Here is a 60,948-nt window from a genome sequence, read left to right as displayed (position 1 = left end):
TTTAAACGCATGTAATTTATTTTTTCTATCATCATTCCTGTGTTTAATTAAAACAAAGTAAAAACTGGCTCAGTAAAATCAGATTACATGTAATTAAAGTGTTTATAATAGGTTAAATAGGAGGAGTGGAGGCTGGAGGAGTGTGTGCAGCTCACACAAACAGGCTGAGGTCTCTGGATAATGGGAAAGTCCCCAGGTTCATGACGTAACGGCCGGGTGAACTCTGTAAACTGCGCATTAATCTCGTCTGCTGTGATCAGGTCCGGGCATTAGGAGTTGCAGAAGTAGCGGATTTAAAAACTTTCTGTCTGCAAGTCTGTTCGTCGAAATAGCACTTGATGAAGAGTCCCTGAGTGTGAAAAGGGAAAATATGGCTTTTTAAACAGTGGCTGTCTCCTTCCTCACCGTCCAGCTCCGCGTGCTTTGCTCCCGCAACGCACCACAAGACTATTCAGAAACTATGGGGTGAGTAAACTGGCTGAGAGCTTTGGGGGAAAGTTCAGACAATAATGTCTTTATTTAACCAACAAACCTGTTTGGACTTTGTTAAACTAATATTATATTGTATTCTGAATTTAACTTTTAGTGTAAGTCATTTTAAACATTATTACTATTTTAAAGTAACCACATTAAAGTTACTTTTAAAAAGGTGAATTTATTTAATTTATGTTTCTTGATACAATTTCTAGTCCGCAACTTCAAGTTACATTCAAGAAAACAACTTTAAAAATGTCTATGTTTGTGTAAAGTCTTTAAATATCTCATTTAGTTCATGTTATTATATTTTCTATTTTTTTCTATTATTTTTCCCATGATTTATTGTTTGTCAAGTTCATATTATTGCTTAATTATTACACAGTTTTGACACAAATCAATAATGGCTCACAGCATGAGGTCACAGGTGGATAGAAAATTAAAGAGTTAATTTGAGCTCATTAACTTTTAAATTTTTATTTTGTGTTTTTATTTTTTAAATATCAATTCCAATTATGTTGCTTTAATCTGTATTTCTATGTATTTTTTTTTTTTAATTTCAGGGAATTATTAGATGCTTTAGAGTATACAATGTGGATTTAAAAATAATTTTATTTTGTACTTTTATTTTTTTAAATTTTTAGATTTTGGGGAATTATTAAATGCTTTAGGTGAAAATGGAGAGTTTAAAAGCTAAAAAAATTTAGCTAAATTAGTTAATTTTCCTAATTCCTCTCCGCAGGTCTTCAGGTGTTTCCACAATTCTTTCATCCACCCAGTGCACGGTTTGTGCTTTTGAACAATTTAATCGACGCAGACGACACAATGGCGGCATCGATCCTTCGCAGGAAAATTCCTCCCATTTCCACAGGCGAGCTCGGCGCTCCCCCTCTCCGACAGGCTAGCCACAGCCAATCACGGCCCAGGTCGGGGGCGGAGCCAGCGGAGAGGCAGCACTTAATTGGTGAGTTTTGCCAAGACGCTTTTTTATTTTTCCACATCCCGAGGTCGGAGCCGCAGTGCAGCACGGGGCTAATGTCGTACAGTGAGTACAGCTAAGTGGATATTTATCGAATGCAGACGATGCTGTTCAATCATTTTCAGATGATCGGTTAGTTGTTCACTTGGATTTCTCGGATGTATTGCTTCATTTTAAGCTTCAGTTTTTTCTCTCTTTTTTTTTTTTTTTTTACATTTATCCTCTCTACCTTGCGTGATTTTAAGATTTTTTTTCCTGAATTGTAGTTTTTGTATTTCAGTTATTCTGCACCAACAGCTGAATGAAAATATTGGATTGCTTTGCTGATTCTATGATTTTTATAATCATTATTTTTTTTAATTTTTCATAGGTGATGGTCACTCAGATTGGATGACGGAAAAAGTTGATTTGTCTTCATTTGTGTCGACGACCGAGTCTTCTCCCAGCTCATCCCTTCCACCCTCGCCGTTAGAACAAGATGTCAAGGTGCCCTCGGATCTGGAGGTCATGACCTCTCTACTGCAGGAGGAGCTGGCTCAGCTGGAGGACTACTTCCGCTCCGAGTCCACATCCACAACAAACAAGTTGGAGAAATCCTCAAAATGTGACAAGGGTGCTCAAGCCATGGGCTCCCAGTCTTATTATCAGTTACCCTATGGCTCGTATGGGACCAGCCAATCAGAAACCAGCCCTGTGGTTGTTACCTTGGCAACAGGGGAACTGGACCTGGCCAGCTTTTGTGGCGGTCCCATCGGCAGAACCAAAATCGCGCGACCCGCTCCGTACAACTACCATCACCGCTACCACCACAACAACGGGCGAAGAATCCTCAGTGAGGCGGTGAAAGTCGGGGAGGAAGTTGGACTTGATACGTGGGGCTCGAGGGGAAGTTACTCAGGAAGCACAGAGTTGTCTGTGAACCACTACTCCACACTGAAGACAGTGAGCAAGAACAGCCTCGGGAGCGTCAAGAAGGTGAGAGAATGTGCTTTATCGTTGAAGGAAGAGGAGAGTTATTGTTTTTCAGAAGGAATGTTTTGCAGCGAAGAGATTGCCCGAGGTTTTTGTCTGGGTGGCTCGTACGACAGCCACCACAAGCGAGAGGGACAGTTGATGCACAACGTGAAGGTCAATGTAAGTTACGACAGCACGGGGCTCGAGGTCTTGCACTGCAGTAAAGATGGAGGACTTTCTGGGAGTATCCCCCAAGAGACAATGGTGGCCGGTGACGGCTACTTCCACCAGTCCATGGCCAGCACAGAGCCTTACCATAGCTTTATAGGTGACCTAGATCAGCCGTCACAAGCACAGGCTGTAGAGCCCCAACATGGCCACTACCTCTATCCAGAATGCCTTGCAGACCAAAGCTACGAATGTCTGTCCAGAGGGGACGGCGAGGGGACGCTGATGGGCGCCCCAATCCACCGCCCCACCCAGAGGCTAAAGGATGAGCCCTGCTCCCTCAAACCAGCTCTGGTGATGGGCGCCCCTTCTCTGGAAGGCAGCAGTGGAGAGAGGAAGCAGAAGAAGAGAGACCAGAACAAAACTGCTGCACACAGGTAAACAATTAGTCAAATTTATTCTCATCTCCTTCTTTATCTGACTGTCTTTTTAAAAAGCTGCTTCATAAACATGTAAAAACATCTGTTATGACATCACTAAAGTTGCTGCAGTGGTCATTAAAGATTATATTCGTGTTTTTTAAGCTCATCAATCACTTCATGATACTTGATTATTTTGTTGTTTCGCTTTAAAACTTGAACATGGCAGGAGTGTTACGTAAACCAGCCACCCCACTGCTTTAAAAATGTCCTGCAGAGTGTAGGAGGGAAATGGAAAGTCCCTCACTGCCTGCCAAATTCAGCCCCACCTAACCCTTTCTATAAGTCTGGTTTGCCTGTGTGTGAGTTTCATTCCTTCAAGTCTGTGTTGAATGCTGTAAAAAGTCTCTGTAATGTTTGTGGGTGAAAGTGGGAAGTTGGGGAGAATTGATCAGTCATGAGGTGAAATAAACAGCACATCATGTTACCTTGGGGGAGGGATGTCTGAGCTGCGTGAGTAATCCTCCCGATGTAGCTCAAAGGTCACGCTCACTTGACTCATTAATAAAGATGCAAGGCAGCAAAAAAAAAAAAAAAAAAAAAACCCCGTGAGACCAACCAAAAGCTTCCCCCTCTGTTACAGGTACAGGCTGCGTAAGAGGGCGGAGCTGGACTCTCTGGAGGAGGAGCTGCATGGCCTCGAGGGGCAGAACCGGGAGCTTCGTGACAAGGCGGAGTCGGTGGAGCGCGAGATCCAGTATGTCAAAGATTTACTGATCGAGGTCTACAAGGCTCGCAGTCAGCGGCTCAAACAGGATGGCAGTGCCTAAAACGCCCACGCTGACCTCACCTCCGAACCTCCCCGACCAGCACCAAGAGAAAAATCAAGTCAAGAGCACCAACTGGTTTTTGTCTCACAGGAATGAAATGGTAGTTGCATGATTTTGGTAGTTCTTTTCTAAAAAAGAGAAAAACAAAAACAACATATAATTGTTTCCAGAGGATGGTCGAACACAAACACACCTTTCCTAAAGAAAAAAAAAAAAAAGAAGTTTCCAAATGGGTGACTAAACTATAACAAGCCTTAGTGAGGTGGCTCCTAGAGGAGATGCTGAACTTGTCCGTGACCACTGTGATCCGAACTGCACTCACAGCCTTGTGATGACCGAGTTTGCGCTTGCAATGATTGATCGTTTACAAAATGCTCTTTGAATTAGTAGTAGTGATGGAATTTGCTTGTGGTTTTTGTGACACACACACACACCGGCAGCATCGAGGCAGATCCATGCTAAATATATATTTTATTTTATATTTTATTTTTACTTAATAATGTTCATTTATCATTTGCTTTAAACAATCAACTGAATAAAGGGATTGCTGGACAAAGTGTGTAACATGCTCTACAAATATTCATTATCAGAAACATTTAGAGAATTTGTATTGCTAAAACTGTCGAGTATTTACACTTCTTTACCCCACCTGAAATACCCAATGCATGTTTGATTTTGGAAAAAGCATGTGCGAGTGTTATTTGAAGGCAATATTCTGTTAACTGCATGGCTTCAAGATCTCCACCGTCAATTTAACTGAGTTGACTTTATTCCTCTCATCAGCTGGCGACTTTCTCCCCCCTCCGCCGCCGCCGCCGCCAGTGTGATTCATGCTCAGGTTTTTGGTTTTCCGCTCTGAGAAACGCAGAAACATTCACTGGCTTTTTTCCTTTCTCTTCTCTTCTCTCCTCTCTCGGCTGTATTTTGCGAACAAACAATCACCTGTTGACGCAACAATAAATCGTTGTTGGGTAACGGTACGACTTCATGGGAATTTTGTTTTCAATTGATCAATTTGATGTATCTGAAATTCAGGTCCTTTTAATAATCGATGTCAATGTCAGGAAATTATACATCAGGTAAATTACAGCCAAATAAACCAGTTATGTAGTATCATTGATCTCTGCCTTTGGACTGTTTTTCACTGCATGCTGCTCATTATGCACTCATCCTGCAGCCATTCAAACGCCTTGCAACAGCTGTCCAAATTCCATGAACTGCACCCAGATCAGCTCACAGAGAATAAGAAGAGGGTGGGATTAAGAGATAGAGACAGATGCAGAATAAACCCACTCCGCCCCTCCCACCCAGTCTGTGCCCTGCCCTGTAACTGCTGGCTCCAGCCCTCTTTTTTGGCTGCAATGCAGTCAGAGTCCAGGTTATTTCCCAGGATTCACCACAGGACGGCAGCACGAGGCACACGGTGGGCTTTGATTGACACCTGACCACTCTGCAACAAAACCTGTTTCTCCTTTTAGCTTCAGGAGCCAGGATTGAGTGGAGCTGCTCCAAACAGCCACACAATAAAGGAAAATATGTTTAGTTGAGAAACACTAATCGGCACTTCTCATGTTGTGTTTTCCAATATTTCACTACTTTGTTCCTGCACTGTGATCGAGCCCCGGGGCTGAGCGGAGCCATATCAAGCTCCAGCAGTCAACAGACAACATAAGTTGCCTATCTCATCTCCCAGCTCGTGGAGGGTGCGTGTGCCTGTGTTTGAGCGTGTGTGTATGTGTGTGTGTGAGAAATCTCTTGGTATCTCTCCTAGCAGTCGTAGGCCTTTCAAGTGCATGAGGCAATATCACACAATACTTGCAGGAGGAGGAGAGAGATGCAAGTGAACTATCAGAATAAAAAAGTACTGGGTTGACAGAGAATGCCTTTAAATCTATTGATTCAGTCTGCTTTCTGTTTGTTGTTTGATACAGATGCTATGTAAAAAAATAAAAAAAAGAATTGTAATGCTGATATAAAATTTATAATCTGATTTTGCAGTGTGTTCAATAAAGTTCATTATAACATATTAATTTATTACACATTTTTAGATGAGATGACACAAAAATCCACCCATTCCTTTAATCCTTTAATATTTAAATGACACAACACTATGACTATCAGAAATATATTTATTATTATTGATCCCCAGGATTCGTTACAGTCACTCTGACGTAAAGAGAAGAGAATTTTAAGAGGTAAGAAGAGTATGTAAATATAAAGTAATAAAATAGAAATAGAAATAAAAATATGCATAATGCGACAATGTTTAACACCAGCACTTCAGATATTAAGAATAAAAATATGTTCACTGTGCTGAGTCTGTAAGGGTAAAAATATAAATATAGAAATATGTTACAAACAGAAATATAAAATATGTATTATGCGATAATGCTCCTACAATATACACATCAATAGAAAAAAACAAGAATATGAATAAACATGAGAAATATGTACAGTTATGTGCATTATATATTTAATAAATACAGTATGTAGTACAGTATAGTATATGAAGACATAAGGAATGACCTCTCTATGTTGATTTCTTTTGGTTGGATGATCATGAAAAATTTAAATTTTGTTTCAGAAAGGGAACATTTTTTTGTGGCTGAGTTTCTTTGCCTTTTCTAAAATAGGAGTATGACTGAGCAGTTAAAGAACATGTACTATGGATTGTTAATACAACATCATTGTGTGGTGTCTTGTAAATCCACAAGGGTTGGGCTCATATAAGTGTGCATGACACAAATAAGAAAATAAAGCAATCAAAATTAAAAATATAATGTAATATAATGTAATTCAATATAATTTGAAACTCAAATGTTCCCAAATGAGTTAAATTACAGTAAAAGTAGGCATTAAATACACATATTGAATATGAATGCAGAGCAAATCTGGTGTATTTAACCAACATTTTAAATTCCACAACACGTTGAGTGAAAATATATGAAATAAAGTGATATTTTTTTACTTACAGTCACACTAACATCCACACTGAGCCAACTAAACGATACGTACAAACATGAGAAACACTAATAATGATTAAAACATGTTTATATGATAATTACACACACACACACACACACACACATATATATATATATATATATATATATATATATATATATATATATATATATATATATATATATATATACACACACACATGTCAGGAATATATTTTAAAAACAGCTGAAATATATAAAATAAATATATAAACGATGTACAAATGTGAGTAAATGTCACATGAATGGCTCAACAGAGAGTGGTGAACACGGTGTGTCTACAGGGAGCAGTGAATCCATTAGCTGTGAGTGCATGAAGAATATTCCAGTGAGATGTACTGTACGGAGGGTTCTGTCTCTGTCACCACCAGGTGTCTCTCTAAGCTCAGAAACAGACTGGAGGTCTGTTTAAAGAAAGTGATTTCTACATGACATGTTGTGAGTACACTATATTCCAGTCCAGATGTTGTGCACACGTAGCACAGTTCACTTTCTATTGAGGAACAAATGACCCTTCAGACATGGAATCTGTTTATCCATACGGATTAAACGATAAAATGTATATCATTAGCCTATTGTGTACTTAGTGTGTAAGATCTTTATTAGTAAAGCAACACGTAACTACTGCTGTCCAACAAATGCAGTGGAGTTAAAGGTACAATACTTCTCCCTGAAATATAGTGGACATCTGCGCTGCACAGTACTTGAGTAAATGTACTCAGTGTATCAATGTGTCCATTTAGGAAGCACAAGTGACTGTGTTTGGTGCAAATCAAAGTGACAACAGGTGCAATGGAGAGGCAAAAGCAAGACAACCCCCAAAAAGGGAATGGTTTTACATGTGGTGTCCACAGACAGTTGCTCTCTCCTTATCCTTCCTGACTGATTCTTGTCTAGTTTGGTCTTCTGCTAGTGTCCTTGTCACTACTGGTAGCATGAGGCCGTACCTGCAGCCCAGTCAGGTTGCACAGGTAGTCCAGCTCCTCCAGGATGGCACAAGAAGGTTTGCTGTGTCTCCCAGCACAGTCTCAAGCGTGTGGGAGATACTCGGAGACAAAGCTATGTGAGGAGGAACAGGAGGAGCACTGCCAGAGCCCGACAAAATGACCTCCAGCAGGCTACTGGTGTGCGTGTTTCTGACCACACTGTCAGAAACAGACTCCAGGAGGGTGACATGAGGGCCCCACGTCCTCTAGTGGGACCTGTGCTCACTGCCCAGCACCCTGCAGCTTGAAGTATATCACCCAGGGTGATATGATTGGTGGGTGTGGTTTGGTAGAAAGAAAATAGCTCCTTCATGAAACTGCTCACAATGTCTGTGGATTATCTTAAGTAACTGGGTCTTGATTTCTGGAAGGAGATTTGAGTTTTTCAAATGCATTTTTTTGGCACTTTGAGCACCACAAGCTGAGTGCCATCTAGTTCCATTATACTTGAGAGAAAGCAGACATCTCTACACAGTTTACATACATAAAATCTAATACCCAGTGAGTGTATTGAGGCTCATGAATATCACAAATAATTAACAAAAATAGCACTTCTGGAAGTGGAATCAGGTGGAGAGAAATGTGTCTTTAAAGTGTCTTGTGTCTGCACTGTTTGCAGCATGAAATACAGTCATTGCACTTGTAGCAAAAAAGTCTTAGCATGTGAAGTGTGTGTCTCGTAACGCCAGACAGTCGTGGAGAGGGTTAAGAGATGAGTAGTGTAAATTTTCTGCTTTGGTTTTGATACAGCCTGCCCAGCAGTATGCATGTGTAGCCTACATTATGTTGTACGTATTCCATCTGTTGGGAAAGAGGCGGTGTTTGACTTTGTTTTGACACCTGAGGTGACGTCTGTCATGTATCAGTTCGGAAAAGGACACAAATGCAGAGCAGTAGGCAGGTAGCGTTGAAACAAAAGGTGAGCTTTAATTGAGCTGATAAAAAACAAGAGACAGAAGACCCAAAATTAACTGAAAGTCAACTGCAATACTACGATAAACACATGGATGACTTTAGGCAGGAACTGGAGCAGCAACAACAACTTCATAAACATGAACACAGATGAACTAAAAGAAACAAAGGGAAACACACAGGTATATATGCACAGAGATCTAATCACAAGAATGAGACACAGCTGGAGGAGGAGGACACGGGCAAAAAGAGGGAAATGGGAACTGGCTGACAACAAGGGTGTGGAGGGGAACACTAGGGTGGAGCAAACAGGACTAACACAGAACAGGTGTGAAGGGAAGACTAACGAGACTGATGGTAGACAGGTGTGATAGAAAACATGAGACCTGAGGAGAGAATCTAAAAAATAAAACAGGAAACAGATTAAACATAAATTAAGAATACAGAAAACAAAGTCCCCAAGATAACAAAATAAAAACCCAGGACCATGACACTTCACTGGTCTCGCCTTTTGTTTTATGGTAACATCATCTCATGACTCGTTTGTGTGTGAGCAGTAAGATCACTGTGGGTTTTTCTTTTATTCTGCCTCTATTCTCAACTCCAATGTTACATGCATTGTCAGTTTTCAAAATACACTTCTGTTTCCACAGGGAATGTACAGTTTGCATACAGTCTCTTTCAAAATAAAAGCACCACGTCGGTACAACACTGTGCATTGCCATTTTTTTCTTTCAACAACAAACATACGTGGTGACGTTTGGCCAACACACAGACGTGGTTGAGTTTAGGCTACAAAAGCACGTGGTTAGTTTTAGAATAAAAGAACAGGGTTTGGCTTTACAATCTTAAAGCAAGCGAACACCGGCCTCCCAGGTGAAAGTTGGTGGTTGTTTGACCCATCCAGCACCCCTCCCACCTGTCCTAGTCAGGTTTCCGTCCCACTGTGTTTCCCCCTGACCCTGCCTGGAACCATTAAAAATATCGTTTTTCGTATCATTTCATATCATGCCAAAGTGATAGCACAGCTTTTTTCGTCGGTGTCTGACGCCGGAAGTCACTGACCAAGCACCAGATTTTGACGACTTTGGAGTGAGACCTTGTTGTATGTCTTTACACTTTTTAAAGCTTAGAAGGTTTTCTTTCACCATGCTGATAGAGCAGTTAAAGAGGCAACAGATAGGATTTTTTTTTTTTTTTTTTTTTTAGCTTGGCGCCACTTAGCATCAGTGGTGTTGTGTCGCACTGTTGCAACGACCAAATTGACCGTGGGGATCAGAGATAATTAATAATATATGACTCTATTAGACTCTCTATATTAAATAAAATGTAGGCTGTAAAGCCACCGGTATACCTCTGCGTATATGTATGAAAAGACCGAGCAACAATTATCAGATTTATCTGAAGAAAAAACAAACAGTAATGCAAATAATTATAGCAGAATGCACAGTACCAGTACAAACAACTCACAGTAAATGATACCAATATGTACAGTATCAGTACAAACAACAGTAGACACAGTGGAATTATACCAATATGCACATGTAAACAGTCCCCATTCTAGAATAAACGCTACCGTATGGAAACCATGCGGCCGGTTGGAGCTCAAATTGAATGGGAAACAAAGTCCAGTGTTCACTTAGCTGGGCGATGTCCGTTGATAGCTGCCTCCGTGAGAAGAGAACAGAAGGAAGGGAGGGGGGTATCACTGTCCGAGGGCTGCTGTAGAATGGCAACCAGGATGTTGGCCGACCAACACTCGCTACCCGCTCCCTGGTTGTGGCGATTTGCGATGCTGGCCAGCTAGGAATGAACTAGCAGCCAGTACAGTACAGTCCTCTCTGGTCTAGCTAACATTTAGCCATGTTACTTACTAATCCATTAGAAAGAAAGCTAGCTGGACATGGGTTTTGAAGCCTCTTTGGTCACGGAGCTCCCTCCATCTCTTGAACGTCTGACTGAGGTTTACTCTTGTTTTTCCTCTTCTTTTATCACTCTCCTTTTTGCTCTTCTTTGCCTCCTCACACAGAGGAGCTGCTTTTCTTTTGCTAGGCCGTTTTTCACTTGTCTCCAAACTTTGTCCGTCTGCCATTGTGCTTGTGACTCAACTATCTCATGCCCAACTCCTCATAAGGACCAGCTCCAGTCCCTGATTGGCTGACCGACCGATTTCGCAATACATGACGCGTTTCCTGCCGTAAAGCAGATTTTTTCCGCGAAATTTCGGCACCAGTAGCAGAAGCTTATTACAAAGATTGCAAAGCCACTAATTAACCTAGGTAAACGCTGATAGTCTGATTTTACTGTGGCCACTACCCTGTGCAACCCACATTATTTTCATAATGATATATTTAGGAAAAAATGCTATCTGCGGCCTCTTTAATTTATGACTGCATTAAAAGTACCCAAACATGTAATAAATATCTCTAACAATCGTTTACTACTCTCTCATTCTGAACTACTATTAGGAAGTGGTCTAATGTAATGTAATAAAGACAAAATACTTTGCTAAAGTACTCAAGTATTTTTTGGGAGGTATCTGTACTTGTCTTGAGTTTTTATATGTCTGTCAGCGTTCACTTCTACTCCACTACATTTCCCCTGAGGATCTCTGTTACTCAATACAAAATATGAAAGGAAGGGAAGAAGGGACAGATGGACGAATGAAGGAACGAGAGGGAAGGAAAAACCGGATTTTGCTCTTAAATCCTTTAGGGTGTGAAACACACCTTGTGTAGGCTCCATTTTTAAGGTGGTGTTCAGGTTACATAGAAATAAACTGCATAAATTTCCAAATTCTGACCGGCTGCCTTTACTTGTACTTTTACTCCCAATATTAGCCCTGTGAGGCAAATTGTGATTTGTGATATTGGGCTTTATAAATAAAATTGAATTGAAAAATTGAATATTTAATTGCATTTAATATGATAAAATTGCTTTAGATACCTAAGTGCAGTAAATATGAGATACTTTAGGACTATTACTCAAGTAATATTCTAATAGGTGACTATAACTTATATTAAAGTAGTTCTCTGGTAAGATATGTCTACTTTCAGGTGCTTTATCCACCACTGACATTAGGCTGAAAACATTTCTCCCAAGAAGAACACTTTTACAACACAATAACCTAAAAACACTAACAACACTTAACAAGATGAGGTATCTGATTTTTTAAAACAATTTCTTATAAAAGAAGAGGAGACCTTTTTTATTTATTTAGTGTACTACACTCGAAAACAGACACACTACATGTGGAGATTGGCTGGTGTGTGAGTTGGCAAAATGATTCAGAAATCCACTTTTCAGTCTGAGCTCATCACTGATACACAATATACCAGTCAGAATGTGTGTGTGTATTGTTTTATCATATGAACCTAATCCAACATTAAGCTTGTGTGTGTGTGTGTGTGTGTGCGTGTGTGTCTGCACACCTCTGTATCTTCCAAGGAACTGGTGATGTTATCATTTGCTCAGAACTATTACAGGTATGAAATGAATCAGCCAAGTAAGGCGTGTAGTGTGTGTTGAAACCCTGCAGCAGCAAACAGAGAGGTTTCCGGTGGGACGTGATACTCAGATTTGGTGGGAAATGTGGCAAAGGCCCAAAGGTCAAAGATCTTGCTAAATGCTAACTGTCTTGTCGCGAAACTTTGGTCTGAGCTGGGCTTTAAGCGTTTTTAGCAGATGGTTTTATTGAAGAAAGAATCGTTATGAAATCAACAGTTCGAGCATCAGTTGTAGCTGTGTAGATCAAAAAAATGACCATGATGAATATGATGAGGCGTGACCAGCAACATGATGAAGAGCTCGACCTCTAATATAAGCCATAGTCACATTGTCATAGTATACTGTTTCTGCAGTCAGTATAGAAAAAATATTTACTGTTTTGGACTAACAGGAAATGATGCAATACATGCACAGATGGATGCAAACCGTACGATAACCTTGGAACACTGCGGCTAATTAAACTCAGAGAAGAAGAAGGTAAATAAGGCCTGACAGTTCATTCCTGACCTTGTAAACAACAGTTGATACAACAATCTCAACTCAAGGTCGTGTTTTTGCCGATTACCAGCCACAAGTTTTTATTTTTCCTGCTGTGAGCTCCATTTCCTTTGTGCGTTGCATTGTGGGCCGTCAACAGTTACTCAAAAACAAGGAGATCTGCATATGGAAATTGTCAACTTTTCAGCGTGGACGCGGACAAATAATCTGCATAGAATTAGTATTCAACACAGAACTGGGGCACAGGACCAGTTAATGACTAGTAACACGGGATGTTCCGGTTTATAATGAGGATGTGACAAATTCCATCACCAGTAACAAACAGCAGCTGTGAATGTGCATGATATCTCTGTGAGCGGTCGTACAGAGACACACTGGCCACAGAAATCAGAGGTAAGATGAAGGCAACACAGGATCATATTAGAGCTGGTCGGGGAGAACGATGTGGGAGAGGGGATGTGATGCAAGAAGGGGAGAAATAGTGGAGGGGGGGGGAGGAACCACAGTGAGACTCTAGTAATGGTGGAGAGCAGAGGATGAGCTGGAGCTCAGAGATGCAGAATGGCCTGCAGCTCTGTTGGAGGCTGTTTGCATACCAGCAAGAAGCTCTTAAATTTGTTATGAGCAGCCAGTGGGGGAGGTACAGTTTGAGGGTGGGGGCTGAGGTTAAAGATGCTGGGGGAGTTGGTTGGAGTTGGGAGGTTGGGGGAGGTTTAGGAGGTCAGATTGGACGGAGATGCAGAAGAAGTGGTATAGCTCCATGATTCCCAGCAGGAGTTTAACCTTAACCAAGAATCACAGGAGTCACATGTCTAAAAATGTCAAGGCTGGAGTCATCTCAGGACTCAATGATATATTACTGTCACGCAGCACATGATTACACAATGACATGTAGTTGTTTACATTAAAGGAGGTGCACATACTCAGGCAAGCTTCCAGTTAGATTCTTAGACACAAAAGTGGGCGTAAGGTTATTTCCATGCAAAGCTCGGCATTTATCAATATAGGTGTGAGCAGAGGCTACGATCAAATCTCACGTCAGATCTCCGCTCATGTACGTAAGTTTGAGTCAGTGTGGACTTGTGTTGCAGCAGAGTAAATCTGGCTGAGTTGGAGAATTGTTATTAGACCATATTCTGACTGACATAAGTATTTGCAGCCACATATTAATCACTTTATTATGTATAATTGCCATATGTACACATGCTCTCTATCACAGCTGGCTCTGTGGGAGTGGCTTCAGACTGTTTAAGCACTCAGTACGTTTACATGTACAGCTAAGCAGAGCTACGGTTACAGCTTGACTAGGCCTTTTAATTGGACTACTGTCCTCGTCCCAGTATACAAGCACGGGAGGGGAATCGACTTACTGAACGAAGTATGTTCGACTCCTCTACAACAGGTGGTGAAATACCCCCTTTCACCTTTAGTATTGGACCTTTCTCCAGTTGACCCATTACGTCACAGACCAAACAATCGACAAACAAGTTAGCTTTGCTTAGCTGGCAGCTAACTGGTGTCATATTGTATTGGCTGACAAACCACAGCATGATAATATATATTCATCATTAAAAGAAAGTAAACCTTGCAAAAGTGTAATTAAATACTAGTAGCCAAGGTGATTACATTTTACAGGTGTCTGGCCTGGACACACGTCTGTCTCTGCGGCCTCCTGATATGCACACAATGGAAGCAGACCCGATCGGCACGGCCAAGCCCACACATAAGTTATAAGCTTTTATATGAAAATTATAACATTATACAGGCTTTATTATTAATATATGAAGGAAGGCCATATCATGGATGTATAAATTAAATTCTCCACCCTCTAGGCTGATTCTCTGCTGCAATGTTCTGTTCAAACCACGCACGCATAAAGAGGTGCAAATAAAGTGAGTAGTGCCATTTCTCGTCATATGAACTTCCGCGACCGATTCATGCCAAGATAGCCAATCAGCACTGAGATCCTCCGGGTCAGGTGTATGATGCCGAGGATGCACTGACGGAAGTTCATTGATTGATTCAGCAATTTTATGTGTGTGTGATGTGAGTTATTCACGCATATAAAGCAAGTCACAACAAAATATTTTAGCATTCAAACTTGCGCGAGTAACAAGACGTGAAAATTTGCATCACATTTGGTGTGAACACAACATAACACCGTTGACCGCAGCAGTTTCAGACATGGAATATGTTCTGATCTGCATTTTTATTTTAAACCAACACAACAGAACAAATGAGGCCCTCAGATGAATGAAACGTACTCTTTACAACAGACAGCTACTGTACAGTCGACAACAGCAGACGATCAGCACCTCACTGACTTTTGTCATCAATGATATTGTATTGAGATTTATTGTTGGACTGTGAACAGAAGTCTAATCAGACACCGCCTGAGATGAACGAGAAAATATGGTAGGCATCCTTAGCCATCCTTATGGAGAGTGTGGACGGACAGCTGGGACACGATTAGCACCACGGAGACTGGTCATGTTATGTTGAAGGCCCTCTGCACATAGTCTCTATATACAGACTCTACATTCAGTGAATGTAGACTCTGTAGGCAAACTGCGGAGATCTTGCCTCCGGAAGAAAAGTGGAAGAGCCCTGGTTTCCAGTTGCAGCCTGTTTGTAGTCTGCGTGATATTGACCAATCACGTTTGAGCCGGCTGCAGTTGTTGCCAGGTTAAATGGTCCGTGCGGTGAACTCACGAGGTGGAACATAATTGGCGTCACTGCAAACTCTGAATCCATCGCAATGGTTCAGCATATTTACTTATATATAAACGGAAGTCGGAAACGGAAATTTGTCTCCTCCGCCCAAATCAAACCGGAATGCCAAAAAATCAGGGGTCTGCCCCCAGAGGCTGTATCGCCGTCTGGCGGAAGTCAAGCGCCGAATACAGCCAATGGGTTCCAAGACTGCTCTGCACATGTCTAAAGGACAGAGAGCAGTACAGCTCTCTGTGGATTAAAACCTGAAAGCATGCTGCACCTGTGGCCACACCCACATCACTGATGTCAAAGCAGGTATTTTCCTTAGCTGCTTGAACGTCATCAGTTTTGTTTGATTGGGTTGTGGTGCGGGTGTGTTTTTTTTTTTTAATTGAATCTTATGTCTGCTGTGAAAATGCACCTACTTATGGCAACAAAAAAGTTTATCTTGGGTGCGTCGGAACAATAAACAATCAAGGGAGGACAGCAGAGGAGATACCTGCACACCAATTAAACTGAGCTGGACAGCCACAAAAAGTTTCACAGGCTGAGATTAATGTAAAGAAATATCAGTTTATTCAAAACATGGGAGTGTGCTCCAAGTGCTCAAAGTGCAAAACATGATATTGAAAAGTGATTTAAAAACAGCAGCAAACGTTTCAGTCCTCGACTATCTTCAACATTTTCTGTGAAAACAGAAGTGTATCTTAAAAGAAGACAATGCATGTAACAAGCTGAAGTTGACACGGCAACAACGTACACACCCAGGGTACCTTGGACGTGGTATGTGGACATGGAGAGTCCATGACCAAATGTCCATATGTGACGAGGTCAGAGTGAGAATGTGTTGCTCCCTGCACTGTAATTCATTATTCATTTTTCTTGCCTTTTTTTGTGATTTAATTGCGCAAAAAAACCCTGTAACTATAAACTATTAACAATTTAACAAAGTTTTGTAATAGTCATTTTCGATTCTTTTAAGAGCTGAATTTTCCATTCAGTGTTCATCATCATGTGAGCTCTCCTTCCATAACAACAGCTCTGAGCAGTTACACCTCTCATAAAATGAAATATGGAACCGGTCTGATGAGCCTAAAACTATTTTCCCCCTCAGGTGAAAACCAGAGACATTCTTTCCTCCCTGCCTGTTGTCTCTCTGTGCTCTGTGAGCACACATGAACACATGCAAACTCCTTCTACTTCATTTCATTTTCTGAATTAAGTCTGTTTGCAATTGTTGGTTTCCGTGGTAAACTTCATTCCCTTACTGAGCAACTTTTTGCCTTTTGTTGTCTCTTTACCCTCCTCGTCTCTCAGTTTGTTTGTTGTAGTAACCTGACTGTGTGCAGAGTGGTGAGTAAGCCATTTTAGTAGTCACATTTGGCAAACCATCAGTCGTATTATGTTGAGAATGTGGGTGTCGGTGTACTCTTTCCCAGGTAAGGGCTGTTTCCAATAAATTTTGGCACTGACACACAAACAGCTCACAGCTGCCGCAACTAGTCATCTACCCACGCTCACTCAGCAAGCCCCAACAGATCCAGGTGATACTGCAGAGACACACGAAGGAGCCCGGGAGGTGGAGGAGCGCCGCTCCACTGCTTTAAACTCTGACATTAAGGCGCTTACCCTGAATTAATTTGTACCATAATGTTTTCTTAATTTACCACAATAGTATTAATCACCACGAATAATGTGGTTTGGCTTGCTGCTATCAGCTTTAACTGTTCAGTGTTTTTACTTACAGGATGAATCTTCACTGTCAATAGTCCACGTTATTAACTACGAATCCTGCCAGGTCAAAACTGAAAAACATGTTATAACAGCATGTCTGAGTTCTGATAATCTCTATGGCCCAGTTAAACATAAACATTATGCCAGATAGATCATTTCAGCATAACTGAAACTGAGGGAAACCTGAAATGTGCTTAATACCTTTGATGAAAGAGGGTCTTGTGATGTGAGCATGAGGAAACTTTCTCACTGGTGTTTTCCATGTGCTTGTGTTACAGTAAAAGATGTGTTTACCTATCTGAAATCATAAACTATGCTTCCTCGTGCTTTGTCTCGATCGGTCAGAGCAGATGCAATATCACTGTCACCAGGTGATTATGGACACATACAATGTCTGTGTCACTGTATTGAGCAATCAATGATGAGATGTATCAACTCAACAGAGATAAGACTGACATCATTGTCTTTGGGCCACTGACAGAAAGACAGTGTCAGCTCTCATCTTGAGTCTGTCTCTCAGCTAAAAACCTTGGTGTTATCCTGGACTCAGATTTAATTTCCACAACCACATCTGATCTGTAACGTCATCTACCTACTACCATTAAAAACATTCCTACAGTCAGCAGCGATCTGTTCATAGACCTTTCAAAACAAGCTGCTTAGCACCGTCAGCTTATTCAGAATGCTGCTGTTCAGGTCCTGACAACAACTAAAGCCCAGCATACACTGTACGATTTTTGACCGGATTTGACCTGATTTTTGAGACGCACGACCTGCTGACACTCGGGCCGGATTTCCGCTTCATCGTGCGTCTTTTGCCATGCAGTGTATGGGGGGGGGGGGGGGCGAGGGCCAATCATTTGTTCCAGAACCACGGTCGGATGATCGGATGAATTTCTGACATGTCAGAAATTTTGGTCGGCTGGCACAGACATTCGCACAGTTGAAGCAGAGCCACGAGCCGATTCGCCAATGTCTGTGCATTTATCCCTCACTGCGCCTGCGCGAAGACATAGATCACCATGGCGACGCGTCGGTGGACTGTAAATATGGAGGCCAGGTTGGTTGAGCTGTGGCAACAGTATGAGTGCCTGTTCGACGTTTCTTCTTCACCTACCACAACCGCTATCTACGAGAGAAACGCTGGCAGGAGATAGCCAATATTCTTCAGCTGCCTGTTAAGTTTTTTCTGCTCTCATTTTCAAGCAAGCGCAACAAACATACAAGCTAGCGCGCTAGACGAGGTACAACACACACATACACACACACACACACACACACACACACACACACACACACACACACAGAGGGTGCACCCGGCTAAAGCCGGCTTACCTCCAACTCTCGTTGTAAAATGGACAAACCATACTGTCCACGTCTAGCTCAAGCCATCTGCGAGTCCATATGCGCCGACGCCTCTTCTTTTTGGACGTTTCGGCACACAGTATAGCGCAAATCATCAAAGCAAACCGCTTGTCCTGCTTCGTTGACAACAGCGGCACTTCCGGAACAAATTGGAGCTTTCAAATGTATCTTTATTGACAGCTGTCAACGGGCAGGACAGTCAGCAGGGGCCGACGAAGTGCAAAACATGATGGGCTGTTCAAAAGTGCTGTTTGCAGTCATTACAGGGTGGAGCAGGCAGTGTAAAAACACAACATTTTTAGCTCTGACTTAAAGGAGGTCAGAGTCGCGTTATATACAAGCGGCCGTATTTTGAAATCAATTCTCAGAGTGACAGGTAGCCAGTGTGAGGACTTTAGAACTGGAGTAATGTGGTCATTTCTCTTAAGCCCAGCATACACTGTACGATTTTTAAAATCTTGAAATTGCAATACTTTTTCAAAACTTGATGGTTTTACCTTTCTGTACATTTTGTATACAAATTCATTTCAATTTCAATTTACAATGTTCAAAATTTTCTTCCGGGGGGGTCTCCCACCCCAATAGTTTCCCAAAATCCTGTGGGAAACACTGGGTTACTGTACTTAGTGTTGCTGCAATTGACCTATGGCTAAGCCACGCCCCCCTCCACTCACTTGGACAAACTATCAACATTCAGTGAGCGGCGCTATGGCAGGTGTCACAGTACACGGCATTTCACAGGAGGCAATTGATGATTTTTGGGGACATAACAATCAGATGTCATTGAGAAGTAACCAAAAGGGCCTAAACTACGCATTGGAGGGATATATTCATCATTTTATTGTTGAGAAGGTCGATGAAAAGCTTAAATTACAAGCCAAAATTTACAGGTCACAGTATACGCTTGTGAACCGCATCTCGTTGCCGTCGCCATCAAAGACAACAAGTTAAAGTGCCACTGAAGTTAAGGTTTTTGGCTCAGAATATGAGAAAAGGATAACGGCCTTTTTACCATCTTTACTAAGAGTGTCTCTCCGTTAGTTTGGTGCTACAGTATTTACACTGAATCATTCAGCATAACGTTTGCCAACCTTTGTTATCTCTGCCATTACAGATAAGTTAATGAAGCTAAGCTCCAGAAGTTAACGTTAGCTTAACTAGAGCCCTTTGGACAACAGCTAACAATGATGTACGATCACCAAAGTACAAAACTAGAACAAAATAGGCTAATGAACTCCCAGCAAACAAGGTGACATGATGAACAACGCATCTAGGAGCTAACGTAAGGCTAACTTTAGCTAACGTTAGCTAGAGATGTTAAAGATAACTTTATATTTCTTTCCAGCAAAGTGACAATATGTTGCCTCAAACACAACGTTGACTTACCTTAGAACAGATGTAGACATCATTGTTAATCTTATTCACGTTGAGTTGATGTTGTGGTCTAACGTTACCACACAACTTTATCCAAAGGAGACACTTTTCTCGGTTGAGATGTGGTTTAAAGTGTAAAAAATACACCTCGTCGCCCAGCCTCTCAGGATACCTTGTGTCAGAGTTGCATGTACCCCATGTACACTGTGTGACCATTTTTAAACTTCAAATCTCAGAAAAAGCTCATAAAACCCAACAAAACTGACTTTCTGTAATGCATTTCAATGGACGTCCAGGCAGAGAATGTCCGAGTGTATGGGAATGGCTATACGCACTGTGATTGGCTCATCGCGTTTGAGGGCGGGACTTAGCCACAGGTCAATTTAAAGCATTCTTTGGCACAAGAATTTCCTTCGGGGATAAATAAAGTTCTATGTAATTGAATTGAGTTTTCCTTTAACTATTTTATGTCAATCTGTATCCTTTGTGTTTTATTTTTACTTTTTTACTCTGTAAAACACTTTAAATTGTCCTGATGTATGAAATGTGCTAGACAAATAAAGCTGTCCTGGTGGGCCGGCATGACTGATGGTCATTTTGTGATAAAAGTGGCAAATTTGGTATATATATATAGGTTTATATATCTAGAGGACATCTGGATATCAGGACATTGCAGATTGGCGGCAAAATCCAAAATGGCCACCACTTCAAAACAGTTTTTGCAGTAACTTTTGAACCAGATGAGCTACAAATGCAAGCTTGGTGTCTATTTTATAGTTTTTGATGGTTAGAGACACATTGAAATGTTTATTTTTACAATTGGATGCATCTAGATTTTGTCGCCATGCTCATCAGGATGTCAATCTACAATGTTCCGATGTCTTCTTCATATATTAAACTATAATGTACTAAATTTGGTGCTTCTATGACAAACTGAATGATCGTCTTCTGAGCTATGCTACCATACTACCCTGCCTTGCCGTCCTGTCAATTAATGTATTATCATTATTATTATTATTATTATTATTATTATTATTATCATTATTATTATTATTATTATTATTATTATTATAATGTATTAGTGGCACGTTCAAGTGCAGCAATGAATCATTTCTAAGACAAAGTTTACTGAACAACTGATATCCATCACTAATGTGAATCACTGCTTAAAAAATGAGTCGTTTCTACACATTACTCTAATAAACTACTGTATTATCACACAACTTATTCTTTATGGACATCTGTGATGTTGTGTTTCTGTGTGAAATTCTTAAGAGGAAGAAGAAAACTGGTTGAAACTATGATATCATTTCTGTCTGGAGATAAGCTCTACCTGAGCTCCGACAGTCTGAATCATTCATCAAACATTGCTCAATTTAAAGAGTAATACAAATAAAATCTGATGGTCGAATTACTGACGTCTTTACAAGCGTATTACACAATGACTGCTTACTGAGATTTCTACAATAAACCACATTTTCTCACATTTTCAGCTTGGAAAATAGAAAATACTGTACATCTTGAAACTGTGTTGATTGTACAGATCTTCTGTGCTGCTGGGGGGAAGTTGTGTGTTAAGCATCCACGGACACGGATGTAAACTAAGTGCAACGTGACCATTGCGTGGAGGCATACAACTGCAAGGCAGTAATTCTAGTTTTCCTCAAGCCTGCATTTGGGCTGGCCTTTATTTGCCTGTGGTGTACACGCCTGCGGCTATTCTGTAAGAACTGGTCTTCACTGGACTACAGGCTTTATTTGAGAAAATGTGGTACTCCAATACATACAGGAACCAGAATCCCTAACATATCTGTATGCATTCAAATAAATGTAAAAGTTTTATCAGTAGTTCACTTTTCACTAAAAGGTCCATAATCAATGATAAAAAACAAACACCCCACATTATAGGTATATAAATGAATGTGTAAGATACTCTACATGAACACAAATATATCTCTAAATTCTCGGCTACTTTCACTTTAATCAGCATAAAAACAAAACTACCCTGTTCATTATCAGTACACATATAAACCTACAAAGTGCTACAAAGTTTTTGTTCCAAGTCAACACATTTCATATTAGCTGTGGTCAACCACTTAGTGACCACCTATCACATCAAAATACTCACATCTTTTTCAATAGTAAAAAATACACCTTTTGCCTGAGTAGAAATCCCTCATGTTGCCGCTTGCGGCTACATTAATGTCACATTATCCTTTTTACTGTTGCCCACCACCACATTACAGATCAATACAGAATAGGTCATCATATTACCTTATATTTGCAGCTTTGCCTGAGCAAAGTTTAACACAGAAAATAATACCTGTGATGCTCACTTAAAATAACACGTAAATTAGTGACTGCAAAGACCACACGGCTTTAACCGATCTGAGGCACAGCTCCCAGTGACGCCTGACGAATGTCTCAAAGCAACAATATTCATCTAAAACCTTTACATGGACTACAGCTGTGTCCTGACACTTCAGCTCGTTCTCATTCCGAAGTCGTTGATTATCGCCGCTTTGCCAGTGATTTCGGCGTCAGGCACCTGATGCCAAAAGCCATCTTTGCGGCGCTATGATAAGCCGCCAGGCAGCATCGGTTTGTAATGTAGCCGGACGTAATCTTCTGCGGTATGGACGAAAAGCCATACGGTGAGGTGAAACACTGCTGGTTACCACTTCATAAAAGGAGCTGGAATATCCCAATAGGGCAGGTGGGAGTAATGGTGGATGGGTCCAACAAAGTCTGGACTTTTGCGCGGGAGCCCAGTGTTTGCTGCTCGTACGAATGTAGAGTGAAACCATGATGGTTTTTTTTAAACCTAAGTATGTGCTTTTGTTGACGTCCTGGCTATCCTCCAGACGCAGGAGGATACCTGGCACGTAATATGTAGACACGAAAAGCCACTGACAAAGCAGCCATATGTGACGACTCCGGATGAGAACGTGTTGGGACACTAATAAAAATAATAATACATAATTTATTTGTTTATACTTTTATCTGTGCGTTCTGTTGAGACATGGTCCAAAACATGTTTAGTCTAATTTAGTTTAGCTTAGCACAAGGACTGGATGCAGGGTATGTTGCAGAGCCAATCAAAAGGATAAGATATTCCCTATGAAATGTTTAAATGTTGTATGTGATCATCTGCTGCTGGTTGTTGGAGGTTCCTAACAAGAGCTGGGAGAAGATCAGGGATGCAGCCTTTGTCAATTACACCCAAAGCTATGGAACACACAACCTATAGATATCAGGGAAGCTAGAACGCTAATCATTTTTAAAAGAAAGCTTAAAGTGTCTCTGTTCACTTTAGACTTTAACTAGCTATACCTTTCAAAATACAGGTACAAAACTTTTTTATGCTTCACGCTGCTGCAATTCTTTTAAAATGTTGTATCTTACTTGATTTTATGATTTAATTATTGTATGATTTTGAAATGTATGGTTTTGCTAATATTGAGTTATGATGCCTTCTGTGTAACCACTTTATATTAAACTGCTTGGTTGGCCTGTTTTATGGCCATTCTGTCTGATTTCATGTGAAGCTCTCAGTGCTCATTATACCCTTATTATAAAGTGCTTTGTGCTGCATTTCTTGCATGAAAGCTGCTTTATAAATAAAGTTTATTATTATTATTATTGATTTAACCTAGCCAGGCTGAAAACATTTTGGACGCTTCTCTACAGATCGCACAGAGATTAAATTAGATTAGATTAGATTCTCCTCTAACTTCCAGTAAGGAAGCAACCCATTGTTCCTTTAAACAGCAGGTAAAAGACAGGCCACATTACAACACATCTGACAGAATACAGTTTGCATGTTGAGACGAATTCAGAAACTTGATAATATGCTAATACATAACACATAAACAGAACCAAAACTCCCTGCATATGACTGTTCTAAATGTGCTCACTCATGCCAAAGCAGTCAGATGAAACTGGATTTACTCCCACCACCAAACAATACGTATTAAATGTCCTCAAGTACAAGTGAAAAGATCTGACATGTAAAAATCCTATGGCTCTAATAGTCAACACTATCATCTTTAAAAAAAATATTCTCATAGGATTTTACATCTTGATCTCCACAGACACACTAACTGAGGACGACTTGTTACTCCAATGTAACAAACAAGGGAAGTTTCACAGAAACCAGCTGATGGGCACCTGACGTCTCTGTGTGGGTTACAATAAACACCTGATTGCAAGTCAGGTGTTTTTACCACACACAAAACCCCAGATGCTTTACGTAACAGGCCTGAACTCAAGCTAAGAGAGAAAATTAACTCCACTAATTGTGGTCTCTCCATTCAAATTCAAGAGTTCAAGCCTGAACCAACTCAGAACATTACTGTCGGGTCTCCAAAAAGCCCTGCCGGGCCGAAGTGCCAAGAGGTCATCCCATCCTAGGTTGGATACTCTGGCTCCCCTGTGAAGAGAGGAAATAAAGAGAGTTAGTCATCAAAGTTCTGGATGAAAAATGCAATGAATCTCTAGACCCATAAATATACGCAGTAGTACTCTAGAACCAGCAAGTCTCGAGTTTCTTTTAATCAAGTGCAATAGAAACTTGTTACTCTAAGGCTGCTGTCAGCCCTAGAGTGGTCTCCTTTGGTCTGAATCAGGGACTCATGTTGTTCCAAATTTGTATAATTGCCTAGAGTTGGTTCGTGTTCTCACGGCAGCATTTACAAGAGGACCAGATCAAATGCCTTGTGTGAGAAAGCTGCTCTTGATTGGTCAGAATTTCCATGCAGGAAAAATCCAGGAAGTAAAGCAAACGTTGAAGAAGAGTACACTTGCAAGATAAATGTGACACTTTCTAATGTCACAATGGAGGGACAGCTACGCAGGTTGATTTTAGCACTGCTCATCGTGGACTATATTGCTGTCATTGTTCATTTTAGTCAAACCATACAGTTTGAAAACGAGGCGCGGCTCCAACTAGAAAACAATGTTTTGATGCATTGGATGTGCTGAATGTGCATATTAAGGCAGTACAGGAGGAGGTGCACATTAATAATCCTCCAGGACTGTAACATGCTCATGTTTAACCCAAACAATGTGTCATGTGACTGCAGTTGGTTCGCATCTAGGTCAGAACACCTTCTCACCACAAATGAACCGCACCAGAGTTCGTTTGTAACCAGACTGAGACCACCTCTTCAAGAAGGTCTCAGTTGTGAATCACTGGTTTAAACTACAATTAACTCTCTTCAACAGTTACTGATATAAGTTTTTTTTAGCATGATGCATTTTTAGCGATATCGTCTTGCCCCACATTCCACTCTTGAACCCAGTGTTCCTCTGGAGGAGAGACATTTCAGTCCCTGAAGGGAAGCTGCGAGATTAGCGTTGGAAAAAAAAAGTTTGAGTAGAAAGGCTCCAGCCTTTATGTCTACTCATCTTCATTATGTAAATTCCTCTGTATGACACTTCAAAGGCATACCAGCATACCTCGCAGTACTTTCTGACAGTATACCTGACGAGGGAACAGGGAGGAACAAGGCTTTTAGGTTTGTAAATAGATTTTAGCAACACTTTGTTTACCAAGTTTAGAGTTGACATTGACTCATTATTAGTTCACGCTCTTCACAATGGGCTGCCCCGCCAAAAAGCTCAACTACAAACATTGAACAAATGCACAAATGGCCTTCGGCACTGTTTCATCACTTCAAATGTCTCCTGGCTACACCTGTTAATGAGCTCTGGGTGTGCAGCCGCAACACAGAGCTGCTCGGCTGCTGGTCTGAGCGCACAGCAAGGTAGTGGCTGGTTAGTGGTTACAGGCTCTGTAGGAAGTTAGTAACTTGGTCACATCTTATTCAATATCATTTCAAGCGCAGCTCTTATGTTGTAAGATGATATTTCTAGGACAACACTTGATTTCAGTGTAATAATAAGTGACCTCACACGCTTATTTTGCATGTACAACAGACATGTTAGCTGTTACTGAGTGTCGTACCATGGTATGAAGGTAGCTGCCCATCTGCAGCACACACTCCAGGGTCTCCATCAGCTGCTCTTGGCGGAGCGTGTGGAGTCTGGTGCGATTGGGGGATTTGCTGCTTTCCAGCTCACGTACTGTGGCTTTCAGAGCCACAGAGGCACACTGGAGGACACTCATTCCTGAGAACACACACATTCAAACAGTCCTTAACCCCACTGGAAAATGGTGACTGACAGAGACACACAAATCAACTGAATGATCTGAACTTATTGGAGACAGAAACTGTCAGTGCAGCTCTTCAGTCTGTAAAACAGCCATCAAAATAATCTTAAAAAATACAAATATATAACATTCAAATAAACAGAGCACTGCTTTCACTGCCATGTTGTGCTTCATTTCTGTTTTGGGAAAGAGCTATATGAATACAAGTATCGTCATCGTTATTTAAGAACCCTAAAGATTTCAAAGGTTACATACGTACCAGAGTTATCAGTGGCTTCAGCATCAACATACACACCATCCATCATCATGTGCCTCAGAACCTAAAAGAAAACATACACACTGGTTAAAGGTATAAATCACACACACATGTATGAACCATGACAGCACCACAGACCATCACTTCCTGTTATCTCCTTTAAAAACACTGCTCTGCCACCTTCGATCAGTTGAAAGGAAAGTACACACTCCCAAGTTTACATTTCTTCCATTACCTCCACATTAGAGATTAGATCACAAGTATATCACATGTTGAATTAGTCTCAAAAAACTGCTTATGAATCAGAGCTCTGACGCAAAGCTCTGACGCAAAGAGACTTGTCTCTCAGTTTATTGACCTTTTCACAGCGTTAAACTCCACGCAGTATTTAAAGGAAGCCTGGGAGAAAGACCCTGGCATCATGGTTGGTGATAAAACCTGGGAAACTTTCAAGACATTAACAGATGCTCCATAAATTGCATACAATAACTCATTCGATTTAAAGTGCCTCACAGGCTGCACTGATCCTGTGCTGATATTACACCAGACCCACACACTGCCATCTTGGGCGGGACCCGACATCTCTTAGCTCTATCCCACTTGCAACAAAAGACAATACAACATGGCAGGGCTGTAGTGAAAAGGAATATTTTAACTCTTTGGAAATCTGGGGATGTGCCTTCTTTTAACCCTTTAAATCTTGGCGCAACATCGCTTTTCTTGTGCTGCTTTCAGACACCTTTCACATGCATTTAAACCTTTGAACCCTGAGCAAATCGGAGCGATTTATTCTGAAAAACATCGCAAAAAAAAGGCAATGAGCAACTTGGTAAAAAATGTCCCACAAATTGCAAATACATAATAAATAAATAAATAAATAAATAAATAATCAAATAGATTTAGAAAATTATTTTTAAAAACTAGGGAGAAAAGAAAAAAGCTAGGGAAAAACTATACTTATAATAATAATAATAATTATTATTATTATTATTACTACATTTTAAAATTATATTTGCGTATGTTTTCAAGCACTCTTTTTGGGTAATTTCCTTGTTTGTTAATTTTTAACTTTTTTCCGTTCTTTTTTCAAGTAATTTTCTTGATTTTCATTCTTCCTTTTTTTAATAATTTCTTGCTTTTTTGTGGTCATTTCTTCCTTGGTTGCTCATTGCCTTCTTCCCACGTTTTAAAAGAAATCAAGCCAATTTGCTGAGGTTTCAAAGGGTTAAGAGCTCTGCAATCTTTGACGAAACACGGCATTTATGTCTTATGTATTGAGGAAGGCCTAAAGCGTTTGCATGTATGTATATATGCTTCTTCATATCGCTCTGTATGTTTAGCATGTGTGTATGTGTACTATATGTGTTTATGTATATCTCACTGTGTAGACATCTGTTCTGTAGTTGGTGCTGAATGCTGTGCAGATCATATAAGAGCCTATAAGAGCATCGTTGTTGTTTTTCTTTTCTTATTGTTCCTCTCTGATGGTGGGGGAGGGTGGCTCCTTTGTTGTGCTGCTTGTTTAAAAAATAAAAATCTATGAATAAAATATTAAAAGGAAACTCTGCTCTGAATGACACACAGTCAGTTTGGTAACAGCGCACAGAGCAGCTGTTCGTGTGTGAGATGTGCAGAGTTACAATGAAGCCGTCTAAATGTGAACACAGCACCAGGCAGCACAGATATGATGCCATGTTTCTGGACATAATCAGAGACGCCGCAGCTGTCGTGCATCTGGTGCTCTTAGATGAGGACAGAGGGGACAGATTGGTGGACAACTGAGTCCAGCGTCTCCCAAAACCATCACCATCCCCACTGCTGATGACCTGAATTAGATGAACTAGAAAAGCTGTTTACAGTTTGTTGGCATCACAAACACAGATGTGTGTGTGGTTGGTGGAGGTTGCACAAGATTTAGTTAAGTTACACCCATTTGATTTATTGCGCTTTGGCATTGTGTGCCATTCACATACCTCATACCTGCTGCCCTCAGTTGGCTTCAGGCAGACAGCTGAGAAAGTATTCCTTCTGTGCACTTAGATCTATCTATCGGTTGAGGAATGTATGATTTAAAAAATAGCATTGGAAGAATTTTAAATTGCTCTAATTAAACTAATTTTCAGTCTATTAAAAACAACAAAAAAACCGGCCCCCAGGGTTCCCACACATTTTCACAGACAACATTTCAAAACCTTTCCATGGCGTTTCAACGACCCATGATAAAATTCCTCAAGACCATTCACAACATATAACACAAACTGAATTACATACTACACTTTACGCAACATGTTTATTTGGAGTAAATTTGTTAAAAAGAACGCTGCGTCCCTTCTGACGACCATGCTCTACTTTCAGAGCGTTAAAATGAAACCAAAGTGCACGTTGGCGCTCGACGTGAGAATTGAACGCCCTAGGCTGTCCATGTCCATTGCTCCATCTCAAAAATGCACTCCAATATAAAGATAATATGGGAGCACAGGTACGGAAGCTTTGGGATTCATGACCCGACATGTTTAACCACACTGTCATAATTTCCTTGTGTCACTTGGCCAGCCTCATTCAAACACATCAGATTCAAACTCTAATTCCAGCTGGCTGGCACACTTGGATGGAGAGACGGATTGCCCGGAGAAATTAAGAAACGTACATGATGTAAACAAAACTGTATACACTGATGCATCGATACTGGAGCTGCAATACATCACCAGCGACAGACAATAAATTCTGTTGCATCACGTGGAAGGATATCCACAAAGATAACTGTGACAATTACAACAGATTTCCCTGCCTTTTTCAAAACTTTGAACAAATTCTTTGACTTTTCCGGACCTAAAAAATAAAATTGAGGGATTCTATGACTTTTCCAGGTTTCCCATGACTGTGGGAACCCTGAGTTCCCAATGTGACGTCTGACATTTTAACCAAAATCCAAAGATATTCAATAGAACAAGTAAATCCTCACATTTAAGAATCTGGGGCCAGTTGCAAAAAACATCTTAAGTCAAGATTTTCCTCAAAGTCCTTGTTAAGGTTTCCTCAAAATAAAATTGGTTGCACAAACACCCTTAAGTCTTCTCCTTAAGGTTTCCTTTACATGTTCACTTAAGAATTTATGGGATTCTCTTGTCTTGGAATCCCTAGGCTGCCGCACGAAAGACCTTAGCAACCAAAGCAAGGGGAAAAAACTTAAGGTACCTCTGACTCTATCTTATCTGCAACATGATGAGTTTATGGTGATAAGTCATATTGTTTTTACACTTTAGATCTTACTGAACAAATATTCATCACAATTTCTTCCTGTTTTTTGTTTTATGGTATTTGGGGATCAAATTAACTTTGTACTTCTGCCATTTTTCCACTATCTAACTATAAGCCAACTCTGTGAGATGATAACAGGCGTCACAAGCCTGAGTCCAAGCAAACAAACAATCTCCATGGAAACTTTTACCGCAGTAAAGGAGTTAATGTTTTTCCCTTAACTAAGGAAACCTTTTAAGGGCTTCTGTGCAACTGTGTATGTCCCTCACTTAAGGAGAAATTAAGCCTTAAGTGTCATACTTAAGGAGAAAACTTAAGGTGTTTTGTGCAACCGGTCCCTGAAACCAACATGTTTGTCACTTTTGCTTATCAAAATAGGTGCAGGGAAAATCAATTAAAAGCTGCTGCCTGAAATCAGTAAATTAATTACAGTGTTAATGTTGTTGACAAAAACTCATTTCATCAACGACTCTTTTCCATGAGCTAAATATAGATCTTGATAATAAGACGAAATCTGTTTCATTTTAGTTGACAAGACGAGACATGACAAAAAAAGTCAGTGGTGGACTATCCGACGCTGAAAGCCAAGAACGTCTGTGCTTGCAACTATCTTCAAATGCCGCATGAGCGACAAGCTGGTAAACTCCAGTAAATAGTCTGTACCAGGATGTTTCGCTAGCCAGCAAAATACTCATACCAGAGCAGCGTCAGCCATTGGTGCGAGTTGTGAGCTGTAATTCAGCAACTAATTACCAGCCGTGTGTGTCTGACTGTGGACGATGGAGCTGCTGAATGGATTTGTGGAGTTTGTTAGTTATGGCGGTGGTTGTTAGCGGTTAGCTCTACACGTTAGCTGCTCAATGGCAGCAGAGGAAGCATCCGTGGCTAAAACTATGAAGGATAACAATGACTAAAATGTGACTAAAACTAAAAAGCATTTTGGTCTCAAGACTAAGACTAAATCTAAAATAGCTGTCAAAATGAACACTGATTAATTGTATAACTGTTGCAGCGCTAGTCTGAAATTAGGCACACAACACAGCAGGTTCTTGCACACACGGCCCGAGAACGTGTGGCAGACGGTATGACACGACAATTAACGTGCACTGCTTGATCGTTCTCCCAGAACTGGGCTTCCACTCTGCTGTGAAACATGGCGCGACACCAAAATATAGTGTTCAGTGTACCTGCAACAAACAGGTTTTGACCTTTGAAATGTTTTCCTACTGTCAGAGAGAAGACATCCGTCTCGTCAAAAAACACCTGCTGTTTGCATTTGAGCTCTGCTACAAAAATGAACACAGCTGGGAGAAAATATTTGCGTGAAGCGTAATTACATGTTACCCAAGTAGCTATTAGATTCAACCTATAACAGCCTATAACTTCTGTGTTTCTGCCCCACAGTGTGATCTCAATACACACGAGCACCACAGTGCCTTTAGGATTAAAAGGGTACACTATGTGAAGTACTGAACCTGTTTGTTCCCTACAGCGCACACAGCGTGACTCATCCATCATGCAGCTGAAACTGTGTAACGTGTTCACTCAACACATGACAATAACTGATGCGCTGCACACAGTTGGTGTGTCTTACAAAACCGGCTGTGTTGGTTCTTGTCACGGCTCTTCATCCGAGCTGTTCAATGACTTTATTTACTTATTCCAACTGAAATGAGACCTTCCTGGCGTGAAAAGCAAAAAACATGTACCTGAATAACTTGTTTGGATCAAAGGAAATCATATCTGTAGCAGCCAATAACTTGTGACAAATGGGGTCATGTTACTTGTTAAAAGTAAACCTGATCTGATCTGTGAATATGTTTGTGAAGCAGGAAGACATCTCTGTCATGAGGAAAGAAAGGATCAGTAGACACGTTGTCCGACATGCAGTCATTCTCTTGGCTGATAAGTCAGCGTAAGTGTAATTTGCAAATCGGACCCAACGATGAGGCGCATTGTTTGCTCATGTGTTTTGCTCAAATCCCGTCCCAGAGAGAACCCATCCCAAACCCATTTTCCCAATCCAAGACTCTCACCTCCAGGACTCTGATGTAGCCCTTCTCAGCACTGAGGTGGAGGCAAGTCTTCCCTGAGTTGTTCGTCTCATTGACGTTGGCCCCCAAACGGATCAGATCTGCTACCATCAGGTGGTGGTTGTGCTTTGCTGCATGGAGGAGTGCAGTCTGTGAACAGAGGGCCATGACATTAAACCAGGGATAATCCAGCGGTGACACAACATGCAAACTCTGCCACAATTAATCTGTTTGTTTTTTTAATTTCTGTTGTTGAATGCAGCTGTTACATGAGACTTCTGGATCACTGCTTCCTAAATATCATCTACTTTAAATACACCTGCCATAATTGATGAGTGTGCATACAGCAATTATACATTGTGCAAACAGGCTATCGAATGGCAGTTAAAGGCCCAAACACACCAAACCCACATGACGACTCAATTCAGGTCGACTGGGTCGCGGCCAAAAAGTTGTGCTTGATTACACTCCAGCCAACTGCCAACTAGCACACATGTTCTTTGCATGCGTGAGAGGAAATAACTCTCCACCTGCAAGCGGTGGTAGTGTGTATTCATCACTCAAAAAACTGGGAGACAAGACGCTAGTCAGGCAGTTAGCATTAGCATTAGCACATGAACCTGATGTTGTAAGAACAAATTAGGGCTGCCCCTAGTTGGAGATTCAAGTCATCAGTCAGAGACCCCTGGGTCGACTGAGAAGGCTTCTAGTCAACTTCAACAAGCAGTCATTTCTTTTAGTTTTCTTTTTGCTAGTCAGTATACTGTGCAGTGTACTTCGGGGACATTTTGGTCTCCTGATTTTGCTGCTCACTGAGCACTGTTGACTTTCATGCTTTTCTTTGGCACAGACAGCTGCAGACGTGATGTGGTGGCACAGAACAAGAGAAATGGGGTGATGTTAACTTTCACGCCGGCCAACAAAAACATGCCATCCCTGATGCACTCTATGTGATCCAGCCAATGTGATCAAACCATCCACAGTCAATTTGCGCTGCAGAGTGTGGAAGGTGCATGTAGTTTGTCTTTATATACTGGTTTTATTTGCATACTAATTAATCTTAAATATGCATTTTAGTTTATAAAACCACATGAGGTTATCGTATTCTGTAACCTTTTCTACATGGAAGCAAATTACAATAATCTCTTTCTTTGCCACGTTCTTGTGTATATAATGTACACACCAGCTCCTGAGATGTGGTGGCAACAATGAAATAATAGATTTGTATTCAAAAGCTAGAAAATTATCTCAGCTGTCTTTGTACTGTACCATTCCATCAGAGTCTTTCAGGTCCAGGCTGTTGAGTGCGGCCATCCTTTTGGCGATGGCGTAGCCCAGTGCCCTCTTTCCGACACACGCCACTTTATGGAGAGCACTGGAGGGAAAAGAAAAATCAGACAAATTTAGACAAAAAAAATGACTTCACAGTGAAGGTATTCACTCACATGAAGAGGAAAACAGGTCTGACCCTGGGTAATAAGCCGTGTAGTTATTGGAGGCATTTCATAAAGTAAGCTGAGAAAGTAGGACATAAGCCTGCCGGCACGATTGAGCTCAACAAACAGAATCACAATAGGTGTTGTTTCACATCGGACATGTTGACTTGCCATAAAGAAAAGCACAGGCGTTACTAATATCAGTCCCTCCGCCTCACTCCCCGCCATGTTGGACTGCTTCCCCAGTAAGAGCAGGCATCAGCTCGGGGGGACAAAGCTTCAATTAGCTGCTGTAATGGTTCGAATTCGGTAAGCGCAAACTCCCCCATGTCAGGTGTCACAGCAGGCTGGTGGCCAGTGTGCAGCACAGGGTCTAACCCGTGTAACTGCAGCAACAGAACGTTTGTTGATGTGACAGTGAGTTGGGAATGTCCGTTCCCCAGGAGCTGGGGTTTGTGTTGGCTGCAGCCGCTGATTGGGGGTCCATCTCTGGAGCTGCAGCACGCTCTTCTGCTAGCGAGGTGGTCTGTAGCGGCGGGGAGTGAGGTGGAGGACACACTGATTTGAAGCTCTAGCTAACGTTAGCTACATAAACGTGAACTTGAAGCAAATGACATCACTAGATGACGTTTATCACATTTCACAAATGGCTTCATACATGTACAACATTTTACACATATGCAAAAGAACTCTTCAAAACCTGTCAATAGAGTTCCCCTCCAATTGGTCAATGTACTGCATAATTTCCACACACATACAACGGCATTCATGCACTAAACTTACGTCTTGCCATGGTCATCAGGGGCCAGCAGTACAGTGTCACAGATGTCACTGAGCTGGCTCTCCTCTTTCTGAAGCTGTGCCCAGAAGAAAGCAGAGTTGTTCAGGTTCCCGGCGTGGTTCTGGGGATCAAACCACTCCTCCTCCCCTCCACCAATTCTTCCACTGTTTCTGAAGCTTGACGGCTGGAAGCTGGCATGCATGAAGCCAGGAGGGGACAGGGCCTGCTGGTACTCTGCTGTGCCTGGTGAGTAGGTCATGTAGGACTGCGGGCTGGGGATCATTTCATCGGACTCGTCACTGTTGTACCCTGAACCTTGATGAGAAAATATGGGACGTGAGCGAGGGAGTAGTTGCTGCTAAAATATTAATCGAGGTGATATCTTAATGAGTGACTATATTAATGTGGATCTGGTCACTATGAATTACCAGATGGTGACCAACCAGGAGACACTGGAGGGTTGTAGGAAGACAAACACTGGGGAGGGGAGCGGCACATGCTGCTGCTCCGAAGATCCTCCTCCAACACCTCAACGATGATTGCCAGCTCCTCCAAGCTTTTTATCGCGTGCTTTTTCTGAAAGCCAAAGCAAGCTGATGTATGCAGAGTTCATATAGCAAAGTGACATGATTCACAGTTTACCAGAAGCCTTTTTTTTACGTAGAGCTTGAGGAAACTAGAATTTCTCAACACTCACCTTGGTATTTCGGCGTCCTGTGCGAGTTTTGACTCGTGTTTTCCCTCCTGAGGAAGAAAATGTCAAGTTTAAGGCTGAGAGTGCTATACAGGAAGTTTCCCCTCGAAGCAGAGAGAGTTTAATTGGCATTCTGCATGCTGGTGTCTTGCAGGTTTTTGTTCCCTCCTGTTGATTCATGAGCCACTGCTGTTCAAAAGTTTGGAATCAGCGGTTATATTGATGTTTTTCTTCTTCTGAGCAGTTTCATGCAGGAGGCATTTCCTTTCTTTCTACCACACCACACCTGCCAATCGTACCACTGCACAGAAGGAAGCATGCATCTACTGCTTGCTCACCTGGCACCACTGAGCTAGCTGAGTTCTGCATGGTGATACAGTTTGCGGGTGTAGTTCAGAGAAACAAAATAGTTCCTACATAAAACTGCCCACTACAAGGCCTGTGGATTATCTTGAGCAACCTGGTTGTGAAAGTATTTTTTTGGTGCTTTGAGCTCCACAAGGTGAGTGCAGTCTAGTTCTATTATATTGGAGAGAAGGCAGACATCTCTATGGCCGATATCACCAACACTCTGCAACTCACACCGAAACAATCTAGATTAATAAAAAGCACCACAAGTGAAAGGGACAATATGTATTTTTGATTTGTCCCTTTAAACTGTTATTTGTTAGTCTATAGGGGTTTCAGCTGATCCAACCCACTAGTGCTAACCTTAGACTGTGTTTGAAGAATAGTTATGCTAAAGCAACATGTTGCAACAGGTTAATTCCAGTTTGTTATAGTCATTATTGTGCACTTAACAGTGAAACAGGAACCTTTTCTGTGCACAAGTTTTTGATGTGAAGCCTCCAGGTTCTTTAGCCCAACGAGTGCTGATTTCTTCTGTTCCTGTGGAGCTGCTGCTCAGAGGGATCTTTGTCTCTTTCTGCCCTTTCACTTGTCAGTCTTGTTGAACCATTGTAAAGCCTTTTGTTCTCAGTGTACAAAACAAACCCTTCATACAAAATAACATCTATTTTTAAAGAGGAATTTCTAAAACCTAAAAGCATCAAAGACCAATCAAAAGTACAGAGTAGTCCTCTCAACCATCTGACTGCAGCGAACCAAACTTTTGAACACCAGCGTACCTCAACAACTATTAAAGAAGGAGCAAATATCTACATGACACCACACCTAAATTAACAGTTGAAGTACATGTGGTACGGACGGGATGCTTCACCTAGGTGGGGCAGGGTGGAGCGGGTTTTTCTACCTGCTGCAGAGTCTATCTGTAGCATGTGGTTACTGCCGCTTTGAGTTTTGTAAAGTGATGCTGCGGTTGTTTATGCAGGGTTTGGAAATGTAGGTTATATCAGCTGACACTGAATTAATTAACTGGATCGTTATAACAACAGGGTGGATTCATTTAATTGATTTACTTTAATGTGCAATGTGAAACACCCCCAGTATTGCCCCACCGCATGGTATTACCTCCAGTACAATAAGGTATTCATTTTCAAAAAACTTTGTACTTATTTTTCACCCGTGTGCAGAGAAAAAATAAACCAGCTGTGTAAAACTAGAAAAGAGCTGTGTAGCTGCTTCAGTTGATTATAATGGATGCGCTCTGCAGACGTGTTACACCATGTCCGTGTCCCATGTATTTCAGCTGTAATTCTCATACATGAAGGTTTTACTGACCTTTGTCTGTTTTGCCGTAAATCTCCTGTGTTCACACATTTGTGTGATGAGAAAAGAAAAACAGTTGCATCAGTGTGAATTGTCTTTTAAATGCCTCAGAATTTTCAGTCACCAATATTTAAGTTCCCTGCTAAGAATTAAGGATGCCCTCTGAAAGTCGTAGATTTGAGTCATCAGTCAGTTGACTTTCACGCTACTCGGTGGTGCAGGTAGCTGCTGATGTGATCCAGCGGCACAGAGGAGGAGAAACTTTCCATCGTTAGACTCAGAGATAACGTTATCGTCTCTCTTCTGCTCAGATGTCGTGACTTCTGTGGCTAGGTCAGCAAAAAATGTTGCTGCACATTTCCGATACGTCGTGAGCGCAGTTAACTTGTTTGCTATATTACAGGAATGCTGCTGTTACATTGAACGTCCTGATGAGCCCTGATCAAACTTTATAAGGGGAAAAAAAAAAAGTCAAATATTCGTGTTAAACAGCCGAATCTGATTCGACTGCCATCATTCTGAGTTTGATATAGCCGTATTAAGAGTGTAGATGTAATGTCTCGGAGACAAACGGAAACTGCTTGATGTCTGATATCAGTACTTTGAGTTGTTACACCTACAGCACATTCAGGTAGGTAAAAACAACGCATTTAAAACTCTGGCTACACCAAATAAATGCACTAAAAAGTAGGGCTCTACCCAACTCAAAATTATGTCAGTCGAATTACGCTCAGCAGTTTAATATGAATATTCAACGATTTGGTTATTCCTTTCCATATAAAGTCTGAAGTTTGAACAGGGCTCAGCGAGACGTTCAGTGTGACAGTGGCATTCATGTAATATAGTAAACAAGCTAATGGCACTAACGATGGATCAGAAATGTGCAACTACATTTTTTGCCAACGCTAGACATCAAACAAAAGCCAGAGACTGTGTTGTATAAGTATCAGTGAGCTGTGAATTCACCGCTGCTAAGTAGAAGAGAGACGATAATGTTGTCCCGGAGCCTTATGTTGGAAAGTTTCTCCTCCTCTGTGCTGCTGCATCACGTCCGCAGCTGTCTGTACCAAAGAGTAGCTGAAAGTCAAGAGTGCTCACTGAGCAGCAAAATCTGGGGACCAAAACGTCCCCAAAAGTACAACAGACATGCAGCAAACAACCAGGAAACCAACTGTAAAAATACAATACATAAAGTAAACTTATCCATCAGGGTTTGGGTAAAAAATAAAATCAATAATGTTATTTTGGTCTTAGTGACTGGATTTAAATTGCGACTGAATATTCTCATGTTTAAAATGATTATTTTGTCACTAAGCAAAGTCCACATGGACAAACAAACACAAACAAACACTAAGGTACCTGAACATCCTGAGGTTCAAAGCCCTGGGCTGTGCGGATTTTTCTCAGCATGTCCCTCACTGGCATTTTGACACGGACTCCGAGGTAGACCTTATCGCTACCGTAACTGGAACGTCTTCCACCTGGTGATGAAACAGTGGATGATGAACCTTTATGGCAGGATGAAACTACACAACACAGAATCAGCTGCCCTTTCATCTAATACACAGCTTTCGATGGAGACAAACTGTTGCTCGTGATGAACCATGTCTGTTTGACTGAGTGATATCCAGACTAGTATTAATATGACAGCAGCCATTATCTTGCTGTCAGACGCTACATTTTTTTGAAAAGAAAACAGATTAATATGAATTGAGAACCTCAAACAGATTTTAAAAAGCTCCGTCAGTATGTAATGAAATGGCAAACACTTTCTAAGTACTGCAGAAGCACACCTTTATCCTCTTCCTGTATCTGTACGGCCTGTTGCCAAGAATAGTGACCTGATCGTAGCAACATAATCTGACAATGACAACTCATTTGTCAGTATCTGCTCAAGCCAACAGCTGTGGCAGGAAATAACTAAGTAGGCCTGTATCATGTTAAGAAGCTGAGACCGGGAATGGTTGCAACACTTTCAATTTCTCCGACTAGCTAGCTAGCTTAAAATGTTTGTCAAGCGGTCAGCTGAGGATGGTGACATGAGACAGTTCAGAGAGACAGTCGGCATGGCAAACATGTTTTAGTCCATATGTTCTCGGGTGTTTTCGATCGATCGCGCGCGCACACACACACACACACACACACACACACACACACACACACACACACTGACACTTAAGTTCCTCACTAGAAAACAACGTCGTATCTAAACTCTTACATACCTCAACATAGGCTGTTTTGACATTTTAACACAAGTTCCTGCTCATAGTGATGACGATTAATCTGTTCCAATCTCACGGTTTAATTTAATGTTATATTCTTAATGAATTGTCATGAAACAACGGCTTTAATAAAGGCTAGATTATTTTTTCAGCACTGTAATTTGTACTTTCATTACAGAGGGCAATTCAAAACCCTGTTGTGACAACCAACCCCCTATGTGTCAGAGTGTCTGTGATGGTTAATCACTTCTTGTCACAGTAGGTTGTAAAAATGAAAGGGAAACCCATTTCAAGTCAAGACCTTAAGTTTTCATTTACTGTAGGAATGACAACTGAAAGATGTTTTTGAGATAAGGCAATTCACACAAGAGTAAAAAGTTCGCTGATTCGCACAAATTAAAATACGCTCGCTTTAGCCGGGTTTTGGTTGATTCGAAAAAATGTTGATTCGCAAAACGGGGGATAGAAACAGTTATGTTCGAATTAAGTCTGATGTAGCGCACCTCTCTCCATGGTGATGTCCACACTCCGGGTCGGGAAGGCGGTAATGCATTTACAAGCTGGATGCCAACCACCAGAAAACGTAGAAGAAGAAGAATGCAAGACTTGTTTTGTTTCCGGTTCTGCGGAAAACTCACGCGAGTTCGTAGTTTTCACCAAAGTCCGTACATTTAATGGAAACACACAGGATTCGTATTTCTTTTAATGCGCATTTCCCAATGATTCGAATCACTTTTGGATGGAAACACAGTGTGACAACCAGCCCCGGTCTCCCCTATTTCACCCTAATGGTGATGGTGTTCAACTCAAGCTGAAGATTCTCACTCAGCTCTGCTATCATTGGTGATTTTGTTATTTAAAGTGTTTTAGGGAGTTGTTGGTTCAACGTTTGGGGCCATTTTGGAGGCTTTTGTGGTGCCAGAGAAGTTTCTATGATTTAGTCTTTATTACTCGCATTAAATGAGAGTAATGTAACATTAATTTGACAGTATTTGAAGCTATTATAAATATGTAGAATTTTAACTTGGATATCTTTATGTTTAAACGCCTGCCATGTTAAAAGGTGTAACAAAATAGCTGTATGCAGCCCTGTTTAGTACAATACAGGAACCAAACTAAAGTGACATTTGTTATAAGACCAGAAGTCGTCGTTTATAAGAAGAACAACACCTTAGAAGTAATAAACCCGCAGACCCGCCTCTAAATCGGTAAATTGTTGCCTAAACAAGCTGCCCTACCTTTCTTACTACCGCCCACATTCTGCGCCTTCAACCCGGGAACAGGTGTGTGTGGCTCGGCCAGGTCCGCCGCGGTGTCCCCTGGCAGCGGAGAGAGCTCAGCTCCTATGTCCTCCTTCGGCTCCTTGCGTTTGCACCGTCCTCCCATGTTGCGCAACTACTAAACAAGATAATGTTAAAGTTAAAAAACAAAAACGGGAGGTCAGCTTCTTAATGTTAATAATTTGAAATCAAATACTGACCCAGTTCCCGGGGCTGGGTATAGCTTCACCGCTCACCTTCAGGACTCAACTCGCTCAGAGTAACAACACCTATCTGATCAGGTGAATGTTGGCTCACTGCATCCTATGTGCTTCCACCACAGGTGAGGATGACTACGCCTACTTTTTTTTTTTTCCAATAAACCTTTATTTGTTCAACACCAGCATCATGTACACAAATATCATGTTTTGAAACATCAGTAGTAATAAGAAAATAAAGAAACAAGCAGATATATAACGCGAGGGGTTACAAACAAAACACAAATATGAAATAAAAATGGTGCACAGAATATTAAAAAAATATATATTAAAATTATAACAGTACATTAAATTTGGAGCACAGCTTCAACGTTTTCACAGCTTTTCTATTGCAAGAAGTGGATAGTGTTTTAATGTAGGACTCTGCCTCCTTTTTAAAGGTACAAAAGGAAGGTTTGATTTTCAACACCTTACATTTATGAATATAAAACTTGGCCAGGAATATGATGAGATTACATAGAAAAAATACATCGTCTGATTCTCTTCTATAATTTGTAAAGCCAAATAATACATCATTCAAACAAAGTACAAAGGCATCATAGATATAGTCCAATATAAAACGACACATGCCTTGCCACAAAGCCCGAGTGTGTTCACAAGTCCAGAATAAATGGAAGACAGTCTCTGGGTGCATGTTACAAAAAGTGCAAGACACATCAATGTCCTTCTTAAATCTTACTAGAAATGCCTTGACAGGATAATAGCGATGAATGATCTTAAAAGAAATTTCTTTAACTTTGTTAACCAGTAGATATCTATTAGGAAGAGACCATATCTTTTCCCAGCATAAGTCCTGAACATGCTTATTCCAGGTTGCAATTACATATGGGACAGAGATACAATCAGTTTCGAATAAAGTGCGGATGTTTTTGTTATTTTTACAGGACGCTGGTTGAAAACATATTTTCCTTATAGGTGTGTCAACTGGATCAAGCAAAGGTGTCGTAATAGAAGGAGGAAAGGTATAACCCTTATAGAGCATAACAACACCAGATGGAATGGCATCAAAAACCACAGCAAAATCTTTAGGGGTCACAGGGGTCTTATAATGACAAAGAAATTCTTGGTTTTCCTTCCTTATTGAAAAGTTGATTCATCTGCACAATACCATTCCTGAACCAACTGTCAAAAAATAAAGATTTCTTTTTGTAACAAACATCCTTATTGTTCCATATAAAATATCTATTAGGAGAAAAATTGTGCTTATAAATAAGGGACCAGGCCAACAGCATCTGCCTATGGAAATTTGAGAGAGAGACAGGTATCCGATCAACATTATAATTACAAAGTAGAAGAAACTTCAGACCACCCAAATTAGAAAACATATGACGTTGGGGCGTCGGTAGCTTAGTGGATAGTGCCGGCGCCCCATGTATAGAGGCGATGCCTCGCTGCAGCGGTCGCAAGCTCAACTCCGAGGTTGAGGGAGAACAAGCTCTGACTGAAGGGAGAGCTAATGACACCCACTTAAGAGACAGGAAGAGTAACTGTTTTCTTAACATTGGATAAGCCTACGGTGGGGTATCTCCTTTATCAAATATCTCTGCTTTAGATAAGATAAGAAAAGATAGGGGAGAGCAGGGCACAACCTAACACATTCTAGTTTGGCTAAATGTTCTTAAAACTGTTTGAAATTATTATTATTTATTATTTTACCAACATGCACATCTCTGCTACAAATGAACAGTTGTTCATAATGCCTGGTTCATGCTACACAACGTTTTTGCCAGTACTGACAGTCACTATGTCAGATTAGATGATTGTGGGGTCATAAAATCGTGCCTGACTTGGCCGACACATGACAGACTACACGATGGTCCACACCAATCGTCCCATGTTGTCTATCACAACATACGATTTGATCGTAGCCTCCGCTCACGTCCACAGTTTTAAATGCTGAGCTTTGTGTGGAAATGGAGCTCTAGCGAAAGTTCAGTCAGAAAGACAATACTTTTCATGCTCAGGCTGTAAGTTTATTTCTCACTCTGTCATTCACTCCTTCACACCAAATCCAATTCAAAAGGTTGCAATTCCAATTTTTTTTCAAAATAAACATGCCAAAATCACAGTTTTCCACACTGCACACTGAGCAAAGCTTTAAGCTTTGGGCTAATAAAGGGGGGAAAAAGTACAAAAAATGTGTAGATCATAAACAAAAAATTTTTTTTTCACTTTATGCAGCTGATTAAATAAATATGTGCACTTTTCTTTCAGTTTAAAAAAATAAAAAAGATATGTAGAATCCCCATTAGCTGTCGCTATTCTTCTTCCAGCAAGAAACAGTAAATAATAATTACATAAAATTTTGAATAACAATAATGACAAAAATAGCAATTATGGGTAGATACTGGGCGAAGATAAATCAAAGTATGTCACAGGCACATCAGTCAATCAAACACATTTGCTCTTTGTCCAAAAACTAATTGGTTCCTACATTTGGTTGTATTTATTTAGCAGATGCTGTTTTGCAATCATTTGAATAGTTACTGATTCTTTGCTTGATGTATTTAGGGAGTGAATTCCAGTCATACATGGCTCTGTACATTACTGTTTGTCTGACTGCATTTTGTTCCTGCTCTGGGCAGTGTAAAGTTACCTCCAGCAGCATGTCTCATAGTGTAGTTATGTTTATCTGTACTTAATGACAGGTTCTGATACAATACTGTGTATCAGAAGTTTGTGCATTTTAACAACATCTGTTTGAACATTACAACAAAGATATCATTTGTAATTTCTTTATCATGTCCAGTCACTATCGGTGTTCCTCAAGGTTCTGTCTTGGGTCCTCCTCTGTTTATCATCTACCTTCTTCCTCTCTGCTACATCTTCCGTAAATTTAACATCCACTTCCACTACTATGCTGATGACACCCAGCTTTATCTGTCCACCAAACCTAACTTCAACCTCCGGCCCACCTCATCCTCTGACTGCCTTCAAGCAATCAAATTCTGGTTCTCCTGCAAATTCCTCAAATTAAATAGTGATAAAACTGAGTTACTTCATGAGGACCTTTTCTGCTCTGAGTTGAAGTTTAATCAACTCGAGGAGTTCAGAGCACTCCAGCAAAAACTCAGCAGAAACACGAGGCATGTAGCAACGCCAAAACAGCGAGCAAAACGTTTCATTCAGATTAAAGACAATTAGAAAAAGCCGCCTCCAGCTGCTAACATGTTTTCCATGTGATCGGGGCCAAAATCAGCTGATTTGCTTTACAGCATAGGAAAAGTGTATAAATTAGTATGAATGTATGGTTAGCATCATACATATGGCAAGTAGTGTTCCTGATCAAGCTGTTTGCAGTTCATGTAGACAGAGAGACAGTAGAGGCCATCTGATAGTTTCTCTGTCTACTACAGTACTGATGAAGTGGCTCTGCTGTAAGCTCACAGTACATGTCAAAACCAGATGTACTATGGTGTAAAATACTTTGGTAAATAGCTCTGATTGTAATGTTAACTCTAACTTATGTCGACATTACGTCACCTGCTACACTCAAAATTAAGAGCTGGCTCTCTGCTACATATTTTAAGTGAGCTGACTTTGATGTTATTTGTGGGAGGGAAATATGTGAGAAATCCATCCTGCACACTGGGGCCTCAAAGTATAATGTGCACTGAATTGGAGACGTCAACGTCTGACATCTGCTTTGGACTACTACAACTACTACTACTACTACTACAACTACAGCGTACTTGTTAACCCTTACCTGTCTCCAGCTGCGGTGTGGCTCACCTGAGAGGAGTGATTGTGGATACCACCATTCGCTGTCCTGTTTGAGGCTGTCTTGCTGTCGTGGAGGGAAGGGTTGCATAATTTGCAATAAGCAATTCTTTAACAAAGCACAAACTTGCATTAGTCAATATTCTTGATATTGCCATGCAATCTATTGGCTCATGGCTCGCTCCTTTACTTCATTTGTCTTCTTTTTTTGTTGGTGTTTTCATGGGAATGTGGATCTTTAAGATCATTTGGTCACGCTTAGACCTGGTGTTAACACGCATTTTGGGTGGTCCAATCACAAGTGGACAGGAGAGACACACCTGTTCAAATCTGTGCCTATCATGTGTCTCCAGCTGACCACTTGTGTTCAGATTTTATCACTGCCTCGGGCACAGTTATTACATCCTCACTTTAGCGGTTGTGTCAGTACAGCTGGAGATATCACTGTCAGCAGAATTTGACACATCTCCTTCCAAAGGGTAAAATGATGAGTGGTCATGCAACTCTTCGTCCAACTTAACATAAAATGGGTAAGTTGTAGAGCATTGTAGAGGTTTTGGTCATGACTTGGTCTCAACCCCTCAAAATCTCTGTCTTGTCTCGTTCTCAATACACTGGTCATGATAGGGTCTTACCGACTGAAAGCCATGGTCTTCCCTGGTTTTGGTCATGACTTGTTCGTAACCCCTCAGTGTTTTGGTCTTGTCTTGGTTTCGAAGCACTCTGGTCCAGGTCATGACTTGATCTCAACCCCTGAAGGTCTTGGTCTTGTCTCAGTCTCAGTACACTCTGGTTGTGGTCATGATTTGGTCTGTACACTCCCACAGTTTTTTCACCTGATGAATGTTAGGCCCATGTATTTAGTGGTTGGAGAATGTCATGTTGAGCAGTGCTCTTTGATCAAGCTTGTTTAGCACCGAAAGGCTCATCCGACATGTTCTCATCCTGAGTTGTCACATATGGCCACTTTGTTAGTGGACTTTAACATCTACATATTACATGGTAGGTATCCCCTGCGTCTGCTGTTCACGTTCGAGGGCGCTACAACCAATGCCAGGACGTCAACAGAACCACATGGTTAGGTTTAGGAAAAAACGATATAGTGCAGCCTCATATTCATACAGAAAGGTCCTGGGTGAAAGTCTGGGGTTTGTTGGACCAATTTAATAAGTAATCGCGGACCGTCGGACTAATGGGATGTCCGACCAATGGGCTGTCGGACCATGGACCCAGTTGGATAAACAACCTATGAATGCATATTTACATCTTTAATTAATCATTTAAATCTCCTGTGCTCCCATTTTAATTGCAGATATATTAGGGATCACTTCACAGATTAACAGTATTTAATATTTGTCAGATTTTACCTGTCAGTGTTTTTTTCATTCATCAACCCTGTGCCCAGTGTGCTTAAACACCAGAAAAACTTCAAACAGGCCTCAAAATATGCCCAATAATTCCTATAATTAAAGAATAATTACACAGAGTGAATTCCTTGCATTGACAGTAGCAGAACACTTATCATGACTATCATACTTTGCGTGCGGTACCTGAAAGACTGACAAGGAAAATTACTTATATTATGCATGTCGTCATCTGTAGATACAAGGCCTTTACACGAAGCAGTATGATTAGCGTGACAGTGAAGTGTTTAGAGCGGGAGACATGAATGGAAGCAGTGTTGCAACAGTGTATTATGAAGGGTTATTACTCTGAGAACTTTCTGTTCCAGTTTGGAATAAGACACATCATGTTCAGGAGACATTCCTGATTAAACGGAGTGAATAAGAGTGTTAGAGCTGTTGTTCTTATGGTTCTTTTTATTTTGCATGATCAGTAAGATTTCATCAGGTGGTCGGGGCTAATCTGGAGGAAATCATCATGGGTGGAAGAGGTACTCAGACGCTTTACTAATACCACAGTGTTAAATACTCAAAGTCTTGTGTTTTATATCCCACATGAGTAAAACTACGGAAATATCATCAGCAAAAAGCAGTTAAAGTATCAAAAGCAGAAGTGTTCATCCTGCAGAGAAGTGCTCTCTGTGACTGATGTAGTATTAATTCATTGATTTGTTAGATTGTTGATATCGATGCATCAGTGTGAAGCAGCATTTTACTGCTGAAGCTCCTCAAGGTGGAGGTAGTTTGAGATGCTTAGTTGGGTAGTTCAACCGGGCCTCCCCCTGAGGCTCACAGAATAAACCTCAATTTTGCTGCACAAATCTGTTTAACTTTTGGAAATGTTCTCTAATCTTTAGAGAACACTAGAGTAGACTTTAAAGTTCTGATTAAAGCACTTAATGGCCTCACTTATCTTAACGTCCATCAGGGTTAGACCTGCATAAGAGCTGAGCTCAACCCGTACACCAGAAAAAAATGTTGGCATTTCTGCAAACTACAGATGCCCAACATTTCTACATGATTATGTATTGTGTGATATGTTCAGACCATACATTTCTGTACATATTTGAACAGTGCAGTGGTTAATGTGTGGTAAGCAGCAAAAGCCACTTGGTTATGGTTAGGAAAAGTTTTTGACATGTTTTGGCTAAAAATACCTGCCTTTTGTGGCACTCTCCTGGCAGGAAATGCAGTGATGTCTCGGTTAAAAACAATTGCTTTTTCATGGCACTATTCTGTCAGGAAATGCAGCAAAGTCTCAATAAAAACAGTCACTCTAAATGGCACAATCAGTGCAAAAATAATGTTTTTATTTTAAGACATCTGTGGGGAAAAAAAGGTGACGTTTCAACCCTTGACGATCATCAGAGCTACTGACATGAGTGCTTCACAGAGCAGATACAGACACAGACAGATTCCTACCAGGTGATGAATCAGTCAGCTGCTGCCACTAATTAGATGAGATCAACTCTGAGGAGCAGAGGCCTGACGACCAAATCACTATCACCTGTCATTTGAGTATTGTACATATCACAACATCCTCAAACACCAATGTATGACAGCAGAACATGCAAATATACAAATGTACAAAAAACACAACTATACACAGAATAATAGAAAAGAAAGGACAAAATATGACAAAGCGTGTCCCAGAGCGCCGTGCTGTCACATGCAGATGTCTATAAAAAGCAGGACAAATTAACTTTCACACTGAAGAAGTTTTGTTTCCAGATCTGTATGTCTGCGGCTGGGTTTAACTACAATGCAACAGAAACTGAGTGCAGTAGCTGGATGTCTGGCCTCCTGGAAGGGTCTAGCTTTAGGGAATTTTGGATCAGCTCAGTGGATAGGACTTCTACTGGATGTTCGTTGATTCTGGTCCTGAGTTGCAGGCTGTTTTTTGCCGATATATTGCAGATCACAGATGATGCTAAACAAATGCTAAATACATGGTAAACTAGAAATTCACTCAGAGAGTGCAGACCTCCACCAAGTAGGTGATATTCCCTCCCCCTCTGCATCAGATTTTGCAGCCTGCTTCACAATTAGGTTATTTGCATCACTATCATTATTAGGTTATATATGCCTTCACCATGGAGACACTGTGGTGTATTTATTTCATTCTTATTTTGTACCAACACAGAATATAATGTGTTTTTTTGTATTTTTCACTTTCTTTTTTTTCCCAACACAGAACATTAATTTCAACTTTAGAATTACAACAATATTTAGCAAGTAGAACTAGATGGGGCTATTTTCACAGCTTGTTAGAAATTGGAATTGCTGCTGAGGCTGTCAGACCATAGACTTTATTTATTATTTTATCCACTTTGCTTCAATTGATCACCACCAAAATGTTATCATCTGTTCCTTGTCCCATTATCCACCTTTCCTGAAAATTTTATCAAAATCTGTTCATAACTTTTTGAGTTATTTTGCAGACAAACAAACAAACAAACAGACCAACGCCAGCGAAAACATAACCTCCTTGGCAGAGGTGAAGATTTTAAGTGAAGGGGTTAAAGGTTTGTTGGGTTTTTGCCATCACTGGCATTGGCTAATGGTTAATTGTTTGAATTGTTAATTGATTAATTGACTGATGGGGGTCAGATGAACCCCTAGAGGGAGGAATACATAGTGTATGTGACCTGGCATAAACTTATTATCTTGACGTGACTTCAGCTTAATGATCTCTTTATTCTACAACATGACATGAAAGAAGGTAAATAACATAATAAAAAACAGTAATACATGTCTTAATCCTGTATTGTTTTGTGGTGATATGACTAACAAAAGTATTGGCTTTCTTATTGTTTTGGCAGGAGGTGCAATGACAGCAAGGAAAGAAGCCCATCGTGCTGTCCCTGTGTGCAGTATGTGAGGTGTGTGCGTGTACCAGCATGTCACGGAGATTGCAGCCTCTGGAATGGACAAAAAGGGGCAAATCAGAAAACACGTTTTTTCCCCACATCGTCAGCAGATGGAGTATGCCAATGCCTGGTTCTAACCTTCTTTATTTGTTTGCTCGTAGGGATGTGGGTAGTGCAACATGTGAGGTAATCAGATCAAGGTTTTTTAGTGGGTGGCCCTATCCACAGTAAATTGTTGCTTTACAACACCCACATTTTTTGGCTAGAAAGTGCGGAAAACACAGCAATGACTCACGTCTTGGCAGGCATCTTTTTTTGATGTCACGCCATCCACCATCCCCTCAACTTCTCAACTTCTCAACCTCTCAATGACAAAGCTAGCTCATATTTGAAATGTTAATATGATTGATATGAAACTTACAAACATAATGTCACTGTGATTTGCAGAAACAAACAATACCAACATTTTCTTGTTGTGACTGGACTGAGCTACTGACACCTCTCAGGTCATTTGATTCTAATACGCTTGCTGTACCTCTTCTGGACCAGCCTTATTATTAGGGTGCCAGGACACTATTGTAATCCTAGTTCTTCTTCTTCTTCTTCTTCTTCTTCTTCTTCTTCTTCTTCTTCTTCTTCTTCTTCTATCATACTTCCCATGGGTGAAAACTCACCAAACTTTGCACAAAGGTCCAGTCTCATGCCAGATATCCTCAGCTGTAAACTCAAGCCAATAGTCCTGATGGTGGCGCTACAGCAAGCGTCTAAAGTTCAAAACTTTGAAAATTCATAACAAATCAACCATACGTGCTACAACTTCACAACTTTCATCAAACTGTAGCCCCAAAACTGAAGAAACTTTTGTACATTTAAACCTATTAAAAATTATGAAGTTCATCACTCTGTTTTTTTCAAAAACTGTAAAACTTCTTAAACCTATCTCCTCCCACAATTTTTGCTCAGTTGACACCAAACGTGCTACAGAGCATCTTCAGACTGTCCTACAAAAACTATGTTTCTCAGATTTTTGATTTATCAAAAATTGAGCCTACAGTGCATCAAAATGTTTGACTGTAAACGGAACTGTAAACATATACATGCAAATTCTTGCTAAATAAATCTTCAATGTTCATGAAAAAAATGACAAAATTCTAGAGTCATGGTAGATGATGTGTGGCAAATTTCAGAATTTTATCTCAAAAACTGAATTTTTGACAGCATTTTGAATTTTGCTCTAATGTGAACAATTGGAGTCAATGTAAAAATGGCAATTTTAAACATCAGTTTTTCACTTATGAAGCAAATCAATCATTGTTAAAATAAATTACCAACATCTCCGTGCTGTCTAGATGCAATATGTGTATTTTCAGATTTTTGTTTTGATAACTGAATTTTTTACAGTGGTTTGAAATCTGCTTTTCCATGCATGGACGGCTGCTAAACCTGCACGTCTGGCTTAATCAATTTATGAAGCTACACATGAATTGTCACTGACTAATTAGCTCAGTGAGACAAAAAATTGGTTCTTAGTCTCAGAGGTTGTGAGTTCAAGCCTCAGCTGATGCAAAAGGCAGATTGTGTTGCTAAATTCCTAAATGTCTTCCAATTCTTCTGCTTGTTGCTCAGAATTGCCTAAAAATGCCCGGACCCGACCCATCGCTGCGCAGCAGCTATAATATTACTGTTAATATTACTGATAACATCTTTCCTCTTCTTTCTGTCTTCCTTTTCATCTTAATCTTCATGTAGAACACTCTGACCTTTTTTTCCTGGGTATGAAATGTTCATTATAAATAAAGCTTGCTTTGCTTTGCCTGGAGCATTTTACACTTTGCCAAGAAGAGCGCTGTCCAAAACATCAAATTTTATTTATGTAGCGCATTTAAAAATAACCGCAGCTGACCAAAATGCTGCACAAATTAATAGAACGGCACACAAATCTTGAGCGTACTCTGAGCGAACAACACGTCCAACCTTGAAGCAGATGGGCTACAGCAGCAGAAGACCACACCAGGTGCCACTCCTGTCAGCTAACAACAGGAAACTGAGGCTACAATTCACACGGGTTTTCTCACCAAAACTGGACAATAGAAGATTGGAAAAACCACATTCAGATGGAAGCATGGATCCATCCTGCCTTGTATCAACGCTTCAGGCTGCTGCTGCTGGTGGTGTAATGGTGTGGGGGAGATTTTCTTAGTACCAACTGAGCATGGTTTAAACACCACAGCCTACCTGAGTATTGTTGCTGAGCGTGTCCATCCCTTTATGACCACAGTGTACCCATCTTCTGATGGCTACTTCCAGCAGGATAACGCACCATGTCACAAAGCTCACATCATCTCAAACATGACGATGAGTTCACTGTACTCCAATGGCCTCCACAGTCACCAGATCTCAGTCCAATAGAGCACCTTTGGGATGTGCTGGAACGGGAGATTCTCATCATGGATGTGCAGCAACTGTGTGATGTCATCATGTCAATATGGACCAAAGTCTCTGAGGAATGTTTCCAGCACCTTGTTGAATCTGTGACACCAAGAATTAAGAAGGGGGTCCAACCTGGTACCAGCAAGGTGTACCTAATAAAGTGGGCGGTGAGTGCATGTAGCAATATAACATGAACACAAATATAAAACAGAATAAGACCGCTTAGAACAATTACATACCTAAAACGATTATAAAATACGAAAATATTAAAACCACTCTTTCGAGTGAATGAGCCAGTTCCTAATTTCTTTGTTTTTTGCTTTAATTTACTCTGTATCCATTAATTTCAGATTATTTGATCCGGAACAAGTTGAGAGAGACTAGTTTGTGAGGGAGAAAGACAGTGCAGCCACTCACTCGTTCACTTCAAAGAGCCGGTTCAAAGACTGGCTTGTTTGTTTATATCTGCGGAGTCTATTCTGGGTCCACGTTACAATATCTGTGATGCGATAAATCACCAATGCGATTCGTCGTTGAACCCACTGACACCCCCCCAATCACACAACAAACAAAGAAACGAACGACTGAACCGCATCTTTGAACCGGCTGTTCAAAGTGAACAAGAGCCAAAGAACCGGCTCTCACAAGTGAACGAGAAATCCCATCACTAAACCAAAGGCCATTGAAAACATGTACGCCTTACAATTTCGTCTTTAAAGTGTACCATTTGATTGAGCGTGGAAGGTTATTCCAAAGCTTTGGTGCAGCTACCACAAAGGCACAATCTCCTTTACCCACCAGCCTCAATCGTGAGACAGTTAAGACATTGTTCTGAAGATCTAAGAGGTCGGCAGCTGGAGTAGGGGCAGAGAGGTTCAGAGATGTGCAGAGGTGCCAGCCCATGTATGACTTTGAAAAACGAATTAAAGAACCTTAAAATCAATCCTGTATTTGATACTGTAGGAAGCCACTACAGGGATGCCAGCACTGGTGTAATGCTGTCTCTTTTTCTGGCACCAGTGAGGAGTCTCGACAAAGACAAAGATGACTGGCCGACACCCAGGTACAGAGAGTTGCCTGGAGGTGATCAATGCAGTGGTTACAGTCGTCCTGTCACGTGAGAGATGATGGACTTTGAGTTTGGCAATGTTTCGTAGTTGGAAATAACAGCCTTTCACCACAGAGTTGATTTGTTTGTCGAATTTGAGAGGAGAGTCAAATATGAAGCCTACGCTGCATCTGATGAGACAGACAGGAGGATGGAAATCTTAACTCCTGATGATGGTCTGTTTGACTGGCCATGAAACAGCCTCTCCTCTGGCTGCTACAGTTAAACTTTCAGCCTCTCTTGCATCATCTTATCAACCTCCAGTCTGAATGATAGTTGGTGTTCTGGGGTAGGAGCAGTTTGTGTCCAGCCTTCTAGCGCCATCTAGTGTTGTATGATCTTCTTACAAGCTCTTTGTGTGCATGATGTATAGTTATAACTTTTCACCACCAGGTGGCAGCAGTGTATAAGACTGAAACAGCCCTCTCCAGCTGGGACTGGCCCCTCTGAGAGTTTGCTCCTAGACTTTTTGGGTGAATTGTTGAAGCTGCTAGAAGTTATGTTGATATCCTTTTATTTATTCTTCACTCTGAATCTGTTTACTTTAACCTCTGTGTTAGTTTAGCAGCGCAACAAAGAGCTGAAGCTTCTCTGGTATTCCACAGATCAAAACCGTTAAATAGGCACATTATTAAAAAGTGGGTTTGCCTCTGCAGACATTCTCACCACACAATGAAACACAAGTTATAACTGATATCAGTCAGACAGATGTGATAACATGCCTCAATGGTAAAAAGGAACATTGTGTGCATCATTGTGCGCTCAAATAATATGATCTGCAGGACACACAATGTGTGTGTGAGTGTGTGTGTGGGGGGAGTATTGAGTAAGGGTTTACTTTGTTTCCTACTGTAGAAACTGTACAAGCCCTCACTTGTGTGGAGGTGCAGGCAGTGTTCATTAAATGAGTTTCTGTGGAGCCGCTGAATACTTTCACTGAGGCTCATGGCAATGCTTTTGAGTCACATGTGAGTGTGAGGCACCTTCCTACTCTGTGGCTGAGGGGAACCCACACAGCGCTGCACCCTCGTTGTTACTTGACTCATGACTAATGGGATCATGATGACAAATACTGCAAAACATCACTTTCTCATTCTTTAGTGCTGAGATAACACTTCTCATCCTTAAATATTTAACCCGGAAACATTCTCTAAAACACACCACACAGGCTTAAAAACAGTGACAAAGTAAGTTCAAAGTTCATGTAGATGTTCGTAAAGAACACAGACATGGCCAACTTGGTGCTACATCAGTAACTGGATTATGTTAACACAGCTTTTTGGATATGGATCAGTCACATCAATACGAGTGCATGCCCAAACTCCTCACAACCACCAACTATGAGTCACTCTGACAAAAGGACTGAAAACCGGATACATTTTACGTCCTCACCTGATCTGACCTGCAAATAATCTACTTTTGTATTGCTCAAGTGTCATAAACTGCAGTTTTCTCCCTCGCTCAGTTTTCCTCTGTAATAATAAGATGGTTGGACAAGTCCGTGCAGTCTCACGACAACCTGTCTGTCCGCCCCGTGCATATGGCTGGTGCTTTGCTGGGGCAATTCCGAGGGAAATTGATGTTTAACTAAGATAAACTGTAAAAGCACCTGGCACAGTTACCCAGAGCACTGCTTAGAAACCGAAAAGGGAAGTTCCATAACTTCCTGAATATGACTGCCACACTGTTGGATGTCTTCATGTCTTTAAGAGATCAGTGAATGAGACAAATATTAATGTTTTTTTTCTATATCTACACATTTTCTACAATTTCTCTACAAATCCATATCTGCAAGGAACCCTTATGTTTCTTTATATTAAATGTCACATCATTGGCTCTGTGTTTATGTATTATTGTTATTATATTAGTTGTTGTCTTTTTATAAACACTATTCACAGTATTTCTGCTGACACTGCAGGATGTCTGGCCTCAACCTGCATGATGAGCATCCACACTGACAGCAGCCTGTTGAGGACGTTTGGACACCTGGTTGGTGGCACACAGCTGCAGAGCTGATCAGAGGCAGAGCTAAGGTGAGGCCCAGTGGAAGAGGAAGTAGTCTGGGGCCGGTTGCACAAAGCACCTTAAGTTAAGATTTTCCTTTAAGTCCAAGTTAAGGTTTCCTTGAAAAAAAAACAACTAGTTGCACCAAACATCCTCAAGTCTTGTCCTTAAGGTTTCCTTAAAATGTTTGCTTTAGGATTTTTCTCCTTATACTTAAGGAAGTGTTTAAAGTTAATTAAACCATTGCACAAAGAACCTCAGTAACCAAAGTAAGGACAAAAACATAAAGTACCGTTGACTCCATCTTAAGTGCAACATGGTTGAGTTTATAGAGATAAACGAGATAAGTTGAAGCATCCCGAGAAGAGTGTTCTGCGACTGTGAAAACCCGATAAACACGCTCAATGATGAGCAACTGATTTTGCACTTTAAACTTTTACCAGAAATCAGTTCATGATTGCGATCATCTGGAACTGGATCACTCAACTCTCTTAAGCTGCGCTCTTCCAGCCCTTTTACAATTATTGCTTTGCAGGATCTTTCCAGTCAGTTATTGGAGATGTATTTCACGTAAGCTTTAAGTGTCATACTTAAGGAGCAAACTTAAGGTGCTTTGTGCAACTGGCCCCTGATCTTTAACTTAAGTAAAATTAGCAATACAACAGAGTAAATATTCTCCATTATAAGTAAAAATCCTGAATCAAAATGTTTCTTAAAGTCTAAGAATGTAGGATTAAGTGACATCTAGTGGTGAGGCTGCAGATTGCAACTAGCTGAAACTTCTCTTGAGTGCCAAGCATGTACCTGGGTCTTCAACAGGGGGTCCGCAGCCCCAAGGGGGTCCTCAGAGTTATTGCAGGGGGTTTAAATTCATGTTTTATTTTTTAAAAATAGTCTGAAAGTACACATGAATTCAACGTGTCATTAGCAAAGGATGAATTGGCCTGTCCATAAAAGAAAATAAACATGTAATTACAGTCCACAACATAGAGAACTCCAGGGACGATGCTTTTCTATAGGTCAACACAGTAGTTAGCATCGCACTGGTTCCCTCATCGAAAAGCCAGTGAGATTTTTCCACTGGATTTTGGATTATTCCTGAAAATAAGCTCTATGGCAAATACTTCGATTCGACTTTTATGATTATTGAAGCCTAAATGCAATCGGCAGAGGTGAAAAGGTAACAGGTTATAAACAAACTGCATGACCTAACGTCACCACCATAACAAGACTGTAAAGCCGTGTTCGACGTGTCTTGTTTAGCCACTTGTTAGTAAGTTTAATTTATGAGAACAGCCTGACATAGGGTTCAGTTTATGGAGATCACCATGCTGCACTGTCATGTTTCTACAGTAGCCCAGACTGGACAAACAGATCACTGGCTCCAGATAGGGCCATTTGCGTTTTTGCATCGACCACCATAGCAGCCCCTCCATGACAAGCAGTGTCGCAAATACACAGATTTTCTAATGTGAAACTGCTTCATTCAGTGTAAAAATCATTATCTATTTGTTTTGGAGAGGAAGAGACCTTCGTGGATAATTTGGCTCCCGGTAAAAACCTCCTGAACAATGAACACAGAAGGAATTCTGACCAGGAGAAGTTTCAGCTAGTTGCACACTGAACCTTTAACTCCAACTATCAGATAAATATAATTGAATAAATAAAGTGCAGTATTTCCCTCTGAAATGGGGTGGAGTAGAATTGCTCTGTTATTAACTTCTGGGGAAAAAAAAACAGCTCATGAATGACTGAAGGGACTTCACATGTTTTCATATTATTCTTTGAGCTGTTGTCGTCTTTACACTGCAGCGCCACAAACAGTCGACCTCATGCAGCAACACTCCTAACTTTCTCTTTATTTAAATATTAGAACTGGTGTTACAGGAAAATGGATACAAAATACAAAATACACAGTAATGACAAAACATTTGCGGCAGCAGCAGCACTATGCAGAAGAGTTTAAATGAATGTAATTAAAAGGACAAGCAGCAAGTCATCATAAATGTAATGTATGCGAAGCTGGAACCATGAATGTTGAAAATTATTTCATTATAAAAATACTTGCCATTTAATTTTTCAATTAACCGACTAATTGTTTCAGCTGAAACTGAAATTCTGGTAGTCGGTCCAAACATACAAAAGCAGGAGACTGTATCCATGTTATCATCTTTTTCTCTAAAGCACAGTGAGCATGTCAGCAGCCAGGATGGTGCTGTTGATGCCAATCTGAACTTTCAGCATCACAACACGACCATTACCAACACTCCGAAAAATTGGTCCATGCATTCATCTCTAGCAGACTGGATTACTGTCATGCTCTTTTTGCTGGACCTGCCAAAACCACAACAGGTAGACCCCAGCTAATTCAGAATGCCACAGCAAGAGTGCTAACTGGGAACAACAGAACATGACAAAGCACCCCAGACGTCCCTCTCCCCAGCAACACTTTCCAGCTCCTCCTGGGGGACCCCGAGGTGTTCACAGACCAGATGAGATATATAATCCCTCCAGTGTGTTCTGGGTCTGCCCCGGGGCCTCCTACCAGTGGGATGTGCCCAGAACACCTCTAACAGGAGGCGCCCAGGAGGATCCTGATCAGATGCCTGAACCACCTCAACTGACCCCCTTTAACGCAAAGGAGCAGCGGCTCTACTCCGAGCTCCTCACCCTATCTCTAAGGCTGAGCCCAGACACCATAGGCGGTGCTATTAAGAGGTTAGGGGAAGCTTAGCTTCCCCAAAATTGTCACAGAAAAAAAATTCCCAAATAAAATCATGATTTTAATTTTATTTTTATGTTTCAAATTTTATTTTAGATGAGGTTAGAGAGACATAAAAACGTGCACTTTCAAGGTATTATTATTATTAATATTTTTTTAATAAATATATGAAAGATGGTATTTGATAGGCGCAGGCTATCTGCGTCATTCCGTATGTAGCCTACGTAGCATAGAAGCTAATGGTTTCGCCTCGCTAGCTATTCACGGACAGCAGCATGATGAAGAGAAAGCAGCAGAAAAGCGACATTATCTGGATCCCTCAAACGAGACCCCTCCGGATCTTACCCAGGGTCCCATGCTGGAGGACGTTGAGAGCTGCAGTAGCACTTTAGCCGACCAGGCTCCTACCACTTCCCGGCGCCTTCCAAGCTCAGACACCGGCCACCTCCCTCCCGACACTGGCCACGGTCCAGACACCAGCCGCCTCCCTCCAGACACCGGCCTCGGTCCAGACACCAGCCGCCTCACTCCCGACACCAACCTCGGTCCAGACACCAGCCACCTCACTCCCGACACCGACCTCGGTCCAGACACCAGCCGCCTCCCTCCAGACACCAGCCGCCTCCCTCCAGACACCGGCCTCGGTCCAGACACCGGCTGCCTCACTCCCAACACCGACCTCGGTCCAGACACCAGCCGCCTCACTCCCGACACCGACCTCAGTCCAGACACCAGCTGCCTCGCTCCGGACACCTGCCTCGGTCCAGACACCGGCCGCCTCGCTCCAGACACCAGCCGCCTCGCTCCGGACACCTGCCTTGGTCCAGACACCAGCCGCCTCGCTCCCGACACCGGCCTCGCTCCAGACACCGGCCGCCTCCCTCCAGACACTGGCCTCGGTTCAGACACCAGCCGCCTCACTCCCGACACCGACCTCGGTCCAGACACCAGCCGCCTCACTCCCGACACCGACCTCGGTCCAGACACCAGCTGCCTCGCTCCGGACACCTGCCTCGGTCCAGACACCGGCCACCTCGCTCCAGACACCAGCCGCCTCGCTCCGGACACCTGCCTCGGTCCAGACACCGGCCGCCTCCCTCCCGACACCAGCCTCGCTCCAGACACCGGCCGCCTCCCTCCCGACACCAGCCTCCCTCCTGACACCGGCCTCGCTCCAGACACCAGCCGTATATGAATAAATATTCTTCAACCCTCTCCATCAATGCTGATCTTGCCCATGCCGAAATAGTCATGGTGAAAACGAATTTGCATGATGTCACTCTGGAAAATCTCATAGCCGCTGCCTTGACTGGATTTTACCCAAACTTTACAAAAGTGCTTAAATTGGCACTGTCTCTTCCTGTTGGGACGGCAATGTGTGAGCGTGCATTCTCAGTGATGCCCTGGGTCTGCAACTGGATGAGGACAACTATGGCCCAGCAGAGACTGTCATCTCTTTCGCTTCTCTACATCGAGAGTGACATAACTAAGAGGATTAAGCCTGAGGAAATTGTCGACAAATACAACACAAGGGCCCCACGGCGACTGTTGCTTCATTAAGGTAAGAAAATTAATTGATTACTAATTAATAATTACTTCTGGGCTACAACAGCAAAATGAGTAGAGAATTAATGGAATTATTCTGCCACGACACCTCAGTTTGATGAACATCAGTAATACTATAGGCCTATGTATCTGCCTGTGGTTAAAGTTTTTTTTTTTCCTGTCCTGTAGCTTCCCCATATATCCTGCCCTAGCGCCGCCTATGCCAGACACCCTTCGGAAGTAATCTCATTTCGGCCGCTTGCATCTGCGAGCTCATTCTTTCAGTCACTACCCAGAGCTCATGACCATAGGTGAGGGTTGGGACGTAGATGGACCAGTAAATCGAAAGCTTTGCCTTCCAGCTCAGCTCCCTCTTCACCACGACGTTCACACAGCACATGCATCACTGCAGATGATGCGCCAATCCGTCTAATGCTCCATTCTACCCTTGCTCGTGTACAAGACCCAGAGATACTTGAACTCCTTCACTTGGGGCAGTTCTCCGAACCCATAGTTAGTTACTGCTCCAAGCCAGAGAGTTACAGTAATTCAGTAACCCAATCACTTTAATTACTGTATAACATAATTTAAATGTGATGATATTCATGCATTTTTTAAATGTTCCTCAAATATAAAACTTATTTTTCATTTTCAACAATTTGTGGACGGTGGAAACGAGATGTTTTTCTTGTCTTGGTAAGACTCTTCTTGATCACTTGTTAAATGTTCTCTGACCTGAGAGAAGAGCAAAAACAAGACAAAACGGTGTTTTCATTTCAACTTGTGAACTTCTGAACTTGCACCCTGAGACCAAGAGTGTGTCGACAGAATGCCAACACTAGCTGCTCTCACTGTTTGACCATTTATTCAACAGCAGCAGCTGTGCAAGCACTCTGCAGCTTTCTCCTCTCTAAGTGTCTCAGGCCCTCTGAGCTCCAGCCTGGATCCTCTCGCACAGGTGAAGGGCCAGCCAGCAGCGTCCACCCACTTTACGGACTGACATGCAACATTCACGTGTGTGTAGTGTGTGTGGTGTGCGTGCATGACAGAGAAAGAGTGTAAGTGAAAGGTGAGAGTGAAGCCACAGCCCCCAGAGTAGATTTATTTGCCCTGCAGGTCGAGGCGTGTTCCCGGCCCTTTAAGGCTTGGCATGTACACACAGGTCAAAACCAATCAGCACTGGAGCCTGGCATGTACACACACACACACACACACACACACACACACAAACACACCACTCCCTCCCCCCAGCTGCTTCGCTCTCAGCCTCCTCTGGTCGACATTCTGCTACTACAGCCCACCATCACATTCCTCCATCTGACCTTGCTGCTGGGACGGTGCTTTAATAGCAAATTTGCATGGAAATGCCATCACACCAGACACACACAAACACACACATACCACACGACGCCCAGCGTGGCCTGTCAGGACTGTGAGGGGTCAGATAGTGAGGTCACTTCAGGTCATAGCAGCTCAAACTGTAGCCAGGAAGACGGACTGCTGTCATGAGTCCACACAAAGTCACTCTCAAACACACAGACGCACATGTACAGTATGTTTACGTGCTGAGACCACTGCGTCAAATATATTATTCTTACAGTGACTGAAACCAGACTTTCTCCATTTCATACAACAGCTTCAGTATTTCCTGTTTCTTTCTTTATTTTACTTTTGAATTTAAAGTCCCTGGACACATTTAAAGGTCCAGTTTGCTGGATTTAAGGGGATATATTGGCAGAAATATGACATCATACAGTAAGTATGTTTTCTTTTGTGTATAATCACCTGAAAATAAGAAGTGTTGTGTTCCCCTCACCTTAAAATGAGCCGTTTATATCTACATAGGGAGCAGGTCTTTGTTTATTTAGGTCACCATGTTGCACTGCCATGTTTCTACAGTAGCCCAGAACAGACAAACCAAACACTGACTCAACAGAGGGCCATTTGCATTTTCGCAAGAAAAGACCTCTGTAAATAAATCAGCTTCTGATGAAAACCTCCTGAACATCTGGATCTTATGTTATCAGAGAAAAAAGGTGACCACACATCAGCATGTATTGGACTAGCGGCCTGCAGGGTCATGCCAAACTGCGTCATAAATACATGGATTTGTAACATGCAGCTGTGTCATTCAGTGTTGTTACCAGTTTAAATCACCTGGTCTGTTTGTTTTAGAGAAGATGAGACCTCTGTGGATAATTCAGCTCCTGGTAAAAACCTCCTGAACAACGAACACTGAAGGAATCCTAGCTGGGAGAAGTTTTAGCTGGCTGCAATTCACTGCTTACCCTAACTCCACCATCATCAAACGGTATCACTTTTTCTGTGCTCTATAAATGAGGTCACAAACAGAACAATGCTTAGCTTCAGCGGTGTACGGTGGTTACGATGGGCCCCAGTGCATGCTATTATGACGCGCCCTGCTGCATGCTATTGTACACACAGAGGTGGGTAGTAACTAGTTACATTTACTTGAGTAACTTTTCGGATAACTTGTACTTTTCAGAGTAGTTTTAATGCAAAATACGTTTTACTTTTACTTGAGTTATATTGTTTTAAAGCAACAATACTCTGACTTGAGTACAATATTTGGCTACTCTACCCACCTCTGAGTACATAATTACATATACATATATATGTACAGTATATATAAGAATATATTTGTGTTTCTTGTGCCTTGATTTATGTTATGTTTGTAAAGATTTAATTTATTTTTGTTTTAGTTAAAGGGGTATCGTTTAAAATACATGAATTTACAGATTATTATTTTTGATTGATTGATTACGTTCATGTTCTTATTTTACAAATAAATGAGATGTTACTCAACAGTTACTTAGTACTTGAATAGTTTTTTTCACCAAATACTCTTTTACTCTTACTCAAGTTATTATTTGGATGACTACTTTTTACTTTTACTTGAGTAATATTGTTCTAAAGTATCAGTACTCTTACTTGAGTACAATATTTGGCTACTCTACCCACCTCTGTGTGCACATATCATCTTGTCACATGATCAGAGACTGGAAGTTGGATAACATAAACATGCATAACAAAAAAATACCAAAGAAAATAAGAAATAAAGAAATTATTAATTTGATTTAACATTTTTAACAGCATTTAATTTTGTCATAGATGCTACTGACTATTTTACAAAAAGAAAAGGAAAAAT

At 41.3% G+C, this 60,948-nt stretch overlaps 2 protein-coding genes across 5 annotated transcripts; one reads left to right on the top strand and one right to left on the bottom strand.

The window, feature by feature from the left end:
• The first annotated feature begins 263 nt into the window (after positions 1–263).
• Positions 264–4,944, top strand: atf5b (activating transcription factor 5b). Its single transcript, XM_033631917.2, has 4 exons — positions 264–465; positions 1,217–1,438; positions 1,824–3,012; positions 3,638–4,944. Exons 2-4 carry the CDS (start codon positions 1,300–1,302, stop codon positions 3,822–3,824), a joined length of 1,515 nt encoding a protein of 504 aa, XP_033487808.1. The 5' UTR covers positions 264–465; positions 1,217–1,299; the 3' UTR covers positions 3,825–4,944.
• Positions 4,945–21,868: 16,924 nt separating this feature from the next.
• LOC117259287 (uncharacterized) lies at positions 21,869–40,012 on the bottom strand. Of its 4 annotated transcripts, none has more exons than XM_033630537.2 (12): positions 39,921–40,012; positions 39,679–39,835; positions 37,578–37,699; positions 36,231–36,255; positions 34,554–34,600; positions 34,285–34,432; positions 33,859–34,171; positions 32,909–33,014; positions 31,643–31,789; positions 26,352–26,412; positions 25,886–26,049; positions 21,869–24,349 (listed from the first exon to the last, which is right to left on the bottom strand). In XM_033630537.2, the coding sequence occupies exons 2-12, from the start codon at positions 39,824–39,826 to the stop codon at positions 24,317–24,319; spliced, it is 1,314 nt and encodes a 437-aa protein (XP_033486428.2). In that variant the 5' UTR covers positions 39,827–39,835; positions 39,921–40,012; the 3' UTR covers positions 21,869–24,316. The 4 variants fall into 4 exon arrangements, with proteins under 4 accessions (XP_033486428.2, XP_033486427.2, XP_033486430.2 ...); XM_033630536.2 differs by having other exon boundaries at positions 39,679–39,838; positions 39,921–40,007; XM_033630539.2 differs by having other exon boundaries at positions 34,300–34,432; positions 39,679–39,838; positions 39,921–40,007.
• Positions 40,013–60,948: the final 20,936 nt, after the last annotated feature.

The sequence above is a fragment of the Epinephelus lanceolatus genome, chromosome 4 (assembly GCF_041903045.1).
Source record: "Epinephelus lanceolatus isolate andai-2023 chromosome 4, ASM4190304v1, whole genome shotgun sequence".
In the NCBI taxonomy this organism is placed as follows: Eukaryota; Metazoa; Chordata; class Actinopteri; order Perciformes; family Serranidae; genus Epinephelus; species Epinephelus lanceolatus.
Note: the sequence above shows the minus strand (reverse complement) of the source record. Positions and strands in the feature narration are given on the sequence as shown.

Bases quoted from the DNA above. Each gene is read 5' to 3' on its own strand.
- atf5b (XM_033631917.2), top strand. From the start codon at position 1,300: ATGGCGGCATCGATCCTTCGCAGGAAAATTCCTCCCATTTCCACAGGC. The intron at 1,439-1,823 runs GTGAGTTTTGCC...AATTTTTCATAG, and splicing joins GGAGAGGCAGCACTTAATTG to GTGATGGTCACTCAGATTGG. The intron at 3,013-3,637 runs GTAAACAATTAG...CCTCTGTTACAG, and splicing joins AACAAAACTGCTGCACACAG to GTACAGGCTGCGTAAGAGGG.
- LOC117259287 (XM_033630537.2), bottom strand. From the start codon at position 39,826: ATGGGAGGACGGTGCAAACGCAAGGAGCCGAAGGAGGACATAGGAGCT. The intron at 36,256-37,577 runs GTACCTTAGTGT...GTGTGAACACAG, and splicing joins TTGAACCTCAGGATGTTCAG to GAGATTTACGGCAAAACAGA. The intron at 33,015-33,858 runs GTAAGTTTAGTG...TTTTCCCTCCAG, and splicing joins CCTGATGACCATGGCAAGAC to TGCTCTCCATAAAGTGGCGT.